Below are 72089 nucleotides of genomic sequence, written 5' to 3'. Positions count from 1 at the left end.
TGGCTGGAACTGCACATGGGTTGATCTTTGGGCGGGTATTAAAGGCTAGTTTGAATTCAGACAGAAGCGATCAGGCCTCAAGCTCATAATGATATCTAGAAACCTGCTAGATTCCTGACAGTTGTTTATTTGGAGGGGAGGGGAGGGAACAAAGCAGAGGTGGGTTTCAGCAGGTTCTGACCAGTTCTGGAGAACCGGTAGCAGAAATTTTGAGTAGTTTGGAGAACCGATAGTAAAAATTCTGACTGGCTCTGCCACCATCTATTCTCTGCCTCCCAATTCCTAGCTGATCGGGAGGAAATGGGGATTTTTGCAGTAATCTTCCCCTGGAGTGGGGTGGGAATGGAGATTTTACAGTATCCTTCCCCTGCTACGCCCACCAAACCACATCCACAGAACTGGTAGTAAAAATTTTTTGAAAACCCACCATTGGAACAAAGGCAAGCTATGCCTTCCATGGAGATTTTAGAATGTAATAACGATTTATATTCTTACATCTTGCCATCTTACACCACACCACATAACGTGATATCTTAGAGCTGTTTTCACCTGCTTGAGATCTCTCTTTCTTTGTGTGTGTTTTGTTCCAGCTGGTTGAAGCCATGAATTAGGGGCAGCCCTTTTTTTAAAAAGTGATTATTTGGAAGTGTAATTCATGAGGAGTGGTGAAAATCAGCAAGATGGTGGGCATGTCATTGCTGTCTAGGCCAAGCCCTACCCATAGTTCATTGCTCCCGTAGCTCCCATGTAACACCTCTCCTGCGCAGGCTGCACTGGTTGCCCCCGTAGCTCCCATGTAACACCTCTCCTGCGCAGGCTGCACTGGTTGCCGGTGGTCTTCCGGGTGCGATTCAAGGTTCTGGTGATCACCTTTAAAGCGCTCCATGGCATGGGACCGGGATATTTAAGGGACCGCCTACTGCCATCGATAACCTCCCATCGACCTGTGCGCTCCCACAGAGAGGGCCTCCTCAGGGTGCCGTCGGCCAGACAATGTCGGCTGGCGACCCCCAGGGGGAGAGCGTTCTCTGTGGGAGCTCCGGCCCTGTGGAATGAACTTCCCGTTGGGCTATGACTTCTCCCTGATCTTCGGACCTTTAAGCGCGAGCTCAAAACCTTTTTTCATCAAGCAGGGCTGGCCTAGATCAAGGCCAACAGCATATTAAGAGGTTGTATAGTGTATTAGTAGAAATAGAGACTAAACTGGTTAAGGATTGTATGATTAAGTGGGCACAAAATTTTCAGCAACCGATAATGTTGGAAACTTGGGAAAGAATTTGGATGAGGAATGTGAAATTTACACAAGCGCAAAATATGAGAGAAAATTTTTATAAGATGTTTTATAGATGGCATTTAGACCCCAAAAAGTTGTCATGTATGTATGCTAATGTACAGGCTAAATGTTGGAGATGCGACTGTGAAGATGCCACTTATTACCATATATGGTGGACTTGTAAAAAAGTTAAAGCATTTTGGATTAAAGTATGGTGGATCATGCAGAATATTTTGAAAAAGAAGATTAAGTTTACTCCGCAGTTCTTTCTATTAGGAATAATTATGGATTGTACAGCTATAGAGACTAAATTGATCTTGAACTTAATAACAGCCGCAAGACTTTTGATTGCTCAATATTGGAAGAAAGAAGAATTACCTACAATTGAAGAATGGACACTTAAAGTATCAAATCTGGCAGAAATGGCAAAAATCTCTGCTTATTTGAAAGACTATACACAAGAAAAATATATTTTAGAATAGAAAATGTGGATTGATTATATTCAAAATAAGTATCAGATAAAAAAATATCAAATAGCATATGAGTAAATTTAGGAAATATTTTGTATTAGATATATTTCTGAAGGAGAGGGGAATTGAGAGTGTGATTAGTGTGGAGTGACTAGAGATTATAATGTAGGAATTATTTTAGATTATGATTGTTAGTTTTGATACCCTGCATTTTGTTCTGGGAAGTCGGGGTGGGGGGTGGGGGGTAAGGGGGAGGGGAATTGGGGGATTGAGGCTAGAGATGGAGTGATGGTGAATGTACAGGGATTATTGAAGAATTAATGTAGGGTCGGGTCTGCCCAGTTACCATTTAGAATGGTGGGGAGGGAGAAAAGAGAGAGTAGGAGGTAGGAAAGAGGAGAAGAGGAAGGAAGAGGGGTAGAAGAGGGAGAAGGAGTATAGGGTGGAGGGAGGAGAGGATGTAGATAAGAGAAGGAGAGGAAGGTTTGGAAAGAAGGCAGAAGAAGGTAGAAGAGGGAAGAGAGTTAAAAAGGGGGGTGGTGACTGGGCAAGCCCGACTAATTGTATATAATTGTACATTGGATGAATTATTTGATATGATTGTAAAAATAAAACTTTTTTTATAAAAAAAAAAAAAAAAAAGCAGGGCTGGCCTGATACAATTTTAAATTGAATGTTTTAATGGGATTTTAAGGGGATTAATTTTATTTATGACTCTTATTCAAAAATTTTAAATTTTCAGCGTAATTGAATTAGATTTTTAATTGGTTATTGTATTTTAAACTGTCGATATTTATGTTTTATTTCTGCTGTACACCGCCCTGAGTCTTCGGAGAAGGGCGGTATAAAAATATAAATAATAAATAAATAAATAAATAAATAAATAATAAATAAATTGATTCTGCCAATGAATATACAGATAGTCCTCAACTTACAACCACAGTTGGGGCCAGAATTTTCACTGTTAAGCAAAGTGATTGTAAAGTGAGTCACTTAATTCATGGGATTCATTTATCTTCCCTACCGGTTCGCAAATATGAGCATGTGCGTATTACTCACAATGCTCATGCATTACATCTGGGCGAATGGGCGGAGCCTCCCATAGTCGCCACTACCGGTTCACCCAAATCGGACAGAACCAGCTGAATCCCACCTCTGGCCACACCTGATTTTATTACTTTTTTTCTATAGTTGTTAAATGAATCGCTGCAATTGTTATGTAAATCGCTTGGTTGTTAAGCGATTCCAGATTTCCCCATTGACCTTGCTTGTTGGAAGCCAGCTGGGAAGGTCACAAACGGTGATCACATGACCTCATGGGCGCTGGATTTCTCATAAAGCGATGCCAGTTACCTGAATTTCGATAATGTGACTATTGGGATGCTGCAGTGAATGGTTGCAAGTCACTCTTTTCAGGGCTGTTACAATTTCAAACAATCACTAAACGAATAATAGTAAATTGAAGACTACCTGTATTTGTCGCTTTTCTGGCTGCCTCCTCAAAAACTCTTAATCTGTGGTAGCTTCGTAGTATTATATAAACTTTCATGTTGATCCATCTGACATTATATTGAAGATATAGCGGAAGAGGGAGAGGAATATCTGGAGTGGAACTCCCCAATGATGGTGGCCCATCCTTTTATCACCTCTAGACTAGATTAGATTTAATTTTAAATTTTTAAATCTTCTGTAATTTTATATGGGGTATTTTAGGTTCGTCAATTTGACGGTTTTAATTCGGCCACCATTGAATAAGTATTTTAAATTGATTTTTAACTTTGTATATTTATTGCTTTTTATCTTGGCTGTACACCGCCCTGAGTCCTTCGGGAGAAGGGCGGTATAAAAGTTTAATTAATAAATAATAAATAAATAAATAAATTATTGCAATGTACTTTAGATGGGGCTGCCTTTGAAGACAATACAGAAATTGGAACTGGTAGACAATGTGATGACCTGCACTAATAGATAAGAGCCATTATTGCCATGTCACACCAGTTTTATGGGTGCTGCATTATCATTTTTTCCTTATCTTTAGAACAGAGTGCTGGTCTCAACCTATAAACCTTCATCTGGTTTGAAGTTAGAAATTTGGGATCTCCTAGCCTACTATTCCTTAGTCTGATGCAATTTGTTTGCATGGATTTTGGTGCCTGATTGTTACTGGCGACCCCTTTATGAATCAAGTCCTGTTTGTTGAAGTCAGATTGTTTTATTTATTAAATTTATTTGCCGCCCATCTCCAGTTTCAGGCAACTGTTACTGCTACCTTACTTGGTCTTATGTCAAATGCAGGAAATCAGGAGCCCAGACAGTTCAAATGATGATAGGTTTATTATATGCTAACGCTCTCTACAAGAATCTGAACTACTAATGTTCAAAGCAAACTGATGGTTGATAAGAGTCAACAGAATTCAAGGTGGGCTGGATTTACCGTAGAGATCTCTTGTGGGCGTGAAGGGCAAAGCCTGCTTCATGCATTATTCGAACATAAATCAAATAAAAACAATCTTAAATCATTTGAACAGTGATAAAATAATTGATTTTCACTTTTAGGAGATCTAGAAACAGGTTTTGATAGGCTGTCTCTCAGCAACTGAATCAACCATTGTGAACATTTTAATCTTTTAACAAGAATCTTTAATATAAAAATAAAATGACAATTTTTGGTCATAGAACATTAAAAATTCAATTATGAGCAGTTAATAGGATTTTTTTGTTCCTGTGTATCCCAAAAACAGTTTATGATTTGCACACTTGTCCCTTTAAAAATGAAACAAGCACAAATATCTAGTCCCACTAGAACCAGTAGATTTACAAAAGCTATCTCTAATAGCTACAACTGAATTAACATTGATGAAAATCCAAACCCCAAGATATCACCATATCATGCAAACCTCCCCCACCCCGCTTTTAATAATATGAGATATTAAGCCAAGAAAAAGAAGATCGTTGTTTTTGTGAATGTGATAGTGGAGAATGAATATAAATTAGTTTTATGATAAAAACACATATAGCAATGTCTTTGTTAAGGTAGCTCTTACCAAATGGTATGAAGACTTTTAATTTCCAAGATCTCCTTAAATAATGACTTTTCTTTTTCTTTTATAAGTGTTAATGGTGATTAAGTTGGGGAAAATTTAATTGATATCTAAATCCCATCTGGACTAGCATCCATGGAGATTCTCAATTATTCTGGACATGGTTGTCCCAAAGGTGCTTTTTCCAAAGGGCAACTCAGGGGTGAAATCTACTTACTTTCCCTACTGGTTTGGAAGTGTGCGCTCTGCGCGCTCGCTTCGCTTGCACACTTGCACATCATATGCAATTTTGGACCTTCTGCGCATGTGCAAAGCCTTCTGCACATGCGCAGAGGGTCAGAAACAGGTTACTTCCTGGTTAAAACCAGGAAGTAACGACATCCAGGTGAGTGGACAGAGCCTCGCGCTGCCGCTGCTACCAGTTCTCCGAACCACGCACCATCGCCGCCACTGGTTTAGCCCAACCAGTCTGAACCGGTAGCATTTCATCCCTGGGGCAACTGGACTTTCTTGGTTTTTTTTCTTTGAAAACGTTTCACTTCTCATGCCAGAATGGAAGAAGCTTCTTGGATGAGAAGTGAAACATTTTCAAAAAAAGCTTCAAGATAGTCCAGTTGCCTTTTGGAAAAGCATCTTTGGGACATCTGGACTAGTGGTTAGTCAAAATACCACACATGAAAATACTGTACATACATACAGAAACTTCTCTGTGTGCTTATATGAATTTTCTGTCTTTTCATTTACAAAGCTGCACTGATCAAATCATTCCTAATTTCTGAAACTTTCAATTGGCAATGCCAAGAATTGAACCTGAGTTGACCTGGAAAAGGAGATCTTGCTTCTCAGAGGGCCAAGTATTATTTCGAGTGAAAAAAATCCACCTTGGCCATTTCCAATATTTGAGGAAGGGGCCAATGCTGAGCAGTGGGATGCATAGGCTACAGCTCAACTGAATTTACCTCAGACTCAGTCATTTTTCTTCAGAGTAGTGAAGTTTTTATTCAGCTGTTCTGAAAGTTTTCATTAAAGAGACGGGTATCTGTTTGGCCTTTAAAAATGCTTCTGTTTTCTATGAAAAGGAAGAAACGTTTGACAGAATCATAAAGAGGAGAAAAATATCCTGTAAATTTAAACCAGTCTTGGATTATAGCCCTCATAATCATGAGCCAACATAATCCATTGCTCTTATTCCCAGAAGGCATGCCCAAACAACGCTGTGTCTGCACAAACCAAGGTTTAACCTCAATTTTTAACCCTTGACAAGGCATCTGATTGTTTCCAGATCAGATCCCATGTCGCACAATCACTGGTTTGTCTAAGAACTACTGGTGTTTTTTTTTCTTTTCTTATTACGATGACTTCATTCCACCGCAGCACAACATTTTGCATCCATGCTCTTCCTATGTCACCCCATGGGAAAATAAAAAAGGGCAGTCAGAGAGAAAGCAGGAACTTTTGCTGCAACATTTGTTCACTCTGCTTTTAAAAAACAAAGACTCGCTAGATCAAAACAAGGATGATTTAATGCATATGTGACCTTAGTTCTCTGAATATAATATGAAACCAAACCAAACCAGTGGCATCAGTAAACAATGGACTTTGAAGAGGTCCAATGCTTATGTTGGACTAAATCAGAGGTGGGTTTCAGCAGGTTCTGACCAGTTGTGGAGAACTGATAGTGGAAATTTTGAGTAGTTCGGAGAATCGGTAAATAACAACTCTGACTGGCCCCGACCCCATCTATTCTCTGCCTCCCTAGTCCCAGCTGATCAAGAGGAAATGGGGATTTTTCAGTACCTTCCTCTGGATTGGAGAGGGAATGGAGATTTTACAGTATCTTTCCCCTGCCATGCCCCACCAAGCCATGCCACCCCCACCAAGCCACCCCTACAGAACCAGTAGTAAAATATTTTGAAACCCACCACTGGACTAAATATGCTGAATGCCTGTATCAATGGTGGGATTCAAATAATTTAACAATCATTTTGCTGCCCTAATGACCAGCTGGATAGGTATGGCTCAGTGGTCATGTGGCCCTGTGGGCGTGGCCAACTCAACATCACTCACGTCAATGGGCGCTTCGCCTTAGCTGTTACAATGTACTAAGGGTTAACCAGAGAGGCAGTTTCTGTAAGCAGGGTAGAAAGTTTTGGATAAAGCTTTTAGGATTATGGGAAGAGACCACAGAGTCAGGTAAAGTGTTCCAAGCACTGATGATTCTGTTACAGAAGTCATATTTTCTGCAATCTAGATTAAAGCGGTTGACATTAAGTTTAAATCTATTAGTTGCTCTAGTATTATTGCAATTAAAGCTGAAGTAGTCTTTAACCGGAAGGACATTACAATAGATGATTCTGTGAGTTAAGCTTAGGTCTTGTCGAAGGCGACGGAGTTCCAAGTTTTCTAAGCCTAGGATTTCAAGTCTGGTGGATAAGGTATTTTGTTGTTTTCAGAGGAATGAAGAACTCTTCTTGTAAAATATTTCTGGACACGTTCAATTGTATTGATGTCAGAAATGTGGTGAGGGTTCCAGACAGGTGAGCTGTATTCTAGAATTGATCTAGCAAATGTTTTATATGCTCTGGTTAATAGTGTGGTGTTTTTGGAAAAGAAACTACGCAAGATTAGGTTTACAACTCTTAGAGCTTTTTTTGCTATGTAATTGCAGTGGGCTTTGGCACTTAGATCATTTGACATGAAAACTCCAAGGTCTTTAACGGGATGAGGGTCATCTGTAAGGTAATGTCCATCTAGTATGTACTTAGTTTTTGGGTTTTTTTTTCTTATATGTAAGACTGAGCATTTGCTTGTTGAAATTTGGAGCTGCCAATTTTTAGACCAAGCGGTTAGATGATCAAGGTCGTTTTGAATTATAGAAGTATTGTCTGTGATGTTAAATAGTTTGACATCATCAGCAAAGAGAACACAATTACTTGAGATATGGTCACAAAGATCATTAATGTATAGTATAAAGAGTGTTGGTCCAAGAACGCTGCCTTGAGGAACGCCACTCTTGACAGAAACAGGATTTGATAGAGCATTGCCAATTTTGACCACTTGTTGTCTGTTAGACAGGAAAGCAGATATCCATTTGTGGAGGGGTCCTGAGATGCCATAGGATATTGCAATAGGGTAATAAAGATTAGGCTAGAAACAACACCAGAATGTTTCCTTCCTGCCTTCCTTACAGGATTAGCCCTGTAAAGTGGAGAAAAAACAAACAAAATAAGATTTCTTCCAACAACTGGTTCTCCGAACTGCTTAGAAAGTTAACAACTGGTTCTCCCGAATAGGTGTGAACTGGCTGAATCCCACTACTGGCCTGTATTAACAAAAGTAGAAGTCAGCATTTGTGTGCAATGAAGTATTCTGGAAGAAAACCAGGAGATGAAAAGTATTTGTCCACGGGAGGTTTGAAAGTACATGTAGTCCTTGACTTACAACTGTTCATTTAGTGACCATTCGAAGTTACAACATCACTGAAAAAGTGACATGACTGTTTTTTCACACTTATGACCATTGCAGCATCTTATCTAATCACATGATCAAAATTCAGACGGTTGGCAACTGACTCATATTTGTGATGGTTGCAGTGTCCTGAGGTCATGTGATCACCTTTTGCAACCTTCTGACAAGCAGAGTCAATGGGGAAACCAGATTCATTTAACAACTGTGTTACTAATTTCACAACTTAAGTCATTCACTTAACAACGGTGGCAGGAAAAGTCGTAAAATGGGTCAAGACTCACTTAACAAATAGCTTCCTTAGCAACAGAAATGTTAGGCTCAATTATGTTCGTAAGTCATGTGTGTGTGTTTGTGTGTGTGTGTGTGTGTGTGTGTGTGTAGGCTCTCTTGTGAAAATCCTGGCTAAAAATACTGCATTTCATATATATCAGAGTTGCAGGTATATGGGGTATGTAATAAAACCAAGAAATCCATGGTCGTTCTCTTTTCTATTGCTTGTGGTCCCCGAATGCTTCAATCCAGTTTCACAATCATCAACATTTATAAAATCAACATTCATAAAAACAATTAAACTATACAAAATGTCATCTATAGATATAAAACATCAGAACTTTTGACACACATTCCCTCCCCTCCCTCTCCTTTTTTCTTTAGTTTTATAATGAAACTACATAAGCCATAGAGTTTTTCCTTTGATAAAGTCAAATATCCTGCACTCTGCAGCTCTATCACTAAGGACTGCAATACCTAAATAATATGACATTACTTTGGTGTAATATCTGGACAGGGAAGCAAAACCCTTTCTCTTATTTCCTGATACTGAGACAGCCCTGTAAATATTTCAGTGGATTTTCTTTTTTCACTTTGAGTTGGATTCATACCTAGCATCAGTGGTGAAATCCAATTTTTTTTACTACTGGTTCTGTGGGTGTGATTTGGTGGGTGTGGTGTGGCTTGGAGGGCATGGCTTGGGTGGACGTGGCAGGGGAAGGATACTGCAAATCCCTATTCCCTCCCCACTCCTGGGGGAAAGATATTGCAAAATCTCCATCCCCACCCAACTCTGGGGCCAGCCAGAGGTGGTATTTGCCAGTTCTCCAAACTACTCAAAATTTCCACTACCGGTTCTCCAGAACCTGTCAGAACCTGCCTAGCATATGACTCCCTTTCTACTAAAGGAGAAGCCAATTTATATAATCGTGGTCTTTTGAAATAATTACTGACCTCAGAGTGAAACAAAATATTTGTTTTTTTTTAAGTCAGAGGCCAGAAGATAACTAAATGACCATTGAGAGAGTCATCACTAAGCACAGCTGGGGACACGTACAAGCATCAGCCATCCTTCAAACTCAGGGAATTGCTGGAATCCTTTGGCAGTCCCGAATGGCATCCAAATTTCAGCATTCCAAACAGTAGGGCACGTATGCACTTAAAGGCTTTACATTCCCTCATAATCATCTGGCACACCCTGTTCAGCTGATGTTAGTCCCTTATCTTCATACCTAGGCTAGGAAAGGTTCCCCGGAAGTAATTTTCACTTAAAGGCTTTTAACTTGGCGTATATGTAGGAATATAGCGTCTCAGGAGTGGTGCAGTGGCCTAGAAGGGGAGCTCTCGCCTCACAATCAGGAGGCTGTGCATTCGATCCTAGGTAGCGGCAGATATTTCTCTCTCTGGGCACAATGAGTAACTATCTGCTGCGAACTCTGCATTGGTGACAGGAAGGGCATCTGGCCAGTAAACCCTCAGCTCCATTCAGTTGCCCCGACTCCACCTCACAAGGGATTATGGAGTTATTAAAAGACAAAAAAATAAATAAATAGCTGATGCCTCAGCTGGACAGAAAACAGCATCGCTGTAATAATAAACTTATTAATGTGTTAACAACAGGTAAAAGAGCAGTCCTCTCTTATCTTGAGCAACCCACCTTTGTCAATTAGGCATTCTGTACTCAAGCCTCAGGATTTTGTTTCTGTCTTTTGATGTGACTGAAATTTGTGCATATTCCATGCAAAGAAGGGACTCAAGCAGTGGTGGGTTGCCCCCGGTTCGGACCGGTTCGCAAGAACCGGTAGTAAAACCGGCAGGAGGCTGCGCCCACTGACTCAGACATCATTAGGAAGCTTCTGTGCATGCGCAGAAGAGCACGGGCGAGCGAAGCAAACCTGTTGCAAACCGGAGGTAAAGGTAAGTAGAACCCACCCCTGGACTCAAGATGGTCCTTAAGTTACAATCATTTGTACAGTGGCCATTCAAAATCACAACGGCACTGAAAAGTGACTGACAACTGGTTTTCAGACAACCATTGCACCATCCCTGCGGTCACATGAACAAAATCCAGAGACTTGGCAACTGACTCATATTTATGACAGTTGCAGTATCCCGGGGTCACGTGATCATGTTTTGCGACCTTCTGACAAGCAAAGTCAATGGGGAAGCCAGATTCACTTAACCACCGTGCTACCAACTTAACAACTGCAGTGATTCACTTAACAGATGTGGCAAGCAAGGTCATAAAATGGGGCAAAACTCACTTAACAACTGTCTTCTTTGGCAATGGAAATTTTGGACTCAGTTGTCATAGATTGAGGGCTACCTGTAGTTGTTGCATTTTTCCCTTCACTGGAACACAAAATAAGCATCAATAAACACAGTATAAGAAACCTATAACGGCAACCAAGGGAAGGCAGAGCCCAAACAACAATGAAATGGCTTCAAGTATCTTCCCGCTCTTCATCCCCAGGAATGTTTGGCTCAGGAATTCTGGGAGTTGAAGTTTATTATTTATTTATTTATTTGATTTCTATACCGCCCTTCTCCCGAAGGACTCAGGGCGGTGTACAGGCAAGAATAAAACAGACGGTACAATATACAAATTTAAAATGCAGTTAAAAAACTTATTTTAAAATTGGCCTGAGAAGTAAAATATATAATAAGCTAAAAAACCCCATTTAAAATTAATTTCTAAGAATTTAAAAATTTGTTAAAATCAATTTAAGTCAGCCCCGCGCGAATAAAAAGATGTGTCTTCAGTTCGCGACGGAATGTCCGAAGGTCAGGTATTTGGCGTAAACCCGGGGGAAGTTCGTTCCATAGTTCAGGAAGTTCATAGATCGTAAAAGGTCCATAGGTCCTCACCCCTGCTTTGAGGCGGAACCTAAAGGCTCCTAGTTTAAGTATGATGTACATTCAATGTAGTTCACCCGTTTATAAATAACAACTCCCGCCTCCCTTTAAACTCAAAAGCTGATCTGATAAGAAAATAACATTTCAAGGTGAGCTTTCTTTCATCAGACTGTCACTTTGACAGGATGACAGAGAGCACCATTGCAATTTCTATATCATTTCATTTTGAAAGAGAATTCCAATTTGCCAGAATATTTTACTGTATTCTTCTTTTCCGTACTTCTCCAACCCTTGAGTGGGGAATGGCAAAATGATTGCCATTAAGACCAGTAAAATAAAACTAGAGTAGTAAATAAAATAGATCAAAAAAACACATAGAGACAAACCAATCCCATCTGAAATTGATCGCTTCAGCTGGCAGAAGCCAAGGTGGGTACATAGGTACACCAGCAGCCTTCCAGCTGCAGTCATTCCTGCAAACATCATATGAGCTATGCTGTCCACAACCCCTGAAGAAACATTCTTCTCAGTGGTGAAATCCAAATTTTTTTACTACTGGTTCTGTGGGCGTGGCTTGGTAGGCATGGTGTGACTTGATGGGCATGGCTTGATAGGCGTGGCAGGGGAAGGATAGTGCAACATATCTATTCCCACCCCACCCCAGGGGAAGGATACTGCAAAATCCCCATTCCCTCCCCACTCTGGGGCCAGCCAAAGGTGGTATTTGCCGGTTCTCTGAACTACTCAAAATTTCCGCTACCATTTCTCCAGAACCTGTCAGAGCCTGCTGGATTTCACCCCTGATTCTTCTGCCACGTTTGAGAGAGAGTTTTGTTTCATTGCCACTGGTAATCAGTTGACTAGGCTCTTCAACTCCTATATGTGGCATGTAAGGGGATGGGTAATATCTTAATTTTAGCTTCCAGCAGCAAAATCTTTGGTACCCCACTTCTGTTTTAGTGATTTCTTTAGAAAATATATATGGTTGGCAAACTAAGCAAATATGTCTGGGCAGTTAAAAATAACAACAACAACAAAGTAATAAACACAGTATAAACAATCTGAGACCACTGATAATAGTTGAGACATCCTTAAAAATGGCACTAAAATTAAAAGATGAAACACCCATACAGGCTCCATTAACAGTCCAGCCCGTTGCCTGGGAGAAGAGCTTATTGAAAGTCCGATAGGACTCAGCATCTGAATCGGGGTGGGGTGGGGCAGATGAACCCAGAGAGCAAACCTGCTTCCTGGGTCTCACCAAGTGACATTGCTTCACTTGAAGGTACCTGGAGCATGTCCATTTTGGTGAGACAAGACCAAAACTAATGGAGTCAGTATAAAATGCTTGTGTCTGTGTTTCTTCATGCACATCAAATGATTTTTCAACTTCACCTGATCATTTATCCATAACTAACTCTTTCTGTGTGGTCCTTTCATGGTCCTTGCAAAATGGCCAATCTCAGCTTCTGTTTCTCTCAAACTGGGTTTCTTTGGGGGTCAGATGGTACAAACAAAAAATCATCTGGTTTAGTTTATAGCTTTAGTCTGAGAACGGATACATGCTTGCACTCAACAGCTTTTTTGGGGGGGTTGGAAACTCCTGCCAACTTTTTTATATTATAATTTTCTATTGCATAAGGAAGACTTATAGACAAAGATCTAAAGCTCTAATAACTTCTGGCAGTATCCCTCGGTGTGAACATAAAAATAATCAGACTTTTTTTTTTCCATAAGGGAAGCTTTGGCATCTGCAAGACAGAAAACAGACTTATTTTTTATCAGGTGTGTGTTACCTGAAAATAGTGGGGGGAAATATGTTCTTGATTTAAAGGTAAGCTTTCTTCAGTTATTCTATTTTTATAGAATGAATGTGTATATTAGAGGAGAGGAAGAGAGAGAGGGAGAGTATTTTTTGTAACATATGTCCATTCCATATGGTTTTACAGCAACGTTCTCATAAAAATGTAGTAGACAGTCCACTGTATGTCTGTCCATGTGTTTGTGTTGATAGATTTGGTTTGGTTGCATAAAATGATCTATAAAGCAATGCTTAGAAACATTTGGCAAAATACTCTGTAATATCAAAACTAGTTGGAGTAAAAACTCTAATATATTTGCTCTCTATTTGTTGCTCCTGTTCCCTATTTCTGTGCCTTTTCCCCCCCCCTGTTCTTATTCCCCCAACCATTCATCATAAAATTTACAAATACCCGGACAATTATAAAATTAAGGATGTCTATGGAGATTCTCAGTCACCCAGGTCATAGTTGTCCCAAAGGTGCTTTTTCAAAAGGCAACTTTTGGATTTTGTTTTTCCTTGAAGATGTTTCACTTCTTATCCAAGAAGCTTCTTCTGTTTTTGAAGAAGCTCCTTGGATGAGAAGCGAAATGTCTTCAAGGAACATTGAAGGCAGAAGGTTTTATCCCCAAGGATAAAATACCCAGACACAAACTGAGCAATGTGGTATATGCAATGTGATGCAGGACATGTGCAGATCTGCACATTGGTGAAACAAAACAACCACTTCAGAAATGCACGGCACAGCTCAGGAAAACCAACCCATCATTCAGCAATCCATCTGCCTCTGAAATACGAAGGTCACTCTTTTGAAGATAACAAAGTTCATATTCTGGACAAAGAGGACCACTGATTTGAAAGAGAGGTCAAAGAGGCCCTCTATATTAAAACTGAACAGCCCTCTCTCAACAGAGGTGGAGGGATATGACACCACTCATCCCCTGTCTACAATGCTGTCCTTTCTGCAGTCCCAAGAAGGTTCCAGACCCATTGCATTCAGGTGACCCTCAGAATATAGATAACCCCCCAAGTGACCAGAATACTCTCAGAGAGCTAATGATTGACTTTCACAGTAACAATCAGATGACTGCTAAGGAATATAAATCCTTCCCATTTCCCACCATTTAGTCAGAACTAAAGAAGGTTCTTCGATAAGTAGAGAAACGTTTTCAAGGGGGGGAAAAACCCCAAGAAAGTCCAGTTCCAGTTGGGTAGAAGCAGTTCCTAAAACAGCAGGTGGGACAGAAAGAGAGCCCAATTAATAATACAATGAAATTGCAAGTATATAATTTCTCCCTTCAAATACTTGAAACCCTGTGGGATGAGAGGACTGGAGAGCCTGTCAGAAAGATCAGTCTGTATATAGCGAAGGTCTACGCAAAAGGCCTAAAGTGTAATTTTCAAGGGGAAATATTCCCAGCTGCAGCCAGGAAAACATCTGCCCCAAAACCTAGCTGTTTATCCCCAAGAGTCTACATTGTGTATTTAATATTTCTTCTTGGAGCTATAAGAAAGGAAGATGCATTTTTAAATATCATTTCAAAGGAAGATGAAAGTGCTTACATTTATTAGGTTGACAGAACACGACAAAAGCTTGTATTAGCAGTGGGGCTGGGAACTTTCCATCCATTTCTCTGATTAGCGTTTGACAGGCCAAGCTGTTTTATGTGGTAAGAATTTATCAGGGATGGAAATAGTACACAGAAGTATATGGTTGTTGATATAACAACCGTTTTTCATCACGTCAGAAAGAGAACAGGTGCTCCATTGAGGTCACAGCAAAGGTTTCTTTGAAGCAAGCAGTGATTGATGGCGCATGTTGTTCAGAAGAGCTACCCGATTGATTCTGTGTGTATTTGATCCAGCTGATTACATACGTTTGTGGCTAGAGTGCAAGCAATCTCCCAGCTCTTGGCATTGAGGCACTGAAACCAGAACGCTAGAAGCTGATAATTTTAAAATAAACATTATAATCATGCCTTAATTCCCAATTAGATGAAACAAGCTCATGCCATGCTAGGGAACAACTTTGGACCAAAGCTCAGCTCTGTGTGGTTGATTGTGCCATCATGCTATCCCAGTGCAGGGGGTCAGGGGAAGTGCTGAATATAGTTCAGCACACTCAGCATAACCTCAGATTGGAAAATAGCATATCAATGGAAAAGAGGCATGAAGAGCTGTCTAAAGTTGCAGCCTGAGACTCAGTTCTGTTGAACTTATGAAGTCTTAGTGACTCACATGATTCCATGGATGCTTTTTTAAAAATAAAACGAATTGGAGAGCTGGAGCTTCAGACTAAGCAGAGTTAGAGGAGCAGACTAAGACCCAGCAGGGGAATCAAAGTTTTAAACTTTTGCCTTTCACTACAATTCTTTTAGAATCACTTTGCTGAACACTTAATTACCACAATACTGTCTTATGTCTAAGGATATTTACCCATGTAGTATGGCTGTATTACTATTATGCTTCTCATATTGTCTATTACCTTCTCCTAATTGTATCTTATGATTATATTATTTATTTATTGTTTGCATGTACACTGAGGGCTTATGCACTGGAGACAAATTCCTTGTGTATCCAATCACTTGGCCAATAAAGTATTCCATTCCGTTCCATTCCTAAATATTTCTCTTTTTACCCACCTGCTACTACTTGTATTTTGGGAAAAAGAAAGGTACACAGAAAGTTTTTGCTAGATTTATTTATTTTATTTATTTATTTATTTATTCGTACTTTTATACCGCCCTATCTCCCTAGGGACTCAGGGCGGTGTACAGCCATATAAAAAACACATAAATATACAAAGTAAAACATTCATCTAAAAAACTTATTATAAAGGCCAAATATTTAAAATAAACCTATAAATAATAAAACCCAATTTAAAACCAAATCTAAAATTTAGACATTTAAAAATTTAAAACCCTAGTCCAGTCCTGCGCAGATGAATAGATGTGTCTTAAGCTCGCGGCGGAAGGTCCGAAGGTCAGGAAGTTGACGAAGTCCTGGGGGAAGCTCGTTCCAGAGGGTGGGAGCCCCCACAGAAAAGGCCCTTCCCCTGGGCATCGCCAGTCGGCACTGCTTGGCCGACGGCACCCTGAGGAGTCCCTCTCTGTGAGAGCGCACGGGTCGGTGGGAGGCATTCGGTGGCAGCAGACGGTCCCGTAAGTAACCCGGCCCTATGCCATGGAGCGCTTTGAAGATCATTACCAAAACCTTGAAGCGCACCCGGAAAACCACAGGCAGCCAGTGCAGTCTGCGCAGGAGAAGTGTTACATGGGAGCACCCGTGCAGCTGCATTCTGAACTACCTGGAGTCTCCGGGTGCTCCTCAAGGGGAGCCCCATGTAGAGAGCATTGCAGTAGTCCAGGCGAGATGTCACGAGAGCATGAGTGACCGTGCATAAGGCATCCTGGTCTAGAAAGGGGTGCAACTGGCGCACCAGGCGAACCTGGTGAAAGGCTCTCCTGGAGACGGCCGTCAAATGGTCTTCAAAAGACAACCGTCCATCCAGGAGAACGCCCAAGTTGCGCACCCTCTCCATTGGGGCCAATGACTCGCCCCCAACAGTCAGCCGAGGCTGCAGTTGACTGTATCGGGATGCCGGCATCCACAGCCACTCCGTCTTGGAGGGATTGAGCTTGAGCCTGTTTCTCCCCATCCAGACCCGTACGGCCTCCAGACACCGGGACAACACCTCGATAGCTTCGTTGGGGTGGTCCGGTGTGGAAAAGTACAGCTGAGTGTCGTCAGCGTATAGCTGGTACCTCACACCGAAACCACTGATGATCTCACCCAGCGGCTTCATATAGATGTTGAACAAGAGGGGCGAGAGAATCGACCCCTGAGGCACCCCACAAGTGAGGCGTCTCGGGGCCGACCTCTGCCCCCCCGTCAACACCGTCTGCGACTGATCGGAGAGATAGGAGGAGAACCACCGATAAACGGTGCCTCCCACTCCCAATCCCTCCAACCGGTGCAGCAGGATACCATGGTCGATGGTATCAAAAGCCGCTGAGAGGTCTAATAGGACCAAGGCAGAGGAATAACCCCTATCCCTGGCCCTCCAGAGATCATCCACCAACGCGACCAAAGCCGTCTCCGTGCTGTAACCGGGCCGGAAACCAGACTGGAACGGGTCTAGATAGACAGTTTCCTCCAGGTACCGAGGTAGCTGACATGCCACCACACTCTCTACAACCTTCGCCGCGGACGATAATTACCTAACACAGCTGGGTCCAGAGAAGGCTTCTTGAGGAGAGGCCTCACCACCGCCTCTTTCAAGGCGGCCGGAAAGACCCCCTCCAACAAAGAAGCATTTGTAAGCCCCTGGAGCCAGCCTCGTGTCACATCCTGTGCAGCCAGCACCAACCAGGAGGGACACGGGTCCAGTAAACATGTGGTGGCATTCAGCCTACCCAGCAACCTGTCCATGTCCTCGGGAGCCACAGGGTCAAACTCATCCCAAACAATCTCAACAAGACGGCTCTCAGACATCCCACCCGGATCTACCCAATTTTGGTCCAGACCGTCCCGAAGCTGAACGATTTTGTCGTATAGATAACCACTAAACTCCTCAGCACGTCCCTGCAGCGGGTCATCCCGCTCTCCCTGTTGAAGGAGAGAGCGAGTTACCCGAAACAGGGCGGCCGGGCGATCTCACTTCCTAAACGTCCAGTCTATATTGTTGTCCTTGGGTAAATGAATATGCAATTTACATAAGATCTCATACTTGTTAGCATAGACTGTAAACAATCATGAATTACTCAGCCACCAACAAAACAAATTTACTCCTTACTTTCTCCTCTGTACCTTTCACTCCTGTTTTTGTTTTCCAGCTCGGTTGCAAATATACTGTATAGTTACAGCAAAGAACATGTAGCATCATTTGCAACAATAACAATGAAAGAATAGGTGTTTGGATGGGGTGGGACTCTGTTGAAGAAGTACGTTAGTCACAATAGGCTACATTGGATGGTGTATGCCTTCTTATACTGTTGTTTTTTTTTATTAAACCAAGGATAGGATTACTGAGGTCCATTTTCCTTTAATGGACTCCATCTACTATTAATCATGACCTGCTGGCCATGCTGTTTTTTGTAATGGGTAATGGAATCCAATGCTATCTGGAGGATGAGAGATGACTGAACAGCAAAAATATGAAAAACCCAAGACTGCCTTGTCTATTGTTAAGTGTGGTTTTGATTATTTTGAAATCACAGGCAGGTTTTCTGATGATGTCACTTGAGAACAGTTGAGCTTCGTCCCTCTTTTGTAATTCGGTAAGCCTCAGTTCAGTCTATAGTATTTTAAAGAAGACTAAGGCAGGTATTCAGAAAAAAAAATTACTGCAACCTGAAACCATTGACTGGAAAGGTTTACTCTTTGATGTCCCTGGAACACAATAGGTCTAGTGACACCTGCCCAGATCTTTAGTAAAATTTACCCAGGCTTTACAAAACTGCAGCTTTGTGATCTGCAGACAGCCTGTCTTTTAGTTGGGCTGTCTATAGGAAATACTATAGGGCACTTCTACCATTGTACAACATTGTTGCATTTTTAACAAGTCCTGATCCAATTACTCAAGAGCTGACAGGAATCAGTCAAATGTCTGCCTCAAAAACCAAACTGCTAACTTTAAAAGATTCTGAACTCCCTAGAGTCGAGATGTCCAAACCTGGCAACTTTAAGACTTGTGGAATTCAACTCCCAGAATTCCTCAGCCAGCTTTGCAAGTTTGGATACTGCTGCCCTAGAGTATGTGAAGCAGAGGTGGGTTTCAGCAGGTTTTGACCAGTTCTGGAGAACCGGTAGTGGAAATTTTGAGTAGTTCGGAGAACCGGTAGTAAAAATTCTGATTGGCCCCGCCCCCATCTATTCTCTGCCTCCCAAGACCCAGGTGATCAGGAAGAAATTGGGATTTTGTAGTAATCTTTCCCTGGAGTGGGGAGGGAATGGAGATTTTACAGTATCCGTCCTCTGCCACGCCCACCAAGCCACATCATGCCCACCAATCCATACCCACAGAACCGGTAGTAAAAAATTTGGAAACCCACCACTGATGTGAAGCCATATAGGACCAAAGGTGATTTGCAATCACTAGAGAAGAAACCAGGGTCTTGTTTCAGTTTTGCAGGAATGTACAGCAAGGAGAGAAGAAAAAAGCAAAATTAAAAGGGAAATACTTTTTAATTTAATTTTATTTTTTTGCAAAAGATTCTAACATTCATCCTTTGCAGTCAATAAAATGTGGTGATTGTTTACAGAACACATTCCCTGCCTCTGCATTTTCAACATAAGGATCTATTTACACAAGGCTGTTTTCATTAATATGAAGCTGTTAACATTTTGCATCACAATCCCATCCACACGCTATAGCTGATCATAGCTGTAAAATTATGTAGAATAAACTGATTGCAGGAAGATGATTTATAAAGAAATGCCCAGAATATCAGTTTTATGCTTCTAATTGGGATGTAAATGTGACTCCAAGCAGGCTTGGAGACAGCTGGGTATTTGTCATGTTCCATTTTTTACGTTCCAAGTTAAAGTTGGTAGAACTCTGATTTTTGGGATGGGTGGGAGATAAAAGAGATTTGGCACATCTCAACTCCTTTATCTATTGCTTATAACCCTATTTTGTACCTCTGCTTGATATTGTTTCAACAAGATGGGTCCAGGAACTATGGGAATGACAGAGTGGTAAAGAGAAGAGTCTTCATTATAATCTGAGATCAAAAGCCTCTTGTTACTTCCTCTAAAATAAAGAGATAATACATAAGCCACTACATTTGTAGTTTACTCATTCCCTGATTAATGGATTAATCCTCCCATGGTTAGTGGATATTACACTTTCCACGGTTAATTGAAAGGAAGAGGATTTTGATTTATTCTTTTTGTTCTTTTTCTATGAACATTACTGTACATCTCTTGTCTTTCTCTCTATAAACTGCCAAAAAGTGAAAAGTCAATGGTTCTCCATATGTGACAATGAAGAGGGAGATAACTTTTGGATACTTGGAAATGTCTTAAGATATGTCATGTTCCCCAACAAATAAATAAGTACCATGTAGAGAAACAAGAACATAGCTGATTACTGTACATCTCTTGTCTTTCTCTCTATAAACTGCCAAAAAGTGAAAAGTCAATGGTTCTCCATATGTGACAATGAAGAGGGAGATAACTTTTGGATACTTGGAAATGTCTTAAGATATGTCATGTTTCCCAACAAATAAATAAGTACCATGTAGAGAAACAAGAACATAGCTGAAGGGGAATTGGCAAGAAGTGTTGTATAAGCAAAGAAGGCTAAAACTTTCCTTAAGTTCTGGGGGGGGGGGAAGATAGTACAGGTAGTCCTCACTTACCAACAGCTAGTTCAGTGACCATCTGCAGTTCCAATGGCACTGAAAAAGGAGACTTACAACCTGTTGTTGAACCTGTAGCCATCGCAGCGTCCTTCAAAACTGGCTTCCAACAGGCAAAGCAAATGGAAGAAACATTTATTTGGAAGAAACATGATGAATACCACATCATGAGGGCTATTTTCATATGGCTTTTAGAAAGCAAGGTTCGCTTTTGTAAAGCATATTAAGCACTTCCATCTCTCTCTCTCTCTCTCTCTCTCTCTGTCTCTCTCTCTCGCAGTCCTAGCAAGATACTCTGAAAACACAATTAAAACTTTCTGACATCTCCAATCCTATATTTACGAATTGGGGTTTTTTAATGATAAAATAAAGTTGATAAAGAAACAATATTTGGGGTTGGTTGAATTCATGTATGCCAATCTTTCTCAAATAAGTACCCTCCAGATGTGTGTGGTTGGTTCAGAGATTTACTCACTCTGCCATCAAGATCAGTAGTTTGGATTAGCAGTTTGAAAGTGATTTATAACTTGACAGCTCTCCAACTGTCAACTGTCAGCAAGACATTCTCTGCTGTTTCGGCTAAGGTGGTAAGTGGTACCACCTTCTCAGCTTTAGCACTTCCTCCGGAGTAATTAATACCAACACGTTTCCAAACTCAATAGTAACTTCTTTTGTGCCAAAGTGTACAGCAGTTTATACTACTGGTGTAGTCAAGCTTTCAGACTCTTTCACCAGGATGAACAGGAAAATAAATGTTAAAAAATCTTGTAACTACTTAAAGGTTAACTGATTTTTATCACAGCCTGAACTTCCATGAATCGGAACCTGAAGTAGTGTTTAATACGCTACAAGGCTCTTTCATGTCTGCCAACGCAGACTTAACATTCCTAGCCCTCTGTAATTTAAAACAGCAAATTCAATATAGCTCTGGTTTTATTCAAGATAATGCTTACCTTCAGAATTTCTACTTAATTCTAAGGCTCTGCTCTGGGACATAACATCTGGACAAGAAGAGGAATAGATCTTGCACAGTATCCACAACTCTGAAAGAAAATAGATCACTTAGCCACCATAGATATAGATTACATACTATATCTATATAGGCCTTCCATCAAGCCTAATTAGCTCTTTGCCAGCGAAGTGGGAAGGTGAACAGAACAGAAATACAGGTAGTCCTCAAGTCACAACCATTAGTTTAGTGACCGTTCAAAGCTACAACAGCACTGAAAAAAGTGACTCCTCACATGACCGTTGCAGCATCCCCATGGTCACGTGATCAAAATTCTAGCGCCTGGCAACTGGCATGTATTCATGACAGGTGAAGTGACCTGGGATCATGTGATCACCTTTTGTGACCTTCTGACAGACAAAGTCAATGGGGAAGCCAGATTCCCTTAACAACCACGTTACTAACATAACAAGGGAAGTGATTCACTTAACAACTGTGGCAAGAAAGTTGTAAAATGGGACAAAATTCACTTAACAATTATCTTGCTTAGCAATGGAAATGTTGGGCTGAATTGTGGTCGTACATCAAGGATTACCTATAATCAAGATTGCCCATTGTTTATTAGACTAAACAGAGGATGACCAACTGGATGACCATACAGTCTATGTTATGAAAACTCAGTTGTTCCCTATAATCTTTTTAATAGTCTTCAAGATCAAGATGTGTGGCATGTACTACTAGAGTCCAGTGATTTTTCCCCTTAGAAATAAGCTTTATTCTGTCAATTTAGTCTTTTGAGAGAAAGCCATAAATATATTCCTTAACAAAGATAACTCTTATTCATTTCATATCTTATTAGCAGGACAAGCTTTGTAAGTAATTTCTGAACACCTGTTTTAAAATATGTCAACAAGTACTTTACATCTAAACTATAAATTGTGACCTGCCTGCCATAATAACTGCATTAAAATATTGGACAAAGTCATACTATGGGTCATATGCAGTTTATAATCTATGCTTTGAGTTTTAGAACAATGTGCAGACAAAGCAAACCGTAGCTTGGTCAATTCATTACAGTAAAATTTATCATGAATTAGAACGGTGCCTTTCAGCTTTACTTATATTACCTCATGTTCCCCAAGTCCCTCAATGCAACCTGAGCTATTAATAAAAAGGTTGCAGTTTGTGTCTGGCATTTTTTCCCCGAGTTATACTTGAGGTATTAATGACCCATATTATATACCCACCTCACAGGAATGCTGTTTTGGGGAAAATAGGAGGAGGGAGGAATATTAGATACTTTCATTGCCCTAAATTCTACATAAAAATAATAAAGGTGGGATATAAATTAGATATGCCATAGTAATTGAAATAGTAAGTTCTCTGCAGAAGCAGAGAATTTCTAATGTAGTACATTTAATTCACAACAAAGACACCACGTGAATATTGAAAGCTTATACATTTATCGGATTAGGCTCTGTTCAATATACCAGTGGCAACTGTCATTAAATGCTACTGAGTGTTCACAGAGTTTTGTTATACTTAACCTCTCCACGGTAATGTAATTCATCTAAAGTCCAAACATGCTTGATCTAGATTATTAAACACGGTGTTAAAAAGTCTGCTGTTTTTTTGTCTTTTTTTTTTTTAAAGGGATGTTCTTGTAATTCAGAGAAATCTAATCTCCCTGAAGCATCCCACCTGAGTTTGTGGCTGACATCACGTTTGAGTATTAACAGATTCCTATGAACTAGGCATGATTAGAACTATGTCAATTTTACCATGTTTTTAGAGCCCAGTTAGAAGAAAGGCCACTGGAGATTAGAAGTGCAATTCTATACATGTTTATTCAGAAGTAAGACACATTAGGCTTTCAGAGGAATGCTTTGCAGAGATGCACAGGATGAAGCTGCCAGATATTGTGAATTATGATTTCCAGAGTCCTTTTCCATTGGCCATACTTGCAGATCCTAAGCACTTTGGGCATGGATTATAGTGCAGAAGCATAACAGTCCTGTTCTTGCAACTTTATCGGTCATTGCACGCACACACAAACACACACACACACACACACATACACAATTTGATTTGTACTCTCTCTCTCTCTCTCTCCCTATAGATATAGATATAGATATAGTACAAATCAGTGGTGAAATCCAAATTTTTTTACTACAAGTTCTGTGGATGTGGCTTAATGGGCGTGGTGTGGCTTGGTGGGCAGGGCATGGGAAGGATACAGCAAAATTTCGATTCCGACCCCCCTCCAGGGGAAGGATACTACAAAATCTCCATTCCCACCCCACTCTGAGGCCAGCCAGAGGTGGTACTTGCCGGTTCTCCGAACTACTCAAAATTTCCACTACCGGTTCTCTAGAACCTGTCAGAACCTGCTGGATTTCCCCCCTAGTACAAATGAAGGGCAACAGTGATGGTATGATTCATTGTTAATATTTTTCTGGTCTTCCTATCCAAAGTTTTTATTTCTGCTTGAGTTCAGTCCACTATTCTAGCTGTCTATCTAATGACTGGAATTGCCTGTGTATTAAAAACTTTGATAGTATTCCTTTACCAAGTTTGAATTTTTATGACCTTCTCTACTCTCGTGATATATTTGCGTCTAAAGTCTTGATTTCAGTGCGTTCATATGGTCAGCCTGAGGATGATTTCTAGTGTTCATCTTCATCCAGACCCTTGATATTATTTCCATACAGCATCTTAATTCCTTTCAGTTTTCATTATTTTTTCCCTGTTGATGATGAAGGGAGCACATTTGTCCAATCCAAACTCTTGGCTGTGTTTCAGATGGCATTTTTCCATACAGTTTCAAATTGTCCACAGAAAGGAGGTGGGATAGCCTGGAAGATGTTTTTGGATGTTTGATAGCCATGGCCTGACTTGTTCAGTATCGTTGACAGAGGAATCAATGCACTAACAAATAGTAGTGGTGAGAATCGGTCTCCTTGAAAGACTCTCCCAGTTTATCCCCATTGACCAGTAACTGTGGTCTTCCATGGTGCCATTCTTCTTTCCACAAAGCTTCTGATGTTTCTACTGATTAAAACTTATATACTCCATCTGCTGCCCACTGTCTACCCAGAATTCCACTGTAGGAAGTTAGCACCCACCCCTCTCCTAGAATAATGAAATATTTTAGGAAATATTAAAAAGGCAGCATATATTTCCCTGGATGAGAAATGGAGAAACATGTTTTAAAGACAAAGCAGCTCCCACCTTCCTACCCGCCCCCCACCTTTGTCAATGGTCCAGAGGCAGAAACCCAATCCTCCCTCACCTTTGTCAATGGACCATCATCTGCAACACAATAGGACCCATCTAGCAACAGAAACTCCCCACATGGCACCTGGGAAGATTACATCAGCTAGCAAGGCTAACTAAGACCCCCACCCCCTGGGAGTCTGACAACCAATCAGGATACTCTTCCTGTGCCCCAGGAAGTTCAAAGCTCAGAGTGGGCATAAAACCAAGGCACACTCAGCATCTCGGCCCTTTTCTGTTCAGGAACTCAAACCATGTGATCCTGTCCATCATTAAACCATCTTTCCAAGCAGTCTCCATGTTTACAATGTCTTTTTCCCCACTTGGAACTGAAGCCAGATGGACATTTCTTCCAACACCACTTTGCTTTGACCCGCATGACATACATTAAAAATGGGTGGGTGGGTGAGGTTTTGATTACACAGCTATGACTGCCCCCCTAACGTTTTTGGTCCCTTTCCTCAGTCATTCTGATTTGGGGGTGAAACAGTGCAAATTTGTCTTGCAGGCTTCTTTGGAGCGAACCTTTCAGACTAAGTGAGTTTTTATAACTCTATAGAGTCTCAGCTAGTGGATCTCAAAACGGAACGACACACTCAAAAAAAAAAAATGTTGGAAAAATCAGCTTGGTTGCCCAACAAATAGTACTGGGCAAAATTCTTATCCTCTGATGGTAATGACGGAGAAGGGGAATCCAAATAGCCAAATAAGGACATTGGTTTCTACTTCATGAATGGGGCCTGGGGAAAATCAGTAATTTCCTTCTCAGCTGCTGGGAGCATTTAGTGCCAAAGCTGCTTGTCAGTGGCTTACATCAACAACATAAACAAACATTTTAACAAGGGCTGCCAAATTAGGCCTCACCCCCACGTCCCCTTCAATCACTTAATGGGAGAAGACAAAGGCCGGGAAGATTAGATCACACCTTCAAGGAAGGACAGAAATTGTAAGGAAGGAGAGGAATTTGAGAGCATGTTAAAGCTGTTTTAAAAATGCCAGGAATGCAAATTAAAACCATACAGAGGTCTGCAATCAATAAAATAAGTTAAGCACAGTTCCAAAAGGTTTTGTCCTGTCAGTAAATTAAACCCCAAGCAAAAGCAGCAAAAAAAAACAAAAAAAAAAACGGTGGGGCATTCAGCAAGAAGGAAACAATGGGGCAGCAACAATGGGAGAATTAAACTTTAATATTTCCCTTATCAAGGAATGGAAATAGCAAGATGCAATGTGATCTCAAAAGCTGAGGAGCTACTGATGATCTATTGATCCTTGAAGTGAAAATAGTCATGAAAGCTGTTTTTAAAAAATCTGCTGTGGCAAATAAATTCAAAACCAGAATAATCGTTCATGTCACATTGTGTGAATTCATTAGAAAGATCTCTGCAGAAATCCAGCCTCAAAATAAGATTGCTCATGTTTTTATTATTGAAATTAATGAGACTTACCTCATTAATAAAACACAACGGCAGTCAGATAAAGGGGCTACTAGAGCTGGACTACGAAACTCCGCTTGGCCACAAGATGGGAGCAAAGATGGATGGAAAAAGGTTTGTTCAGGTCCTACAGATTTTGCACTCCCGATCTAGTAAGCCTGAAAAGCTATCCGAGTTTGTGTTCACCCTCCTATGTAGATGCCACCTGAAAGCACAGCACCTTACACATAGCTCATTCAGCTGGAAGCTGAGTGCCAGTTTCTCAGAACAGAGGTGTCCGTTCTGATAATAACAAACAATCATTTAATAATTCAGTGGCCCCCCCAACCTTTTGGGCACCAGGAACCGGTTCTGTGGAGGGAGGGTTTTCCACAGACCAGAGGGGGTGTGGCTTCGCACACTGCCTGCATCCCGCAAATGAGGTTTATCTTGTTTGCACAGTCCAGTTTCTGGCATACCCTGCCCTGGTGTTGGTCCATGGCCCAGGGGTTGGGGACCCCTGATCTAACTCCAACACTGAGAAGTACAAGACAAAAAGTCTGATGAGGCATGGGAAAAACGAAAAAGGCACTGGTGGAATAAAATTACAAGGGGTGTTAGCAACTGTAAGTTGCTTTTTATAGTGGAAACATCCACTTAGGCAATAAGGCAATAAAAAATTGAGTGGCAAGACTGGGAAGCTAAACCAAGAGAAGTCTGACATTAAAGACTTTGCAAAAAAGTCCCCCCCCCGCCCCCAACATCATTGACCATAATGAATTTTAAAACAAACTTTAGGCCACTAGGAATGGAGAAGGCAGGTCGAGTGACATAGTGATGACCACAGAATGGAGTCAAAAATTTTGAAACTTCTGTTTTACCACCAACTTCTGGTGGTGCAATTACAGGTAGTCCTTGACATATAACCACGACTGAGCCCAAACGTTCTGTTGCTAAGTGAAACATTTATTAAATGAGTTTTGCCTCATTTTTATAACCTTCCTTTCCACAGTTGTTAAATGAATCACTGCAGAAGTTAAGTCAGTAACATGGTTGTTAAGTGAATCCGGCTTCTCCCTTGACTTTGCTTGTCAGAAGTTCGCAAAAATCTGATCACATGACCCCAAGACACTGCAACCGTCTCAAATCTGAATTGGTTGCCAAGCATCCAAATTTTGATCTCCTGTGGGGATGCTGCATCGGTCGTGTGTAAATGGGTCATAAGTCACTTTGAGTGCAGTTGTAACCTTGAGCAGTTACTAAATGAACTGTTGTAAGTGGAGGACCTACCTGTATTGATCCTGAGTAGCATGCAAATCACATCCCGTGTTTTCCACCCGTCTTTGTTCGCAATCTATTAATACATGAAAACTCCACATCCGTTCAAATCTTGCGTCAACCTGATGTCTGCATATTGCCATCACAATCTAGCACCTCCAGATGTGTGGAAGCTGAGAGTGCAGCTCCCAGAATGTATCTGGAGGGATTACACTAGCCCATCTCAAAAATAAAAATAAAAATGGAGATTGGGCTCCTCAGATATTGAGTGGCAAAGACTGGAACATTTCAGCAGAACTTGTAGCTGCTCTGATCCCTCCCTCTTGGAAGGAGAAGGAAAGTTTTCCATTCATCCTCCGGCATATTCAGAACACAGCTATGTAGCAGCAGGGAATGGGAAAAGAATTCCTTGTGCAAATAACTCTGAGCACATTTTGCTTGCCTCCTTTATCTCTGGGTCTTGACCCCACAGCCTGTCAAAGGTTAGACTTGGGTAAAAGATTTTTCCCCCTTGTTCCATTTCTTAAACTTCAATCTCAGGACCCTTCTTTCCGCTAAAGTTAAGGTTTAAAAGAATCCTTATATAGAATTAATCTTACTATATTAAGTTGCTTAGCACAATTATAAAAACAAACAAAAAAAATCCTAATCCTTGGAGCAAAGCCTTGCCTGATTGAAAAATGGAAGGAAAAAGTGTTTTCTCGCTTAGATTTTCCATATAATGGTTACCAGAAGAAGGATTCTGACTGGGAGTCATAAAAGTGATCTGTATAGTATTTACAAGAAAAATGCCCAGCACAAACTGGATGCATTGGTATGTAGCTTTCATAGGATGTAAAATTCTGCCATCTGCTGATATGTTTTGGCATTGCTCATCATAGTAGGAAACCTATTCAGCCTGTTCCAATTCCTTTTTCATCTTACATGGCTTAAACCAGAGGTGGGTTTTAGCAGGTTCTGACCAGTTCTGGAGAACCAGTAGCAGAAATTTTAAGTAGTTCGGAGAACCGGTAGTAGAAATTCTGACTGGCCCAGCCCCCATCTATTCTCTGCCTCCCAATTCCCAGCTGATTGGGAGGAAATAGGGATTTTTGCAGTAACCTTCCCCTGGAGTAGGATGGGAATGGAGATTTTACACTATCCTTCCCCTGGAGTGGGATTGGAATGGAGATTTTACAGTATCCTTCCCCTGCGATGCCCACCAAGCCATGCCACACCCACCAAGCCACACCCACAGAACCAGTAGTAAAAAAAATTGAAACCCACCACTGGTTTAAACAGCCTGTGTGCATGCGTGCGTAATATAATAAATATATAGCTATGTTCCTTATTTTCTTGTTGATAATTATTTTGAACATTGGTGTTCAAAGCCAAAGGAGTACAGTCATCTTAATTCCATATATAGCCATATAATGAAACTGGACCTTAGGAAAGCAAATCAGAGAGTTAAAACAAATCCAAACAATATCTTAGCACTAACCAGGTAAAACCACATAAATTAGAAATAATTTGAATTTGGATCACTACAATGATTTGAAACCAGCCTATAGTTTTCTGCCCAATTTGATACCTACCAATTATTTGCTCTAAAATGCCCATTGTTCTTATTCAGCATGCCCAGTCACCATGGTTTAAAACAAGGATGTCAAAGTCAAGGCCCATGAGCCAGATCCAGCCTGCGGGGTGCTTAATTCTGGCCCATGGGGTAGGCCTGGAAATATCAAAGGACCAGCCTGTGGTGCCTCCGCCGACTAAAACGGGCCACATGGAGACCCTGCGCAACTTCCACACAGCCCATTTTCAGCCTCCCTGGCCTCCAGCAGCAGTCTGCTGACCAAAAATAGTCTGCACACGACTTTTGCGTGGCCCGTTTTTAGCCCTCCAAGGTCAAACACAACTCTGATGCGTCCCTCAATGAAATTGAGTTTGACACCCCTGGTTTAAAATGTCATGGGAACTTAAAATATATACACACACCAGTAGTGGGTTTCTGTTGTGCCTCGCTCGCTCCCCCCGACGCAGCCGGGCCCCTCTTATCTCCTGCCAGACACTGATAGTGCTGAAGAATGTCCTGGCATGCCTCCAGCCCCCAGTCCTGGCACCATGCCCGGAGAGGCCGAACAAACAAACCTCCCTCCAATAGCATGTGCGCCTGAAGCCAGCCACGAGCTGGGATTACCAACAGCTGGAGACGAAATGATGCAATGAATAGATCCACGCTTCCGGAGAATGGAGAGGCGACGTCACCAAAAGGAAGGGAGGGGCAGGCCTGGATAAGTGCTGAGTCATGGAGCCACACCCCATGGCCTATATAAAGGATCTGCTTTCTGGCATTCTCTGAGTCAGGCAAAGTCTAACTTGGATTGCTGAAGTCACATCCTGGTCTCCTGCCTGCCCTGAGAACTCTAACAGAACTTTGGTAAAGCTGCAGAGACTTTGCAGCCACGCTTGATACGGACTTTCCCGACCCGGCCATCAGAGGAGGAGTGGGACACAACAGTTTCAATTTTGTTTGCTACCGGTTCACTCGTGGGTGTGCAGGTGTTTGCGGGTACTCGCAACGCTTCTGCACATGCAGAGATGTCTGGGTGGGTGGGCAGAGCCTCCTGCTGCCGCTACTGGTTCGCCTGATTTGAGGCGAACCAGTAGCAACCCACCACTCACACACACACACAGACACACACACAAAATAACCCAGGCTGTGAATGTAATAGAAGTTGGAGATTGAATTAGGAGAAGCACTGAAAGCACTGGATTAACTGAATAGGACTCTCATTGAGAACTGATATGTTGATATGTGACCAATGGCTGTTTCTTCCTTGGTGTTTCCAATATGATATATTTCTATACAGGTAGTCCTTGGCCTGCAACCAAAATTGAGCCTGGAATTTGGTTGTAAGTCATGCTGGTTCTTAAGCAAGTATCCAGGTGACCATGCCTGACTATGTGACCTTATTTACAGTGGTTGTTAAACAAATCCATTGTCCTCAATGAGCATTTTCTGCCTGAAAACAGAAGTAAATGCCAGTTTCCAGCAAAAAAAGAAAAGTCATAAATTGCCAATCAGATAGCCCAGGACATACAAATGGACATAAATGTGAGCCAATTGCCAAGCGACTAAAATAGGATCACATTACCGTGGTAGGGTGGCCATCAGAACTTCTAATTCGAGCTTTAAGTGGTCCTGGGGAGGTCTGTTGTAAGTTCTAACAGTCATTGAGCAACCAGTTGTAAGATGAGGACTACTGTATTTGAAAATAAGTAGCCATAGTTATGCTGATACCAATACTTGCTAGTTAATTAAAGACCTGGTTGAAAAACTCAAGCAAAAATGGGTTTATTCAGCAATCTAATCAAGCATGTTAGACAAACAATTTATATCAGTTGTGTCCAATCTTGCAGCCTGTAGGCTGCATGCAGTCCTGGACAGCGAGTAATGCAGCCCCACAAGATCATAAAATTTTAACATGATGTGATTTATATAATTAACTGTATTATATATTCAGAACTGTCTCATCTAAAGGAGAACCTTTGTCCCATCTGGGCAGGTCATTTTTTTTTAAATTTTTTTTAAAATTAGATTTATAAACCGCCCTTCTCCCGAAGGACTCAGGGCGGTGTACAGCCAAGATAAAAAGAGACAATATACAATTAAAAAATAAATTAAAAAACTTATTACAGTGTGGCCGAAATTAAAATAATTAACATCTAAAAACCCCAGTTAAAACTAAAAATTTAAAATTATAAACTAAACAATTAAGAAAGCCCCGCACGAACAAACAAATATGTTTTCAGTTCGCGGCGAAAAGTCCGAAGGTCAGGTATTTGTCGTAAACCAGGGGGAAGTTCGTTCCAAAGAGTAGGGGCCCCCACAGAGAAGGATCTTCCCCTGGGAGCCGCCAGCCGACATTGTCTGGCGGACGGCACCCTGAGAAGGCCCTCTCTATGGGAGCGTACGGGTCGGTGGGAGGCATGAGGTAACAGCAGGCGGTCCCGTAAGTACCCAGGTCCCAAGCCATGGAGCGCTTTAAAGGTGGTAACCAAAACCTTGAAATGCACCGAAGGCAACAGGAAGCCAGTGCAGTCTGCGCAGGAGAGGTGCCACATGGGAGCTCGTGAGACTCCCTCTATCACCCACGCAGCTGCATTCTGGACCAACTGAAGCCTCCGAGTGCATCTCAAGGGGAGCCCCATGTAGAGAGCATTGCAATAATCCAGGCGGGAGGTAACAAGAGCATGAGTGACTGTGCATAGGGCATCCCGATCAAGGAAGGGGCGCAACTGGCGAACCAGGCGAACCTGGTGAAAGGCTCTCCTGGAGACGGCCGCCACATGATCTTCGAGCGACAGCCATGCATCCAGGAGAACACCCAAGTTGCGCACTCCCTCCTTTGGGGCCAATAACTCGCCCCCAACAGTCAGCTGCGGTTGCAGCTGACTGTATCGGGGTGCCGGCATCCACAGCCACTCCGTCTTGGAGGGATTGAGCTTGAGCCTGTTCCTCCCCATCCAGACCCGTACGGCTTCCAAACACCGGGACAGCACTTCGACAGCTTCGTTGGGGTGGCCCAGGGGGAAAAGTACAGCTGAGTATCATCAGCGTACAGCTGATATCTCACCCCGAAGCCACTGATTATCTCGCCCAACGGCTTCATATAGATGTTGAACAGGAGGGGCGAGAGAATCGACCCCTGCGGCACCCCACAAGTTAGGTGTCTCGGGGTCAACCTCTGCCCCCCTGTCAACACCATCTGCGACCGATCGGAGAGATAGGAGGAGAACCACCGATAAACGGTGCCTCCCACTCCCAACCCCTCCAACCGGTGCAGCAGGATACCATGGTCGATGGTATCGAAAGCCGCTGAGAGATCTAATAGGACCAGGGCAGAGGAATGACCCGTCTCTGGCCCTCCAGAGATCATCCACCAACGCGACCAAAGCTGTCTCCGTGCTGTATCCAGGTCGGAAGCCGGACTGGAACGGGTCTAGATAGACAGCTTCATCCAGGTACTGGGGTAGCTGCCGTGCCACAGCACTCTCAACAACCTTCGCAATAAAGCGAAGGTTGGAGACCGGACGGTAACTACCTAAAATAGCTGGGTCCAGGGAAGGCTTCTTGAGGAGAGGTCTCACCACCGCCTCCTTCAAGGCGGCAGGGAAAACTCCCTCCAACAAAGAAGCGTTGGTAATCCCCTGGAGCCAGCCTCGTGTCACTTCCCGGGAGGCCAGCACCAACCAGGAAGGGCACGGGTCCAGTAAACATGTCGTAGTATGCAGCCTCCCCAGCAACCTGTCCACGTCCTCGAGAGTCACAGGGTCAAACTCATCCCAAACAACATTCACAAGACGCGACTCCGCCCTCCCACCTGGATCATCCCAATTTCGGTCCAAGCCGTCCCGGAGCTGAACGATTTTGTCGTATAGATAACCACTAAACTCCTCGGCACGGCCCTGCAGTGGGTCATCCCGCACCTCCTGATGCAGGAGGGAGCGGGCAACCCGAAACAGGGCAGCCGGGCGGTCATCTGCCGACGCAATGAGGGTGGAAGCGTAGGTGCGCCTCGCCTCCCTCATTGCCACTAGGTAGGTCCTAGAATAGGATCTAACTAGTGTTCGGTCAGCTTCGGAGCGGCTGGACCTCCAGACACTCTCTAGGCGTCTTCTCTGGCATTTCATCTCCCTCAGCCCCTCAGAGAACCAAGGGGCCGGTCGAGATCTACAATGAGATGAGATGAGAGCTTTGATACTTTGAAAGTAAAAATAACAGTTTAGGGAATTACTTTTGCTATTGTGATTGCAGTGTAGAATAGAATAGAATAGAATAGAATAGAATAGAATAGAATAGAATAGAATAGAATAGAATAGAATAGAATAGAATAGAATAGAATTCTTTATTGGCCAAGTGTGATTGGATACACAAGGAATTTGTCTTGGTGCATATTCTCTCAGTGTACATAAAAGATACATTCGTCAAGAATCACAAGGTACAACACTTAATGATAGTCATAGAGTACAAATAAGCAATCAAATCATATTAGGAAACAGTCAATGTAAATTGTAAGGATACAAGCAACAAGGTTACAGTCATAGTCATAAGTGGGAGGAGATGGGTGATAGGAATGATGAGAAGATTAATAGTAGTGCAGACTTAAATAGTTTGACAGTGTTGAGGGAATTATTTATTTAGCAGAGTGATAGGTTCGGGAAAAAACTGTTCTTGTGTCTAGTTGTTCTGGTGTGCAGTGCTCTATAGCATCGTTTTGAGGGTAGGAGTTGAAACAGTTTATGTCCAGGATGTGAGGGGTCTGTAAATATTTTCACAGCCCTCTTTTTGACTTGTGCAGTATACAAGTCCTCAATGGAAGGCAGGTTGGTAGCAATTGTTTTTTCTGCAGTTCTAATTATTCTCTGAAGTCTGTGTCTGTCTTGTTGAGTTGCAGAACCAAACCAGACAGTTATAGAGGTGCAGATGACAGACTCAATAATTCCTCTGTAGAACTGGATCATCAGCTGGATCATCAGCTCCTTGGGCAGTTTGAGCTTTCTGAACTGGTGCAGAAAGAACATTTTGCTGTGCTTTTTTGATGATGTTTTTGATGTGTCCATTTTAGATCTTGAGATATGGTAAAACCTAGAAATTTAAAGGTCTGTTGATACTGTGTTATCTAGTATTGTAAGAGGTGGTAGGGTACCATGTGGTTGTATGAATTTTATGTGCATTTTTAATGTAACAAGAAGCCATGGAACGCATGGAACTATAATCTTTTTACAATCATCAGAAAACATACTTTGTGTAAACGAATTCTGAACAGTGTTCATGTTATAGTTTCCAAATGCCATTAGCATCATATCTCTAGAGCACTAGAGTACGAAAATGTGTAAGAACAATTCTTCCTCTAACATTAGGTATAATTTGTGAAACTGAGCAGCTCTGTTCATAGGACTCCTCTGTTCATAGAAAACAGTCCATAGGACTGATTTTATGAATATTTTAGTAAGCTTTGTTTCAGAAAATAAATCTTTTTAAAGGAATCTTTTTTTAACTTGAGTATATAATGTACCTTCAAAAAAAATCAAACCAAAGTGTGATGCAACAGTTTTATTACAGTCAAAACATTTTAACAACCTATTCCCAATTCTAATAATTAATGCAATTTACCTTCTCCCTGCTTTTGGTTTGGGAATTCTTTGTTTATTATTTGTGTCTCACTGGGACCATTAGCTACATAGCGCTGCCTTTCACAAACTCCTGATTGAAGACCGCCTTCAACTTACATGGACTGGTATTGCTATCAGAAGTTGGTACAGTTGCAAAGCGAGATGTGATGTGACTGCCTGAACTTATCATGGGAATTCTGGCCCTCTGTCGTGTCCCACCCCCACTCCGACGAACGAGTCAAGGAAGTCCGTAACAAACTTGGCAACGAAGCCTCTGCAGCTTGCCAAGTGCCTTCGAGGTTTATCAGGGCAGGCAGGAGTCCAAGTTGTGACTTCAGCGATAGGGTCCGATATCAGCAAACTAGATAAGACTTTGCTTGATTCAAGGTTGGAATGTCAAAAGCAGGTCCTTTATATAGGCTGTGGGGTGTGGCTCCATGACTCAGCATTTATCCAGGCCTGCCCCACCCTTCCTTCTGCTGGCGTTGCCTCTCAGATCTCTGGAAGCGAGGGTCCACCCAACCTGAATTGTCTTCAGCTGGATCTGCTGTCAGCGTCTGGGAAAGGGAGGGGACAGAGGGAGTAGGCCCGGGTAATTCCACCACCTGGCTGGCTTCCTGCTCTGAAGGCCGAGCCAAAGGAACACATGCTGTATGAGTGAGGTTTATCTCCTTTCACTCCTTGAATCCTCTCCGGGCATGGGGCCAGGGCCGGGGGCTGGAGTCATGACAGGCCATTCATCTTCATTATCAGACTCAGAGTCTGATAAAAGGCCCTGTTGGAGACGGGAGGGGCCCAGCTGAGGAGAGGAGGGAGGACGAGTCACAACACCCTCACAGTTTTAGTCTTTAACCAAGAATCGTCATTAAGTAGCTATCCACTCCAATCTAAGCCATTCTGGGCTTGGACTTTTCCAGTCAGGTAAGGTACAGTCTACAGCTCCCCCCCCCCCCATGCCTATTGCCTCCCAATCTTTGCCCTCTGGCTACTCTACATCCTGCCTTGTGAGGCAACAAGCAACCCCAGAACACACCCCGGAATACTTCACCCACCCCTTTAAGTATCAATCCACCCCAGCATGCATCAATAAGCATTCGTTTACCCAGATGCCTTCTCTCTCAGTTCCCCATATCAACCTTTCATGTTTTACACTGCCACAACCAGAGAAGTGCTCTGATGCCTTTGCTCTCTCCTTTTCGAACCCTTTGTCACTATGGTACCCCAGGCACTTGAACTTCTCCAAGCCACAGTACCCATGAAGCCCCAGAAAGTACCAGAAAACATTCCTTTGCTCATCTACCTTCTCTCCCAAGTCGGTTGTCCACACCAATCTTTCACTTTTTGCATCCAGCCACCATGGGCAAAGCAGAAGCACTGCACAGCTTTGCTTTCTTTCAACTGAGCCTCTTTACTGAACATTTACTATAGTTGCCTCCCTGACCTCTGTGCTCTTTGGGAAAGCTGTGCTGTGTTCGAAATGCTGAGCTATCTCATAATCCACAAGAGATTGACCTAATTTCCCTAGCAACACAACCATTTCACAGGCTTCAACTCCATGTTGCCAGATCTCCAGGCCAGACAGCAGAGCCACATTTTCAGGCCCTTCCAGAAGGCCAGCACGATTGGATCCAATCTGATCTTAGTGCAAATGATGTTCCAAAAGGTGGGTGCCACAGCAGAAAAGCTCTCCTCCTGCATCCTGACAAATAGCATTGCTTTGTGGATGGGACCTACAACTCAGGCTTCCTGCCGTATCTGGAAGCTACATGCTGATTGTGAAATCATAGCTACCCATCCCATTGGTGGTCTCTCAAATAACCATGTAAAATTTTATAGTTCATTTACAAGCACCATCAGTCAGACTTAGAAGCAAACTGGTAGCTTGGGAAGTAGAAGCATAATGTGTGTTGATCTAGATGCACACAATCACACTCTGTGCTACTGAATTTTGTACCAGTTAAAGCTTCCAGACATTCTTCAGGAACAACTTCCTGCAGAGCACGTTCCAGTAATCTATACAGGTCATAATCAGGCCATAATCAGTCTATGACTCAACACAAATTGATAAACAAATTTATATAGCCATCCAGCTCACACCTAAGTGACTCCAGGCATCTTAAATTGCACAAAGATCCTCCTACCCACACCTGCCACCTGCTCATTGCTCTCTAGGCTTCGCAGAATGACTATAAAAATGAATTTTGTTGTCAACCTGCTCTATATTCTCTAGAATGTTAAAAGAATTTTGGACACTTCTGATATGTAAGGGTTTCAGTGCTATGCATTGTACGATACAAACCCAGCCTGGTACATGTTTTGTAACCATGGTTTATTTTGTTCAACTTTCATACTAAGCCATAATACAGTTTGGTTCAGCATGTTAGTATTCAGTCACTTCTTCAAATCAAAGGGGAAAACCTTTTCTTGTCTAACTAATCTATACATCACTGGGGAGAGCAACTTACTTATAAATTTTCTAAATATTACCAATATTGACTACACACATACAATGTACTGAAGAAAGTTAGTACCTAACCCCCTCCTAGAAGAATGAAATATTTCAGGAAATGTTGGAAAGGCAGAATATTATATTTCCCTGGATGAGAAAGGGAAAAGCATGTTTTAAAGACAAAGCAGCTCCCTGCCCCACCCCATTTCAGCTCCAGGGTGATGGTATTAAGACACGGCCCTCAGGACATGACAGGATTAGCCCTCTACCCATTTAGCAACAGAACTCACCACATGGCACCTGGGAAGTTTACATCACCCAGCAAGATTCAACCAAGTTTGGAACTCAAGACACTACAAAGTTACCTCTGCCTGGCCCCATGCGAGTCTGACAACTAATCACAATAAATTTCTTCCACAGGAACAGGAAGCTCTAAGGCCCAAGAGAGGGTATAAATCTCTCCCTCTCCCATGTGCTCATTTTGCCCAGGACTTCAAACCATGTGGTCCTGTCCACCATTAAACCATCTTTCCAAGCAGTCTCCATGTTTCCAGCGTCTTTCTTCCCACTTGGAACTGAACCCAGATGGACATTTCTTATCTGTGTTCAGGTTCCCCATACACAAGGTATTGGATATGAAGTGTGGCATAGTTCTAGTTCTCAAATTTGGGCACAATCATAACTCCATAAAATGATAAACTTCCCCCCATCTCTATTAATAAAACAAAAGAGTTAACTGGAGTTAGGACTGAACAAGGAATAAACATGCCACTTAATCTGCACAATGTAGGATCTCTTAACCTCTACAGTGCCACAATTTCCTATTTAAAATTTGATCTGGAAGCCTGAGGAATAAAGCCCAGAGTGAATTCAACATCACTCTTGCTTTGCCTGGACAATAGTGTGACTTCTGTCAAAACTTACTTTTACTTTGCCTGGCATTTCTGCAACTGGCCTGAATAGGCTTAGCGGCAAACAAAAATCTAGTCCTTTGCCTACATAGGCCTGTTATTTTTTTTAAAAACACGAATATTGTGTTTGTTTAAAATACTTTCAATCTACCAGTACCTGGGGAGGGCAAAACTAAGAGTTTGAAATCCTTTGCATAAGACATGTTGTCACATTATTTATTTATTTATTTATTTAGTCACAACAATATATGTAGGTATCATACAAAGATTATATAGTAAATAAACACATATATGGGTAAATATAAGGAGGTATAAGCATATATATAGGAAGAAGAAAAGAAAAACAATAGGACAGGAATGGTAGGCACGTTTGTGCGCTTATGCACGCCCCTTATGGTCCTCTTAGGAATGGGGTGAAGTCAATAGTAGAAAGTTTTTGGATAAAACTTTTAGGATTATGGGAAGAGACCACAGATAAAGTATTCCAAGCACTGATGATTCTGTTACAGAAGTCATATTTTCTGCAATCTAGATTAAAGCGGTTGACATTAAGTTTAAATCTATTAGTTGCTCTAATATTATTGCAATTAGAGCTGAAGTAGTCTTTAACAGGAAGGACATTACAATAGATGATTCTGTGAGTTAAGCTTAGGTCTTGTCGAATGTTATCTTGTTATCCATGATTTCCCCAAGTATCAACTGTCTGGCCGGCCGATATCTGCTAATGTCTCCATTTCCCTCAGTTTGTTAAATTCTCTACAGGTGGACTAGAGTATTTTTGCTATTTGTTTTCAAGCGCACCCCCCCCCCCAACCAAAGAGCCATATCAGAGAAAATGGAAAAAAATCCGTACTGAGGGGGCCCCTTGATGGTCTTTCAGCTCGTTTCCTTGCAGACGTTTCCTTACCCAAACAAAGGGATGTGCACAGTGGTGGGATTCAAGTAATTTAACAACTTGTTCTCTGCCCTAATGATTTCTTTCAACAACCAGTTCACCAAACTGCTGAGAAAGTTAACCACCGGTTCTCCCGAAGTGGTGCGAACTGGCTGAATCCCACCACTGGATGTGCATAAGAGCACCAACGTGCCTACCGTTCCTGTCCTTGATCGTATCCAACTCGTATAATTATTTCATGCTTATACTTATGTGTCGTATAGTTATTTCATGCTTATGCTTATATATACCGTTGTGACAAAATAAAAAAATAAAAAAAAAACCATCATCAATGCTAGCGACATTACCTAGATTGGGTAAGGAAACGTCTGCAAGAAAACAACCAAGCTCAGGTAGCACTAAGTTGCCCCAATTTCAGCTCTGAGTCAGAAATAATTCTTCTTTATTAAAGCAGTATTGGCCACTGTAAGAGACGAACATGGCCTTTTTCCCTGAAGTGGGGAAAAACAGTCCCTTGCCTCTGAGCTCCGTCGCCTAATAACTGAAGTCTGAGGAAAGCTTGGGTAAACGGACCTGTGTCCTACCCAACACCCCCCACCCACCCACCGCGCTGTCTCCTCCCTCTCCAGCTTTGCCTCGCGAACGAGCATCGCCTTCCTTCCCCCACCCACCGCCACCTTACATGCAAGGAGCCGCTGCAGAAGCGCCGCCTGTTTTATGGGTAGCGCGCGCGCGCGTGAGAGGTTCCCCCGCCCGCCTCGTGTTGGGAGGTGACTGATTGGAGGTTGCGCCACGCGCGCAATCTTGCCAGGAGTAGCGGTTGGTCCGGCGGCTGGCCGGCCATCGCGGAGGGAAGGCGGTTACTCGCCGGCCGCGTCTCGCGGGCGCCTCCTCCTCCTGCTTCTCCCCCCCCCCCCCTCCACTTTCTTCGTTGTCGGTGGGAGCTACTGAGTTGGGGGGGGGGCAATGAGGAGGCGGCGGCTTCGAAAGGGGGCGGTGATGGCCATAGCTGCCGCCACGGCTGCCCGGCGCCTACCTCCGCCTCCTTTCCCCTCCTCAGCCCCAGACCGCGGGGCTCTGTGCGCCGGCCAACCTTAGGAGGCCCGCGGCGTCCATCCACCACCAGCAGCGGTGGGAGGCGGAGAGCGAGCTAGCGCCCCCGCCGCCGCCACCTTGTTTGTCCAGCTGCCGTCCTCGATGTCTCCCCCGCCGGGGGGAGCTCACCCCACCCGCGCCCCTTCGGCCCTTAGAGGCCTCGTGGGAGCCCGGCCTCAGCCTCCCGTTTCCCGAGGCTGCTGCCCAAACCAGACACGACTCTCGAGGCGGCGGCCCAGCAACGACAGAACCGGCCTGGTCGTCTCCCCCGCGGTGACCATGAAGGCGGAGGCGGGAGACCACATGATAAACCTGTCGGTCCAGCAGGTGCTGAGCTTATGGGCTCACGGCACATCGCTTCGGCATCTCACGGGTAAAGGCCGGGGACAGCGGGCGCTCGGTGGCTTTAGCGGGACGGGAGGGGGTAGAAGGTGATCGGTGGGCAGCCTTTGGAAAGGGAGACGGGCTTCTTGTCAATTGTAGACAACGTGGCGCTGCCCAGATGTTTAGGATAAGTACCTAGGGTGCCAGTGCCACGGGCTGATGGGATATGCGACCTAAAAATGGGAGGGGGAGAGAAGCAGTCATCCACCCGTGCCTCCCCGTATTCTCAATCTGGCATTTGGCAGGTCTCAGGTTCCCTGGTGAAAAGGTGAGTAGAAGTGGCAGGTTGTGTTTTAATAGCTGGTGCTAATTTCATAATCTTTGGTATAGAAGCATTTATGTGGGAGAGGTGGGGTGATTTTTCTCCCTGCCTTTGGCTTCAGTCAGTCAGTCTTCTAGAAACTAGAAGAACTAAGTGAAAATTTTCAGGACTGATGTACCGTTTCATTCTTCCTTGAATAAGAGAGCAACTGGTCCAAGGTCACCCAACTGTTCTCCAAGCCTAGAGTAGAACTAGAAGTTAGATTCCTGTTCCTAGTCCACCACCTTAGCCACTAGACCAAACCGGGTCTTAATTGGGGTGAGATGATACGATTCTTTATAGCTCATCAGATAAATATTCTGTAGGAATATAGACAGAAAATAAGATGCTTTTTTAAGCCAATGTGTTTTCAAGAAAAGGAATCTTACAGCTTAGATCTGTAGAATGTTTCTGATGCCTTTTTTTTAATGTAGACATAACATTCTGACAATGAATTTTGATTGAGTTTTGGTCTTACAGTGTGTACTGTTTACTAAAATATCCAAGAGGAAATTATGAGCTATGTCTTTTGTACATTGGGATGTGAGATCTAATTTTCTGTTTCTTTTAAGGCTAGTTAATTAATAGGGCCTGTGGTATTCATAGCTGATCAGCAAGTAGTTAGGAAAAAGTAATGAGAAAAAGAGCTTAAGATATGTGAGAGTTCCTAAAAAGGAAGACTAGAAAGTATCAATACAAATAATTTCACTAAAGAAAAAAAATGAAAAACATCAAAAACCAGTGTGGTTGTACAAGAAGCAAATAGAAAAAAGTGAAACAACGTGAAAAGGAAGATGATGAAACAAAAGCATGTGCAGATAGTCTAGAATGATAAGTTTAATATCAGGAAGCTAAAGCTCGGAATTATATGAGATCATTAAAGGATACTAAGAGCAATGTCTAAGAGAGATACGTTCAAATACATTCAAATTACTAGTTGCTGAGTGAAAGTGGTGAAATTCTAACAAGTAACAAAGAAAAGAAAAAGTTTCCCAGTTCTTTAGTCCTCTCCACAAAGAGTATATGTATTCTTTGAATGGTATTGTATCCCATTAGGAAGTGGCAAAAAGCAAAATAATGGGCAGAGTTAAAGCTTAGAGACTGATAGAATAATGGTTAGGAGCTATGTATTTTGAATGAGTTTAAATCTCCAGAGTTACTTAAATCACATGCATGCTGGAAAATCATTGAATTGACATGACTGGTGATTGGCAAGTATTGTCTCTATCTCCCAAATTGGGAAAGAGGCTAATCCAGGGAATTATTTATCATTCACTCTGATGTATATACCTGAAAACATTTCTAGAGCTCTTTATTCTTTACGTACAGTTAAAACAAAAATACATACCCTAGAAGCAGAAAATATGTGGAAAGCTTGAATGATATATTGCATCAATTGATACAGTTTCATAATACAATATCAGGTTGCAGAGCTATACTAAGAGCCTCTTGTTTCATAATAATTGTATTAAATATTATAATTAAAAAGCTAAGAACTAGTACAAATTACAATAAAAATAACAAAAAGTATATGAAAAAAGAAGAAGTTACTTATCCTTTATAACAACTATAAGTAACAGTGACAAATCACTTTCTCTTAAAATTCATCAAATAATCTGTTCTCTCATCTCTTTTCTAATGTCCTAGAATGTGATGACTTCTCATTTTTTCCTTGTCCCTTCTCACAATATTTGAAATTGTAACAACTTTCTCTTATAAATCCAGTATAAGAAAGTTATGCAGATCAATCTTTTGGTTTAGCAAGTCATCAACCATTTGAATATCCTGTGTAGTATCTCCTTCCACAGCATTCCCATAGCCCATCATTTTTAAACCCACTTTCAAATTTATTTATTTATTTATTAATTAATTAAATTTCTATACTGCCCTTCTCCCGAAGGACTCGGGATGGTTTACAGCCAACATAAAACAGTATTTATAAATAAAATTAAAAGACAATATAAAAATCTAATTCAAATTGGCTAGCACCTATTAAAATTATTCAAAGAACAATAATAAAACCCCACTTAAAACAGTAGTACATTAGGCCAACCCTGTGCGATGAAATAAAAAAGTCTTGAGCTCGCGTCAGAAGGTCCGGAGGTCGGGGAGTAATCGTAACCCCAGAGGAAGCTCATTCCAGAGGGTAGGTGCCCCCACAGAGAAGGCTCTCCCGTGGGGGTCGCCAGCCGGCATTGTTTGGCTGATGGCACCCTGAGGAGACCCTCCCTGTGGGAGCGCACAGATCGATGGGAGGCTATCGGTGGCAGCAGGCGGTCCCGTAAATAGCCCGGTCCTGTGCCATGGAGCACTTTAAAGGTGGTTACCAACACCTTGAATTGCACCCGGAAGACCACCGGCAACCAGTGCAGCCTACACAGGAGGGGTGTTATATGGGAGCCACGAGTAGCTCCCTCTATCACCTGCGCAGCCGCATTCTGGACCAGTTGGAGCCTCCAGGTGCCCTTCAAGGGGAGCCCCATGTAGAGAGCATTACAGTAGTCCAGGCGGGAAGTGACGAAGGCATGAGTGACCGTGCATAAGGAATCCTGATCTATGAAGGGGCGCAACTGGCGTATCAGGCGTACCTGATAAAAAGCTCCCCTGGCGACGGCTGTCATGTGTTCTTCTAACGACAGCCGAGCATCCAGGAGAATGCCCAAGTTGCGGACCCTCTCCATAGGGGCCAGTGACTCGGTTCCAACAGTCAGCGATGGAACCAGCTGACTGTACCGGGACGCCAGCATCCACAGCCACTCAGTCTTGGAGGGATTGAGTCAGAGCCCATTTCTCCCCATCCAAACCCGCACGGCCTCCAGACACCAGGACATCACGTCAACAGCCTCGTTGGGGTGGTCAGGGGTGGAAATGTACAGCTGAGTATCATCAGCGTATTGATGATATTGCACCCCAAAACCACGGATGATCTCACCCAGCGGCTTCATATAGATGTTGAACAGGAGAGGTGAGAGAACCGACCCCTGTGGCACCCCACACGTGAGGCGCCTCGCAGCTGACCTCTGCCCCCCTGCCAACACCGTCTGCGACCGGTCAGAGAGATAGGAGGAGAACCACTGAAAAACAGTGTCCCCCACTCCCAATCTCTCCAGCCGTCGCAGCAGGATACCATGGTCAATGGTATCAAAAGCCGCTGAGAGGTCTAACAGGACCAGGACAGAGGAACAACCCCTATCCCGAGCCCTCCAGAGATCATCTACCAATGCGACCAAAGCCGTCTTGCGGTACCCAGGTCAGAAGCCGGACTGGAACGGGTTTAGATAGACAGTTTGTGTATCAGCTGTATTAAAAAAATAGTTTTCAAATCATGGGAAGTAATATACCTTGCACTGACTAACTGGTCAGGCCCCTGTTAGAGTATCGTATCCAGTTCTGTGAACTTAAGAAATATTAAGAGAAATTGGAACATGTTCAGAGAAGAGCAAAAGTATGATTAGAAGACCTGAAATGAAGTCTTGTGAAGAGACATTGAAAATGCTAGACATATTTAGCCTTTTTGATAGCAGTACCTGAAGGATATCACACCAGAAAAGATCATTTTGTTGCTCCAAAGTGCAAAAAAGATAATGGATTTTAATTATAGGAAGTCAAATTCTAATTGATGTCAGAAAATATCTTAGACAAAAAGAGAAGTTCGAAATAAAACCAGTTATCTGATTGATAGTCGACTTTCCTTCTCTGAATGTGAAAAGTTTTTGGGAGTAAATAAAATAAATGTGTGGGAAACATCTATTTCCTTCATGTTTTGGATTTGGATTTGCTTTGGATTTTTGCACTAGGTAATGTTTTAATGGAAGGGGCCATTTACCTAAATGGTTCCTTCCAACTCTGTACTTTTATGAGGTTTGGTATCAAACATTTACCACACCTGACAATGAGTTAGCAATCACTAATATTTTAATATAAAAACATTTTAAATTATAAAAATACATCTTAAAAAGCACCATTTTAGAAAATGCATATCATTTCTATTCTTGTACAGTATATCTGTCTGATGGATTGAAGTTTCATCAATAAAGCTGTTTTTTTCTTTAGAATGATTATTTTATTCAAATAAAATGTAGATATTTAATTTTTCAATAAGTAATTTGATGTATTAAAATTTATTTAATTAAATAAGTGATTTAATAATTAAATAATAGAAATGCTATCGAAGTTTGATCTATCTAAACAAAATTTAGATGAGTATTTTGTAATGGATTCTGAAAGGGGGGAAATATGGAAGTAGAAATAATTTTACCTGTATTGCTTTGTCTTTCTAGCTGTTTTTGAATGAACTGTGCAGTACTAATATATTTCTTAGGATAAGTATTTCACTTGCTGCTCTGGCTCTCAGCAATAATACATTCTCAGCACTTTTCTCAGCAGTGTTAGTTCAGAATTTAATTGTTGCCATTAAAATCATACATGGCAAGACATAGAACTGTGCTTTTTCCCCCCTTCCGTTCAATCATGGCCAATCCGCAAAGACTATACAACCTACCTCTTCCTATGCTGCTTTAATCTGGTTCCAAAAACTGCTAGCCATAAGTTAACAAGCTCAGCTCCTTGACCTAAATTAGTTGATTAGACTTCTTGCTAGTTCACCTGTTACAGAACAGGGACAAGACCCCAATAAATTTCACACTGAAGAATTTTTGATTTCTAAACAATTATGCTAGTCCATTCCTCTGGATATGCTGTCCCCAATAAGCAATAATAATAATAATAATAAATCGGTTTAAACAAAACACTGTTTATAACAAATTCTGATAAAGAAATTGTTGAATATTGGAAAATTATTAAGAGCGCAATGAAAAGCACAACATTTTGGAAAGAATTTGATGAAAAACAAAAGGAAGATGTAGTGAGAGCAATAAAAATGATTCAGATGCAACTCAAAAATATAAAGAACTAGAATACCCTCCCAAAAGATTAACTGCATGATTTTTGGCTCTAATTTTGGCAAGCCTACACTCCAAGCTAGCAACATAACTGAATAACCTTTTGCAAACAACAATAAAATGAAGAATGAAAGAACATTTCTAGTACCAAAAGGCAAGGGTAAAGCAAAAGATGACTAGGCCACAGGTGTCAAACTTGATTGCGTCACATGACATATTGTGATGGTTTTTTGCCTTTGTGGAGTCAGGGTGGGTGTTGTCTGCGTGTGACCCATCCGGCCTGTGGGCTGCCAGTTTGACAGGCCTGCTCTAGGCCTATAACTTGCTGGCTCACAACACTGAAATTGTTAAGTGGGATTATGAAAAATCTACACGTTTATTTGAAATAAAAAAATAGAACAAAAGAGGTTTCAAAAATTCATGTAACACAAAATACCAGCTACTAATTGATAAAACAATCCTTCAATTGCCCACCCCCCAAAAATGTATACATTTTTTAAAAAGCATTAAAATCACTGCTCTGTTGTGGTCCACTGGCAGCCTGCGGTGCTGGCAGTAGATTTGAAAGCTGTGTTAATGTATGATAGCCAAAAGTTAGGAGGAGTCTGGTAGAAACTTTTCTGACTAATACATTTTTATTAAAAGACAAGCTTTTATAAGCTGCAACTCACTTTATAAGATGCATAGAGTGAAATACAGGAGTAAAATTTGGCCTGAAGAGATGTTCTAGTTTGGCATTTAATGAAGATAAGAATAGAAGATGGGTTAAAGCTAACAAATGGAAAGGCCATTTGACGCATGGAACCTGAAGGATATCAATACTGACTGTTAATGAAAACTTCTGATTTACTGCATGACTGAGATTTAAAAAGTCCGCTAGTTCTCATTATACCAAAATTAATCCATTTGCTAAACTTAATATTTAGTTCTAAGACTTTTAAAAATAAATAATGCCCACTAATATAGCATTTTATTTTATTTAGGTATTAGTATGCTGTCTCATAAATTCTCTGACTTATGATCAACAAAAACAATTTGATTAAAAATAGAACAATAAAAATGATTCAGATGCAACTCAAAAATATAAAGAACTAGAATACCCTCCCAAAAGATTAACTGCATGATTTTTGGCTCTAATTTTGGCAAGCCTACACTCCAAGCTAGCAACATAACTGAATAACCTTTTGCAAACAACAATAAAATGAAGAATGAAAGAACATTTCTAGTACCAAAAGGCAAGGGTAAAGCAAAAGATGACTAGGCCACAGGTGTCAAACTTGATTGCGTCACATGACATATTGTGATGGTTTTTTGCCTTTGTGGAGTCAGGGTGGGTGTTGTCTGTGTGTGACCCATCCGGCCTGTGGGCTGCCAGTTTGACAGGCCTGCTCTAGGCCTATAACTTGCTGGCTCACAACACTGAAATTGTTAAGTGGGATTATGAAAAATCTACACGTTTATTTGAAATAAACAATAGAACAAAAGAGGTTTCAAAAATTCATGTAACACAAAATACCAGCTACTAATCGATAAAACAATCCTTCAATTGCCCACCCCCAAAAAATGTATACATTTTTAAAAAAGCATTAAAATCACTGCTCTGTTGTGGTCCACTGGCAGTCTGCGGTGCTGGCAGTAGATTTGAAAGCTGTGTTAATGTATGATAGCCAAAAGTTAGGAGGAGTCTGGTAGAAACTTTTCTGACTAATAAATTTTTATTAAAAGACAAGCTTTTATAAGCTGCAACTCACTTTATCAGATGCATAGAGTGAAATACAGGAGTAAAATTTGGCCTGAAGAGATGTTCTAGTTTGGCATTTAATGAAGATAAGAATAGAAGATGGGTTAAAGCTAACAAATGGAAAGGCCATTTGACGCATGGAACCTGAAGGATATCAATACTGACTGTTAATGAAAACTTCTGATTTACTGCATGACTGAGATTTAAAAAGTCCGCTAGTTCTCATTATACCAAAATTAATCCATTTGCTAAACTTAATATTTAGTTCTAAGACTTTTAAAAATAAATAATGCCCACTAATATAGCATTTTATTTTATTTAGGTATTAGTATGCTGTCTCATAAATTCTCTGACTTATGATCAATAAAAACAATTTGATTAAAAATAGAACAATATAAAATAACATGAAATAGAGTGGAACAAAACTTGCAGGGTCTCCAAACCACAGGCTGCATTAATTAGTTTTAATTAAGTTGAACAGAAAGTTCAAAATTGAACTTTCCTGATGAGCCAGTATCCAGCTTCTCCTTTTTAGGGAAAAAATGTTGTGTAGCAACTTCGGAGGAATTTGAATGAAGCAGATTATCTGAATCCTTTTCAGTCAGATTCATATTTGAATATGGTATGAAAATGGTGTTGGTCAGTCACATTTTTGGATGGTCTCTGATGTGGGCAGGATAGTAACAGTGTGTCATCCTTGCATTACTTGACCTCTTGGTGGCTTTCAATGCCATCAACCATGATAAGCTTCTGGACTGATGTGGAGGATTGGGGTGGGTAGTATTGGCATGATCTTGTACTGGTTCACCTCCCTTCTACTGGTCAGTTTCAGTCAGCGATGATTGGGGAAAAGAGACTTTGCCTTCAGCTGCTATTATGTGGACTGCCGCAGGAGTCGTTACTCTTCCCTGTTTCATCTGCTTATCCTACTGGATCCAGCAGTGGGAGGCATGTTACAGATTCGGTTGCCTAGAAATCTATACGTAATGGGTCTTAAGCAGTGGCCTTTTATGCTGTAGAATCTTCTCTCTGCTGAGATGAGGTTGGTTTTATTATTGTTGAGCTTCTGGAACAGAGGTGTCAAACTCAAGGCCCGGGAGCCGAATCTGGCCTGCAGGGTGCTTTGATTTAGCTTGCGGGACTGCCCTAGAAACAGCAAAGGACCAGCCTGGACCAGTGGTGCCTCTGCCAGGAAAAATGGAGCTTGGGAGGGCTGCCTGCTCCGTTTTCGCTGGCAGAGGGTTGCAGGAGGCCATCACAGCTGAAAACGAAGCTCGGGGCACCTCTGACACAAGTGATGTTGACCTGGCCATCCCCACCCTGGCCCCCGAGGTCAAACACAATCCTGATGCGGCCCTCAATAAAATTGAGTTTGACACCACTGTTCTAGAAGTCCCTCAAGAACTCATTATGGTAACAGGTGAACTGTGAAGTGGCTCTGCTACTTTTAACATTCCTTAGTTTATTATTCTTTATTTTATTTTGTTTTTTATACTTTTTAATGTATTTATTAACTGTTTTAGCTCTGTTGTAAGCTACCCAGTTACTGTTGTGAGATCAGCGGTTGTATAAATGAGTTTAATAACATAACCAGATTTTGAGGGCCTTATGAAAAATCAAGAGGGATGGGGCCAATCTAATTTCAGTGGAAGGATGTCCCATAGGGTAGGCACTACACAGTGAAGGCATGTTTTCTGGGATTCACCAGATGTAGATCCCTAGCCAATGATAACGGCATTACATTCTCTGCAAGATTTTATTTTATTTTATTTATTTATTTTTATTTTATCACAACAGTATATATAAGCATAAGCATGAAAATAACTATATAATATATAAGCATACATATAAGCATAAGTATGTAATAACTATATTAATTGGATTTAATGAAAGAAAACAAAAGATGTAATTGGGTAGACTAATGTAACTGGGGAGAGACAGACCCTCAGATAGCATTAAAAAAAGATTAAAACCAGCACCTTGAATTAGACTTTGAAACAAATTGGCAACAGCTCTTGGAGCAGACTCTTAAGAGGATCCCCAGATTGTTCACTGGGTCTGTCTCAGGTAGTGCAATCCCATACAGTACCAAAGATAGCATGGTGTCCAGGCTCATTTGTACAGTGGCACCAAGTGACCAAAGTTTTTTGTATTGATGGTCATAAAATGAGTCAACACAGACATTAAACAAATCACTTATTAAGTGAATCACATAGTCATTAAACAACGCTAGCATATCCACTAGATATCTTTGTTCCATTTCTCACCAGAAAACAGGGAAAAATGTCAAAAATAACATCACAAATTGGGCCAAGTGACCTTAGAATGCTGCAACCGCTGAGAAATGCAAGTCAGTTACCAAGAGCCCAAAATATGATCACATGATTGGAGGGGGGTGGGAATTTCAATTTTGATGATGGATCATAAATAGCCTTTGTAATGTCCACCAAATCTTTGAATGGTCAAACTATTGTAACTTGAGAACTTACGTTCCTATTGGATTCTGGTTTAGTTGCATAGATTTTATATGATTCAATATAGCTCTTTAAATGAAGGAATATTTTCAAATTAGTGATGAAAATTAAAAACAGTAAAACATACTGTGGTATTGCACTGTAAAACATGACAGTTTTGGGAAATGAATGTTTGTATGATAGAAGTATATTTTATTAAAGCACTATAATTAGTATGTGTGGTGAAATTCTATGGTTTTAAATGTTATATTTTTGAATAGTCCTACATCTGCATACCGAGTTAATTCCATAAATTTAAAGATTTGTTTTATTTACTTGAGTATTTAACATCTCCAAATAAACAGAATTTTAATATAACATAAAACATTGAGCCATTCAAAAAATTAATATTCTATTATTTTACATATCTCAGCTGACATTCAGTCCTCAATAAGAAACCTCAGTCTATAAGCATTCAGAAGCAATGTATTGATAACTGTAATATTATTAGCTTCATCAGGGGAAAACCCATCATTTTACATATTCCCCATTTAAGCAAAGCAAATACCTTCAATACTTTACTTTTGATATTATTTCTGAACAGTTAGCATTCTGTATTTTGGTTCCCTTAAATTACGTTCTTATTTTAGCTCTCAGAATATTTTATAAATAGAGTGTGTTACTTTGTATGAGAGATATTTATAGGCCCTCACACACATATGTACAGTATGTATCCACATACATACATACAGCCAAACATAGATAACATAGACACATTAGCATAATTGTGAAGTGATCCGTTTTAAATTTCTTTAATATTTAATTATTCATATAATTGTTTTGCAACCTGTTAAAAAAAGTCTTCTTGGTAGCTTCTAGAAAAGCAAAAAATAAAATAAAAATACAAAAGTATGCACAGGCCTTTTGAAAATGGGTAGTGGCATAATAATAAAATGAACTGGTACTATATATGAGAATTATTTCCATGCATTTGACATATAGCATATTTAGATTTATTTAATATTTACTTTTTTATATAATTTGCACATTCCCACTGACAAAAATTGTCCACTAGGTAGTTTATAGGAAAAGGAAAAAAGAATAAGAACATTGAGATATACATAATATTTTTAAAAATGGGTAGTGGACAAGATAATAAAATTAACTTATAAGTGAGAGTTACTTCTGTGCATGCATTTATATCTCTATCAATTTTCAAATACAAAAATACATATTTTTGTTGTAATCAGAAAGAAATAAGAAATATTAACCTGCTGTTTGATTACTTTTTTTCCAGAAATGTGGTACTGGGTTTTCCTATGGGCTCTCTTCTCTTCTCTCTTTGTCCACGGTGCTGCAGGAGTGTTAATGTTTGTCATGCTGCAAAGGCATAGGCAAGGGAGAGTAATCTCTGTCATTGTGGTCAGCATTGGATTTCTGGGTTCTGTAACTGGAGCTATGATAACCAGTAAGTCTTACATGTTCAAATATAGTTGTGGTTCTTTTTGAAGATTATTACTAGCAATTGTAATAAATGTTCATGTGTTGCTTCTGTTCATACATTTGGAATTTTATATTGAATTGCTATTCATTCTCTGAAAGAAAAAAAATCACATATAAGATTGTAGTTATTATATTACTATTATAATATCCTAAGCATAATTCTCTTCCAGTGCCATTATCTGATAAATGACTGCAGAGGTAACCACAGTTCTTATTCTCAAGTTACAGAATGGCTTTATATACATATTTTGTGAATTTCTGATAATGTACTTGGATCATTTGTGTGCCAGGTCTGTTCCTTAACTTGTCCTTTATCCTAGTACAATTTTAAAAACCCTGCATTTTGAAGTCTGAAGTAGGTGTGCCAATTTCCATGAGTCAAACTGATAATAAAAATCTGGATCTTTAAAAAAGGGGTTCTATATTACCTTCTTATTGCCATTCTAGCTTTAGTGAAAATAGCAATAGCTTTTTTTTTAACCTTCCCTTGTAAAAGATGTCTAGTGCAACTATGGCAATAAGGGATGGGAAATTATAACAACACTTTGTAAAGCACTGAAAGATCTGCTGTGATATACTGGAATTCTGGATAAATAATAATAGCATAACCTTCACATTGTATAGTAAGTTTTCAGTTGCCAGCGGAACAAATTTGCATGAATTGCTGGTCCACATTATTTATTTATTTATTTATTTATTTATTTATTTATTTATTTATTTATTTATTTATTTATTTATTAAACTTATATACCGCACCATCTCCCATAGGACTCAGGGCGGTTCACAGGCATATTAAAACAATATAAAACAATATAATAAATAGACTTTTAAAACCCAGATTAAAACTAAATATTATCAAGGCCTGATCACTAAAACAATAAGAACCAATAAAACCCCCATTAAAATTTGTTTAAAACATTTTGTTCTTAGGCTAGTCCCGCTGAAATAATAGAGTCTTCAGTTCACGCCTGAAGGTCCGGAGGTCAGGAGTTGTCGTAATCCAGGAGGAAGCTCATTCCACAGGGTTGGTGCATACAGAAGGCCCTCCCTGGGGGTCGCCAACCTGCATTGTTTGGTCGACGGCACCCTGAGGAGGGCCACTCTGTGGGAGCGCACAGGTCGTTGGGAGGCAATCGGTGGCAGAAGGCGGTCTCGAAGGTATCCCGGTCCTAAGCCATGGAGTGCTTTAAAGGTGGTAACCAAAACCTTGAATTGCACCCGGAAGACTACCGGTAGCCAGTGCAGGCCGCGCAGGATAGGTGTTATATGGGAGCAACGCGGTGCTCCCTCTATCACCCGCGCGGCCGCGTTCTGGACTAACTGGAGCCTCCGGGTGCTCTTCAAGGGGAGCCCCATGTAGAGAGCATTGCAATAGTCCAGGCGGGAAGTGACGAGGGCGTGAGTGACCGTGCGTAAGGCGTCCCGGTCAAGGAAATTAATGCAATATTGCAGTGGAGCTTAGTAAATAGCAACTAAACCTGGTATTTTTATATGTTAATGTATGTTTCTTATTGTATTAAAGATAATGAAGATTCTAAAGAACCATTTAATAACTTGACAATGAGACTTTGTCTAGTAAAGATATTATCTATACATTCTTAAGACAATTTTGCACTTTTGCAAATAAGACAATCTATTGCACTTACGGTACATTTTCTTCAAGATTTTGTAACAATCTAAAGTACTTTAGGAGCTAGCTACTGAAATAGTTATACCTAATAACAATAGTTTCTCAAAAGAAAAAATGTTATCTGACCCTTTATAGAATAGGTGCACTATTTTACTTATCATAGCAAATTAAGATTATCTTATCTCAATTCACACAAATTGTTTTATATATATAAATGTCAGAAATATATATCTGTCACTCTGACTCAAAAAACCAAAAAAGCACAATTGCTTAAAGATTATGAATGTGGAAGGTACTGTACAGTGGTTCTCTCCTGGGTCAAGTTAGACACTTGCTGCATCATTAGCTTCTTTCCATGACTTCCAGATTCCTAAATGGTTTACTAATGGTGTATGAAAAGGAACATTGCTTGGAGTTGTCAAGCTAGTACTTAGTGATTCAGGAGATGCATAATCATCCCTCATAAAACAATTGGGATCTCATGAGTTTTTTACAGTCATTTTTTGGGGAAAGCAATGCTTAAACCCATATATGAGAATGTACGATTTTGTGTGTGTATATAAATCTACCTGTGTGGTAGATTTATATTCCCTATAGAAATTTTCATAAATTTGTTAGGAGCAACAATCTATGGAATGCCTTTGTAACCATTTTGTACAGTATAACTTGCTGTATAGATATTGGTTTTATTAACTGTAGACGATAGAATTCTTTCATTATGATATAATTATGATTTATTTAGTATTGGGTTTTCTCCTATGCACAGATTTTGATATATTCTTTGTGATACCCACAGAAATGTAAAAAGTACTTTATAATATAACTTTAAGCAAGCTATTAATTGCAGTCTTTTTGCTTTCGGGATTTTTGTCTTCTACTGATTTGGAGTTGTGATATTTTGGTTTAATAAATTAAACCATCAATTAGATTTGCACTTGATATGAAATCAGTTCTGACTTTGCAGTACAAAGAACAATGCATTTAGTTTGTTATAGGAGTCATTTCATAAACCAAGATTTGTTCTTATTATTTTTATATTTTACTTGTATGGTTCTCTTACAAAAATTAGAATGATAAAAATGAAGTGTCTTTATCTGCCACATTTGATTTAATTGAATAATTATGTACAGTAGCTTTAATATAAAGACTATCAGATCTACAGTAGTACCCTATGAGGACCCATATATTGTGATTAATACCACTGCCAGCTTTTGTTTTAAATAGGAAGCAATTTCTGCTTTAAAAAATACTCAGTACATACAGGATTTTATTTACATATAATAAACTTTCTATATTTTTAAAATTTTCATATCAAAAAATAAGCTTAAATCAGAACATAAACATCTTACAGAAACAGTTACAGTAAGGTAGAGTGAGAAAGATGGTAGATTAATCTTATGCTAATGATAGAATAGTTTATGTAATTTTTCTGCAAGGAAAATTATATTAAACATCAAACTGTTTTTCAGATAATTAAACAATAGCTATTAGAATGAACCCTATTTCTTTAAGAAAAAAACACCAATAAAATATTCACTTTTTTGTGGGGGAAACATCAGTTTACTTCAAGTAGAATACAGCACCTTACAACAAGAGTTGGGACCAGAATTTCGATTGCTTGGAAATGCAGTTGTTAAATTAAACAAGTCATTATGTGGCTGAACCTGATTTTATGACCGTTTTTATAACAATCATTAAGCGAATCACAAGGTTGTTAAGCAAGTCGTGCAATTGTTAAGCAAATTCTGCTTCCCCAGTTGATGCTGCTTGTCAGAAACTGACTGGGAAGTTGCAGATTGCAATCATGTGACTGCAGGAGGCTGCAACTAGTTGTAAATGTGAGCTGGTTGCCAAGTACCCAAATTGGATCACACAACTGTGGAGTGTGTGAGTGCATGAATTGTAACTTTGAGGACAGGTTAAAGATCATTTTTTCTGAGGCTGTTGTGAGTTTGAACCATTATTAAATGAAATGTCATAAATCAAGAACTATCTATAGTATGGTTACCAGCTTTGAACCAATCCAGTATATTAAACTATGGTCTAAAGTTGCTTTTATGATTCTTCCTTGATTTAAAGTTTATTTTCTGCTCAGTTGAAATAAGAAACTGACTAAATTGAAATACTTCTCAAAGTTCCAATTCGTTGGAAAAGGTGAGAGTAGAGGTCAGTGCATGCGCTGTTGAATTAAGCATATGCATTAGCTGTAAGTGGAATAAGATTCAATTGGAGCAGGTGGGTTACTTTGCCTCTGTTTTCTAGGCAGAACACTTGATAAGGTTTAAACATTTGAAACAATTAGACAGTGGATCAAGGTTCAAAGGAAACTGGTCTAGATTGTATATAATAATAATAACAGAGTTGGAAGGGACCTTGGAGATCTTCTAGTCCAACCCCCTGCCCAGGCAGGAAACCCTACACCATTTCAGACAAATGGTTATCCAACATTTTCTTTAAAATTTCCAGTGTTGGAGCATTCACAACTTCTGCAGGCAAGTCGTTCCACTGATTAATTGTTCTAACTGTCAGGAAATTTCTCCTTAGTTCTAAGTTGCTTCTCTCCTTGATTAGTTTCCACCCATTGCTTCTTGTTCTACCCTCAGTGCTTTGGAGAATAGTTTGACTCCCTCTTCTTTGTGGCAACCCCTGAGATATTGGAACACTGCTATCATGTCTCCCCTAGTCCTTCTTTTCATTAAACTAAACATACCGAGTTCCTGCAACCGTTCTTCATATATTTTAGCCTCCAGTCCCCTAATCATCTTTGTTGCTATTCTCTGCACTCTTTCTAGAGTCTCAACATCTTTTTTCCATCGTGGCGACCAAAACTGAATGCAATATTCCAAGTGTGGCCTTACCAAGGCATTATAAATGGTATTGACACTTCACATGATCTTGATTCTATCCCTCTGTTTATGCAGCCCAGAACTGTGTTGGCTTTTTTGGCAGCTGCTGCACACTGCTGGCTCATATCTAAAGGGTTGTCCACTAGGACTCCAAGATCCCTCTCACAGTTACTACTATTGAGCAAGGTACCACATATACGGTATCTGTGCATTTTGTTTTTTTGGCCTAAATGTAGAACCTTGTTTTTTTCACTGTTGAATTTCATTTTATTAGATAGCGCCCAATGTTCTAGTCTGTCAAGATCTTTCTGTATCTTGAGCCTATTTTCTGGAGTATTGACTATTCCTGCCAGCTTGGTGTAAATATAAATAAATTTATATAAATAAAGAATCCTTAGAACAGTATCATTGCAGAATTGAATTCTATTTTAGGTTTTTCATCAGCAGTCAACAATCTGAAATTAAATTTTTAGATTATTTGATTATCGGTCTTGTGTAGGCTTTTAATTATTAGCTTCTTACATGGGTTGGGAACTTTAAGTCTCACTGAATGGGGGAGCTGAACACATATTTAGATTTCTCCCCAATTGAATGGGAAAGAAGTGTTTGACTTTTGCTGGATCATTCCTTAAATATCCTCAAATACAATGTAGAAAAGTGTCCATTTAATAGAATCATACTGTACTTGCTGTCCAGTATGATAAGAGTTGTAAAATCAATTGTGTATGGAAGAAGGGAACATTACATACACATGGTGATTTTTGAATAAAAATCTATGGTTCTAATTATAATTGTCTTCTTTGTCCCTTTCAGGTGCAGCAGTAGCTGGAATTTACAGAGTGGCTGGGAAAAGCATGGCTCCCATGGAAGCACTGGTGTTTGGAGTTGGGCAGACTGTACTGACAATAATTATTTCATTTTCAAGGATTCTTGCAACACTTTGAATCTTCTTGCTACACTTTGAATTTTTTTACAAAAGTGCTGTGTATAAAAGGAAGCAGTCTGCAGTGAAGCTTTCCAGAAATGGCTTCAGTAGCTGATGGATTGGAATTACCAGGGAAATGCATGGTATGTGGACTGCAAACTAGAGGTTCTATCCATTTGGAAAATGCTTTCCTCTAGAGTCCAAAAATGACACCCTACTGCACTGTACCTAATGTGCCTCTGTCATAGGCAAGGTGTGACCCATTAAGGAGAAGCTTGAGATAAACCACCTTGTGAAGCTGCTAATCAGTCAAACAGTTGGTGTTGTGATCATTGTTTGTGATGGTACTGAAGAAAATACAGGGGCATTTCTGAAGAATGAATAAATGTGCCAAATGTGAAATTGATTAAAAAAAGATTTATAATGTGACCATTTAGATGTGTAGTAATTGAATGCTGCAGACATAGTTTTAAAAATTCAGGTACAGCAGCTAGATATTTGCTTATTATTAATTGAATCCCATTCAGTACAGAATATTAGCATGGCCATGGGAACAAAACAGTTGTGAACTAATGTTATATGTGACCAGATTCAGTAGCTGAAGCAAAGCTCTAATAAGGATATGAATGCTATTGATTCAAAATGAGAGCATTTTATGAAGGGGTTTATTAAGATGCATTGTATTCACTAAAGCCAGTTTCAGTTATTTACTTTTATACATTTCAGACCTTATAATTTATGGTATATGCTGTAGTCATACTACAGATTTTGAAAAGTTGTATGGGTCAAATAATACAAATGAAATGTCTTTAATGAAATGATCCATTACAAAGCCAATTTTAATGTTCTCTAAAATTAAGGATTCACTAATACCACTAAGACCAGTGGAAACCATAGGTTTTGAAAAACCCATGTTTACCAGATTATACTGTGACAGATACAAAGAAAAGAAAGAAGGAAAAACTTTTTTGTATGTGATTCAGAACAAAATTATTCTGGTAAACAGTTATAATTTTAAAAACAGGATAGTTTAATTACCTTTTCAATTTCCTAATTTCAAAAGGTATCTGGACTTTTTTGGTGTTTTCAAGGAAAAAAAACCCCAAGAAAGTCCAGTTGCCTTTTGAAAAGCACCTTCAGGACAACCATGATCTGGATAATTGAGAATCTCCATAGAATTTTTCCAATTTTTAGATAGCTTGGGAGCAATTATATGTGACTTTTATCAGCTTAGCTTTGAATAGATACATTCTGTTTGTGTGCTTCAACAAAAGCAATAGTGGTGTGACTGCAGCTGTCTTTATTATAAAACGTTATGAAATGAATACCAAGAACAGAAAGTACCTTAATGGGCCAATGTGAGTATTGGGAAGAAATGACTAAATTATATTTTATCCTGACTCATAGGTCTCCTATGCAGTCAAGCCTGCACTGCATGTGCTGGTGTTTGAAAAAACTTTTGGAAGAAAGTACAAGTAACAATGACTGAAAAATACACTGTTTTACCATAGAAGCTTAGGTACTTTCATTGCCCAACTGGTTCATCATTCATTCACATTGCTTCCTTAAAAAGTGGGATTTCTAGCATATTAACAGTGGAAGTCTGTGTATGTGTGTGTTTTCCTCCATTAGGAAGTACTGTGTGAATTTAATCTTAAAACTAAGATTAAAATAGGTGTTGTGCCTATATATAAATCTTTTAAAAAAAGATAAAAAGACAGCCACATTGTCATGATAATAGAATCATACCCATAGCAATAATAATTAGACAGTACAATTCTTTGCTCCAGAGCTTTTCTAAATGTTGTGGAAAAAAACTCAATTTATATTCATATGTATTAATATATTAATTATCAAGGTTTATCTTGGTGTAAAAGAGTTTAAAAGAGATTTATTGTTTATCTTTTTGTCATTCTTATAATCCCAATGGGAGGCAGTTCCAGCAAGAATGAATCAATCTATATGGAACTACTTCGTCATTTGACAGCAGAGCTCTCTACAGTAGCCACAAATATAAATTTTGTGCTCATCCTGCGCTCTGAATCAAGGTCATAAGGCAGTGGAAATAGCATTAATAGTGGGAATTTAATATATTTTGTTGCAGCTAATTTAAAGTTAAATACCAAGGTACACTTATTTATATATTTATTTATTTATGTATGTATATATGTATTTATTTACTAAATAGACAGTAGTATAAAATGATTTCAGGGGCGGTAGTGCCTTGAGTATATATTAGAACTAATTTTTTAGTTTCTCCATTTTTCTGCTGTTCTGTGTCTATTGATGGATTACTGCTTGGCAATGTTGTAATGGATGTGGCAGGGAAGTTCCTATTAAAAAGACAATAACAAACACAATTGAAGAATATTACCCCAATTCAAGCCATGAGGATTTTTTAAAGAAAATTAGTTTAGTTTGAGGAATATTTCAATATTTTATCATAACAATCCTGCATTTTAATTTCCATATTTTATTGAGCACCAAAACATGGTATATGTAATGCTGTTGTGTTTATATATAAACTGGTTTAATATTTAGTGTTACTGTACAAAACTAATGGTTTTACAAAACAAACATTCTCAGGCCCCAGAACTAAAGACAGTTATATAGATTGTATTTGTAAATGGCTAGTTATAAAGATTTTAGGGCTATATGAAAAAACATTGTTATGCTGGAAACTCAGATACTTCTTATGTTTGTGATTGCCTCATCAGATGAAACTACCAACAGTTTTCACAACAAATTCTATTGGCATTAAAACTAGGCTGGGAATAATTTATATGATGGTAGAAATGCACTTTTTGTTAAAATACTGCAATATATTTATTGTCCTCAGAATATGTTACATATTATTGTAACATTGCCATCTAAAAATGGATCTACTGAGAAAAACAAGCAAAATTACTTAACAACAGGAGGCAATCATAGATAACCCCTAGTAAGATTAAACTGATGAAGTGTTTTGTAGATAAATCACTGTATATGATTATTATGATTATTATTATTTTGTATAAAAGGATGGTGGATAGAAATTCTTACTGTTCTTGTTTAGTAATGGATATTTAAATACACATTTGAACAGACAATAGATACCATTTAGTGAAGACATCTCTGGCCTCCCATGCCTTTGAACAGAATACATCAAACTTGTATTTTAAAGTGACTGCAGTGATAGTTATTTATTGCTTTTAAAAATGGATTTATATATTAAAAACAGGAATGAAGTAACCAAGGAAGTGTGTTTTATAGCAATATTCTTTTATATTCAGTCTTGAAAATAATATATAAGGAAAATGCTTATATACTAGGACAAATTTTCATCTTCTAAAAAGGTTGAGTGTGTATGAATTCTGTGTAAGTTTATGTGCTGTAGTTCAGGGTGAAATGTCTTGTATGAATGGTGTTACCATAATATTTCCAGCTGCTAAAATAAGTCAAAGAACTATCTACGATATGTCTTTGGACAATTGTTTCAACTTGGACCAAGCATTCTTAAGAAAAAATGCAGTGTAACTTTTCAGCAGTACCAGTATTTGAACATGAACAGAGTTATTAACAACAATTGGAGAACAATTGAAAAATTCATACTATTCAAATAAAACTCTTCCAGGCCTTCCTTTTTTAAAGTAAATAACATAGCTTAAGTTTAAAGAAATAGTATCTAATGGCATTCTAGATATTCTCTTTAATATTACTTAAATTAACAGGTTAAGTTGGTTTGTTTTATAAACATATGGACCAAAGAGGTGATTCAGTCTTTGTTGTATTTATTTGTAATATAGCATTTTAAATATATTTTTCTTGAGTAATTTGAGGAAAGCAGCAGTGTTTCCTCTTTAGTTTGCACTTTGCTATATTTTGTTTCAGTATGATTAACTTATTTCTACTTGAAGCTTGCATATTTTTGTTGTACTATAGTAAAACCAAGCAATCAGCTTTTGGTATAATTAAACGGATTTTTAAAATTAGTTACGGTTGAATTTTGTTATCTATTTAGGTGACTCCATGTCTCTTTTCCCTCCCCACAAAAGGTTTAAGATTAACATTTTAAGACACTAATTTTGTACGTTATCAGAATCTTGCATCATTGCATAAAATATTCAGTGGGACCAAGCTTGTTTACTTCAGTAAAGGTTTTTTTTATCTCCATTTTCTGGTAAAATAATGTGCCTCTAAGCCTCTAAGCTTTTACTTTCAACTTGTATTGCAAGGGTGAAGATTATGTGTTTTCATGAATCCATAACTGGATTTAATTTATGATTTTGTTAGAGACATGTCCAGTGGGAGAGGAGTTTTTGAAGAGCAAAACAATTGTATTAAAGTTCACAAAAGCTTAATACAAATTTCATTTCTACTTTTGGGAAAAGAAGGAAAGTTAGCAATTGCTCCTGAGTTTTAACAATATAATCTGTGGCTGCTTTGGAGTAAGAAAACAGTATTGGAGATGACAATTCAGCTATAGAACTATGAACTTCAGATGCAAATACAGTCACAAATAAAAGTTGCTCAGTATTTTTTTAAAAATGTGTTTTTGTAGGGTCTCTGGTGAAAATGTTTTTCTTTTTCATTAAGAATTAACTGAAAAGAATGGGATTAAAGTATGGGAAGGAGCTGTTTCTCCTTTTATTATAAAACTTGGAGATTAAAATATAGGCAAATTGTAGAAACCACTGAAGATCCACCAAATTGCGGGATTTCCCCCTCTGATACAATTCAGATTAGTACCTCATAGAATTACAGTAAATGAGAGCAGGGCCTCAGTGTTTACACAAATGCCTGGCTACATGTGTGATACTTTGCTTTTGATTAATGTCATTTAAAGTTTAAGATCTTCAGTTAAAAAATTGAAAGTCAAAATCAGAAAATTATCCATGAGAAGGCTACAACATTAGATTTTGCCTATATGTTTCTGGACTTTTTTTAACAAATCTGTTTTGAAGATGTTTTAGATTACATGGTTAGTCATTACAGAACTATTAATTTATTTCTCAGAAACATTCCTTTCTTTGTATAAGTGTAGGTACATTTTCCATTTTGTTTATGAGCATTTGCACATTCATACAATGTGCTCCTGGAAAAGATAGGAAAACCTAGTAACTTGTTTTTGAGAGACACAGATTATTTTAATGGCTTCAGAAGTTGTTTCATAATAACCTTAGATAGCTGTTTGCGCACTATAATTTCTGCCACCTCTATGTTTACATAATTGCTTGTACGGTTTCTTAAAGCACAAATAATGGAAGATTCTCTAGCCAATTGCAAGTTCTTTATAGTGTATGGTAGCGTGAAGACAATCCGTGATCTGAATTGTAACCTGGAAGATTCCCATTAGTATTGCATGGGAATGATAGCCCTCAAGCTCTATTATGTAGGGTACTCTCTCCACTCCTGTTTAACTACATAAAGTGGTTGGGTGAGATAATCTGTTGCCATAATGCATACCTAGTTGTATATCTCCACCCCGATGAACTAAGCATTGCTGTTGATGTCCTGTCTCAATGCTTGGAGATTGTGGGTCTGGATGGGGAACAATAGACATTAACTGAACCCTGGCAATACTGACTGGCTTTGGGTCTTGGAGTTTTCCAAATTTGGAGATTTACCATCTTTGGAGCACTACCTCAAACAGACCCCCATACACAATGTCAGGGTCCTCCTGGATTCACAATTCCTGCTCAAAGAGCATGTGGCAGTCATGGCTAAGAGACCCTTTGTGCAACTTCGTATTGTGTGCTAGTTGCAGGATCGGGAGGCTCCACTCTCTGTTACTCATGGCATGGTTACCTCCAGGAAGAGTATCCGAAAGCTTCAGCTTGTACAAAATGCAGTTGTGTGGACAGTTATGTCTGCTCCTAGAATGGTACACATTACATTTCTTCTCTCCATTAGCTGCCAGTCTGTTTCCGGGTTCAACTCAAGATTAAAGCCCTATATGGCATGTGGCTGGGTTCTGTTTACCTGTCCCATCAAGGGCAGCAGGACCTAGGGATCAAACTTCTCTGCTGTGGGACCAAGCCTTTGGAACATCATTTCCTCTGAAGCTTCGGTTCTATTGACCTTCCAGAAATCCCTTGAAACCTGTTTTTGTCGGCAGACTTGGGGGATCCCAGGGAAATAAGAGTCATGCAAAATGGCTACATTGTAAGTTCTTGAATATGGTCTCCCATAGTTTATATTTAATGGTTTTTATTGTGTATGTTGCCCAGAGTTGTGTGTGAAATGGAAAGCTATATAAATTTTATTAAGAAACAAATCATTCATTCATTCATTCAACTTGGGTGCTGTCCAAAGCCAATTGACTCCAGGTTATTCATAACATAAAAACAAAGCAACAACATACAGAATACAGTACAATACACATTACAGATAGTTTTTGAGTTACAACAGTGATGGAGTCCTACAGCACAACACAGTGTCATTTCATCATTTAACAACAGCAATCCTGGGAGTCCTCATTGCCTTCATTAACCAAATTCCACTGGTCGTTTTCACTACACGTATAGATGCTGCCGTTAAATTCCAATAAATTTGACATTCATTTTTTAGACATGTGGACGCAAAGTATCAAACAGTCTCCAAATGCAATGAGGAAGACTGATACCAACCAGGTGAAAGTAGTCTGGCTTATTTCTAGGATGCCTTGGCAAGATTGTGTTCTTCCTTATGGTATTTCTTGGAGATCATGGAAACAGTGGGGAGCTTTAGAACAGGGAAAGGAGAGAGATGATAAACAAGAGGTAGGATAGCTTTGAGGCCACCTAACAATCATAAAAAAAATTGCCACAAAATCTCATTAGCCTTGACTTTTCCTCAGTCTATGAACTTAGGTGATGAGAAAATCACAATTTAAAAAAATATCTCCACCCAACTGATTAGGTATTGAGTGAAATGGGAAAGTCTGTAGATGTTCCAAATTCTCATGGATTTGAATTTATGAAGCTTTTAATGGCATGAAACTTCCTCCAGGAGTTTGAAGTGTATCTTTGATCATCAATAGCTCCTTGTTAAAAATATAATTGCGTCTACAAGAGTTGTGGAAGAAAAGCACAAAGAAATAAATTATGGCATTCATCTTTATTTGTAATGAAACAGTTCACGGCACAAAATCAGGAGATAATGCTATGAAACGGAAGTGTTTAAGGGAAAAGTTTCTTGGGTACTGAAAAGCCTCATGAAAACGTGGTGAGCATCATGAGAGCCTCTGGGGAGATGTAAAAACTGGAATGAAATTAAAAATGATTCATATAATTGAATAGAGTGTGTCATGGTAAAACAGGACAGTATCAGGACAGTATGAGCATAGTTCAGGGCATTGACGGATCTAGCCTCAGAGTGATCTATTTAATAGTGATTATAACTTACGATGGAGAACCAGTTTGGTGTAGTGGTGAAGGTGTCAGGCTAAAAACTGGGAGACTGTGAGTTCTGGTCCTGCCTTGAGCACAAAGCCATCCAGATGGCCTTGGGCTAGACACTGAGCGCTAGAAAAGAGGCAATGGCAAACCACCTCTGGAAAGCTGCAAGGACATGTCCAGGCAATCTCCAAGAATCAGACACAATTGAACAGAAGGGGGAAAAATAGTTTTAAGTTACATTTCCTTTCTTTACAAAAGTTTAGAACCCATTCATTATTACACAGATTAGATCAGATCCATACGTGTTTAAGGGAATTTCCCTCCCTCAAGTATCAGCACAAAGAGAGTGGTTCCATGCAGAGACCTGGACAATCCTCTCAAACATGGAAAGGTAGGGTTAGGGATAGTAGAGAGTGGGGGAATAGTTGCAGTGGCAGCAAGTATTGAATTCTAGCTCTCCAAAAGTCCTAAAAGTCCTATTAAGGGAGGCTGGCTAGAACCATGCCCACTATCTCCTAATCAATGTCTCTGAAATTATTTGTAAATTGTCATGTGACCTAAATTTGTGTATTATGTAAAAATGTTCTTTTCTTTAACTGTCAGTGGTCCAATGAGATTGTAGCACAATCATATTGTGTTCAAAGAACAAATCTCTGCAAAGGACCTGATAATCCAATTCCAAACCCCACTGTCTGTTAGATGTATTCTTGTTTTAAATGTTTTTCATCAGTGAGGAATATCTTTGATACCAAGATAGATTGCGAGTTCAATTTTAATACATCAGATAATAAACATTATGACTGCAGGATATCTATTTAGGAACAGTTCACCATTTTTTATACACAAAGACCAAGTATAAAGTGAAGTCCTTTCCATTTTGTGTGTGTTTATGTGTTAAGTTACACTGTATCTTATGCACTGATGCAACATGCATTTTCCTTCAGGAAAGTGATTTTTTGTTTTTTAAAGTGAAGAAGTGTACAAAAAGCTTTAAATGGAGATTGGCTGTTACTAATACTTTAATGTAAGGTGTTTCTATTATCTGTTCCAGCTAAAAGAATTAATGAAGTTAAGTTAATCTCTTTTGCTTCTTCTGTTAGTGCTATAAAGTGGATAGTAAAAGGAAATGTGTACTATTTAGGAAACATTTTAGTTTGTTTTTTAAACCCAGTTTTGTTGGGGTTTTTTCACCTTTGCTCAAAAGGTATTGGATCCATTTCAGTGGAAAGAGTAGTATTAAAAGTTTAAATATTGTAGTTGCCGATGCAAACATGCAACTATGAACAAGATAATTTTTCTAAATAAACTGACTTGATCATTCAAGAGTTCTGTAGTCAGTGGGAACCGGACTGGTGGGGTGTGCATCTGAGTCTGATCTCTCTGGGTGTTCTGTTCTCTCTGGGCGGTCAGTTGGTGGAGCCCATTTGGTCAATTGAAGGTGCTTCTTGATGGCTTCCAGCGAACAATCCGGAAAGTAGGGTGTGAGGAGGGTGAATAGCACCTTCTTCATCATTCCCTTCTCCCAGTGTCTACCCACCAGCCACCTCAGTGCCTCATCGTCCTTCTGGGTCCATGCCAGGCGCTTTGTGGGAAGGGCTGTTACGCACTCGGCATTCATCTCTGCCGGGTGGCGATGTGGTTGGTGTTTGTCGAGGAGTTCCCATCTTTGTCACTGGAGTCTATATGTCCAGGGGGATCAGGACTGAATACTATAGTCATTTTAGTAGTCATATTGAGCAAAGTTAATGTGCTTTTTAAGCTCTATGTTACTTAATGCATTATACTGCATGTTTTATTAATTAATTTAGATTGGAAGAAAAAGATAAGACATTTGTATATAATATGTAAATAATGTGTACCATTTTCATTTTATATAAACTGCTTTTCAATTTCTCAAATTATGTACAAAACCCACTGTAAATTGCTTGTACAATAAATGTTTTCATTGAAATAATTGATTTTTCAAATCAGGGGAGCAGCTTTTATATATTTTCCTTAGTGCTGCACTTCAACTGCAGTCCTATATATAATTCACTGGACACCTAATTCATTTCATTGGAATATTAATTTGCATTGTTAGTGCATTTGTCCTGAAAGTGTCTGCGTAAAAGTTGATTCAGAAGCTCAGCATCCTTGCAAAGTTAACTTTATTGGCAATATAAATCTGACTCCTCCTCCTCTTCATCCTTACCCTGAGGAGTATGTAACAGCCTATTATTTATTGCAAGGACCATTTTAGTAGCCTCCAAGGCTTTCGAGAACAACTAAGTCTTAGTAACTGTCCTAAATGCCAGCAAGTAGTGCAGATCTGGTCTTGAGTAGGGCACTTAAGAGGGCCTTAGGACATCATCTCTCCCCACCAACACCAGTAACTGGAAGAAGGAGAACCACTGCAACCCAGAAACCTCTCAACCCAATGGCTAGAAAGAAATATACCATCAATCAAAGACCAGAAAGGCTGTGTTCCGCCTATCATAGTCACAGGATTAATCTAAATATTAAAGTAGGATTCACATTCTAATACAGAAGATTCTTAAAAGTGAATTGTAAAGATAAAACCAGAAATGTTTCTTTTGGGCTTCATGGGAAAAAAAACTTGGGGGGGGGAATTGGAACTTTGATGTTATATATGTTGACGGCAGTAAGATTATTTTATGCCCAAAAACAGAAGGATGCTTCAATCCCTACAATGGATGAATGATTGCAAAAGCTGATGAAGTTAGCAGAGATGGCTAAACTGACTGCTTTGATAAAAGAAAAAACACAGCTACTTTTGTTTGTACTAGGAAATCTCATCTGGACATTGTGCTTGATGTGGAAAAAAATGAAACTTATGATTTTAGGTTTTACTGATTAGATACGGTAGATTTGTCATTATAGAAATGGCTAGTTTATACTATTAATGTAAAAGTAAAAAGTTGAGGTTTGACTATTTTATTCTACTGCACCGAAGAGAGTCGGAAGTCAATGCCTTTTCTTTTTTCCCTTCTTTTCTACACTTTTCCCTTTTCCCTTACCTACTCTTCCTATTTGTTTTTGTATTTTATATTATAAACTAATAAAAAAGTTCTTAAGTATTCTCAGTGCCATTATCATACCTGAATGCAGACTCAAATAGATGTAGATAATCTAGCTCAGGGGTGTCAAACTCGCATCGTCTCGACGGCGTCACAAGTTATCGTGACTTTTGCCCCCCTACGCTTAACCGGGCTTGGGGATGGCCAGCGCATGACGCATCTGGCCCATGGGCTGGGAGTTTGACAGCCCTGGTCTAGCTTCTCCAGGATCCTCTTAACTGCAACCTTCCCTTTAAAGGAGACATTGGAAAAGGCCTTTATCTAATATACCTGGGTCAAGTAATAATGTTTTGAGCAGGAGGTGTACCAACACCACTTTCAGGTGTTCACCTTTACTACTCTTCTTTCCCATCTACCTGTCCCTTCCCTGGAGCCAGGAGAAGCAGAAATTTAATCCATAAGTGGCAGAAAGGTTCTTCTCTACTTCATTAGGATTAACATTCAAATTCATCCCAGATAATACTGAGAGATGATAAGGCCTGCCCAGCTTGTGTCAACCTTTCAGTGAATCTGAATTATTTTATTTTAGGATGCATTGCAAATTCTTCACATCAACCTCCTATATGTAATTCATATGTTCTTCCTCCCTCAGGGGTTCTGGGTCACTTTGAAAACTGCTGCTAGGTGACAATTCTGCTGTTCTAATGACCTTGATGTAGACCTGAACTTAAGGTCATAACAAAAGTCTGTTTTTATACAGACTCTCCTTTCTCTTCCACCTACATCACCTAATTTGTATTCCACCTTTATTATTTTTACAAAAAACTCAAGGTAGCACCAGATTCCTCCTCCTATTTTCTCCACAGCAACAATTTTATCCAAAGTCACAGGTGCCTCTTGATTCCAGCAAGTTAACAATGTTTGGACACAACTCCTACTTCAGATGGGAAAAAAATATACATCCTCTTCAAACCAAGCAGATGGTTCAGCACTGAGGTAAACCAATTGACTAAAATCCTCCCCACTCTGGAGAGAGGAGGCATTAATCAGCTCTATAACAGTCAGAGATAATGATTTGACCAGGCAGAGGACAGACATTAATATCGTCCATCCTCACATCACATCACATCACATCAAATTTTTTTACTACCGGTTCTGTGGGCGTGGCATGACTTGTTGGGTGAGGCTTGGTGGGCATGGCAGGGGAAGGATATTGTAAAATCTCCATTCCCACCCCATTCCAGGGGAAGGATACTGTAAAATCTCCATTTCATCCCGATCAGCTGGGACTTGGGAGGCAGAGAATAGATAGGGGCGGGGCCAGTCAGAGGTGGTATTTGCCGGTTCTCCGAACAACTCAAAATTTCCACTACCAGTTCTCCAGAACTGGTCAGAACCTACTGAATCACGTCTGCATCACATGGTATGTTTGAAACATACCTTAGCTTTAATGCATTAGTCCTTTAATAATCTAAGATGAACCTATGCATTGATTGTGAACACCTAAATTGCCTCTGAACCCACCTCTAGGGAAGGTAAATTGAAATCAACAATTGTAAGACTTATTTAATCCATAAGTGGAACAGTACAAAAGCTGCAGTCCTGGCTAGACCCCAACTTCAGAAACAAGAATCCTGTACCCACTTACCCATAGATGAATGCTTTGGTTGCCACCCAACTGCCATTCTTTCCTCTGCCTTCTGTTCGTGGATGGTGCCAAATCTGGAACCCAGATGGGTGCATTTCTGAGAGGGAAACATCTTTCTCAAAGGTGTTTTTTCAAGAAGCAACTGGACTTTCATGTTTTTCTTTGAAGGCATTTTGCTTCTCATTCAAGAAGCTTCTTCAGCTCTGACCACCATCCAATCAGAGCTGAAGAAGCTTCTTGGATGAGAAGCGAAACGTCTTCGAAGAAAAACACGGAAGTCCAGTTGTCTCTTGAAAAAGCATCTTTGGGACAACCATGACCTGGATGACTGAGAATCTCCATAGAAACATCTTTCCCTTCACCCACCCACCCACTTTTATTAGTTAGCCTTATCTATTGTTAGATTAAGGATGAGGAGAGGTATGAATATCAAGCAGACCTGGCATTCATAAACCCAGGTTTCCAAATACCTGGTGAGCTGCTTCTTGGGATGAGTGCAGAGGACCAAAAGTGAAAATTGGTCTCAATCTCCATTCCCCAAGAGCATCCCATCTTCTTCTGCCTCTTGCCATATTTCCCTGTTTCTTCTTCAGACGTCATCCAGCATCCCTGTCTCCTAATCATAAATGAGACATCATCTCTTTTATCCACATCTCTGCTCATAAGCTATGGATTTAATAAATGTATCACCTCTTGTTGCTTTGGTAACAGAGCTTGCATAAATCCATCAAGGTTACCATCCTTGTTCTCTATAATCTTTCCATTCTTGAGATCTATCAGCCTAATAATCTTCAGCATCTGGCCAACTGCCTCTTTGTCGTAGCAATCATTTCACCCAGTTCTTTCCTACAATTCCATTCTTTTCAACTTCTAGTGGGTACAAAATGCATGCGCTACTGCAGTTTCTTCCAGGAGAGGGAAGGGAAGGCAAAGGCAGCAACTATCTAAAAGTCCTATCACCAAAGAGGTAAGTCGGTTCAGGACTGAAGAACCGAGGCTCAGAAGACACGCAGGAACCACAAATAAAGTACATGGAGTCAAGGGTGACACTTGTTCTCAGTGAAGATGCTTGTTATTGGCAGGAGTTCCAATAGACGCTGATTACGGGTGGAATTCCCCAATGTGTCCTAGTGTTGGGTGATCTTTTAGCTGATTCTTCTCACTGTGCTCCAGATCAGGGGTCTCCAACGTTGGCAACCTTAAGCCTGGAGGACTTCAACTCCCAGAATCCCCCAGCCAGCAAAATTCTGGGAGTTGAAGTCCTCCAGGCTTAAAGTTGCCAAGGTTGGAGACCCCTGCTCCAGATGATTGGTGGCTGAGTCAACCTCAGGTGATTGATTGCTAACCTAATCCAGCTGCTTACCAGCTGCTGTAGTAGGCCCTTCAACTTCCGACTCTTCCAAACCATCTGGTAATTTTGAACAACATTTTCCCCTTAAGGTTAGCTTGGTAAAATAAGTGGAATAAACTGCTCATTGAATTCATGAGGTATTTTTATAATCTGATCTTGATGTAAATTTCATTTTGATATACAGAGTGACACCAAATGTTATTAGTGGGGTTTAGGAGGTGGGGAAAGCTGCTGCTTTACTAATTAACCATAGAAGAAATTATGTGCTATCAGAACTATTGCAGTTCACATTCTGAAAACCAACCAAAAGAGGAGGCTTCCAAAATTTTCCAAAAAAATTCTGCTAAGGATGCAGAATACTGACGTGAAAGATATTAATTGGTGGATAATGAGCAACCTGCAGAATAGAGGATAGGCCCCTAGATGGCGGCCTTTACCCATTCATTACATATTGTGAGAGATTCCAAAGCAAACAAGATGCTCAATTTTATAGCTTGCCTGATATTAAGTGGAGTAGCAGTAACAGTCACACTAAATTCAGAGACAACTTCAGTTCTCCTTTTTCCATAAGATTTGTGTCTTTGATATTTTTAATGTCGCCACAGCAATGTATTAAAAAATCGATATAGTGTTGATACAGAGAAGTGATCATGTTTTCTGTAGATGTGGGTTCAATGCAATGATGAAATTCAGCTAGTTCTATTCAGATCGTGCGATCCGGTAGCATCGGTGGCGGGAGGCTCTGCCCACCCGCATGGACATCATCATCGTCCCATTTTGGCCGTCTGCGCTTGCGCAGAAGGTTCTGTGCATGTGTGGAGGAGGCACGAGCGTATCGAGCGTGCATGCACACACACTCGCATTTGCGAACCGATAGCGAAGGTAAGTGAATTCCACCCCTGGTTCAATGTAATATATTGTCCAAACCGTTTCTTTGTGTGCAGTGTGATACATCAGCTAGTCTCTGCCATTGAAATCATATACTCCAATGGCAATTTACAACATTATGTTTATTTTTCAGCTTGGCAAAGGAATATGGTGTGCAATCCATTCTGTTTCTTGAGTTTACATTACATCCTCCAATCAAATTTAGGTATTGAGGACCTGTTGTTGCTCTTGATATTTGTAAAGTTTTTAACGAATAACCCTGTCAGTGTGTAACTACTAATTGAGGTGGTTTGCACATTTTCCATTTTAGCTACGTCCTGGGAATGCTACGTAACATTTGTCCTACTTGGAACCTATCTGAATTGACTCCAGATCATCATTTTCCGTTTGAAAAGGCACTTACCTCATGGAGTAAGACTCCACACAGGTCAGGATATTCTCACAAATCCCTCAAAAGAAAGAAGAATAGCTTAATCTATTTCTTCAGAAATGACTGAAAAATACCAAAATTTTGGTCCTACAGGACAGGACAGACTGCAAAATCCACTCAGTAAATAGCAATAAAATTATCAATAGAAACCACCAAAAGGAATCCAGAATGATAGGAGTAATTCTTGCTGGTGTAAAGTGACAACAAATAGTAAAGTATTCAGAAGGATTCCTGGAGTATTCAGAACAAATTTTTCAGGAACTTGGGAAATGGACATGCTTAGAATGTTCAATGAGATTTTGATCGTGGAAAGATGGAAGGAAAGAGAAGAACAAGATAACCAGCAATAAAATGAATGGATTCACAGTGGCTATGAGTGCACCATTGAAAGACCAGGTTAGGGATAGATTGTTGAGGAGAAAATCCCATGGGCCGGATGCATCATGCACTGGCCACGCCCACACCCAGCTTAGCGAAGGGGGGAAAAGTCCTGATACATCACGTGATGCTGCCTTGACAACATGAGTTTGACACAGTGGTGGAATTCAATTTTTTTTACTACTGGTTCTGTGGGCATGGCTTGGTGGGCGTGGCTTGGTCGGCATGGCAGGGGAAGGATACTGCAAAATCTCCATTCCCGCCCCACTCCAGGGGAAGGATACTGCAAAATCCCCATTCCCACTCCACTCCTGGGGAAAGGATATTGCAAAATCTTCATTCCCACCCCACTCTGGGGCCAGCCAGAGG

The 72089-nt window shown here is 40.1% G+C and overlaps 1 protein-coding gene across 2 annotated transcripts; it reads left to right on the top strand.

Annotated features, from left to right (window-relative positions):
* Positions 1 to 39636: 39636 nt before the first annotated feature.
* TMEM170B (transmembrane protein 170B) lies at positions 39637 to 66549 on the top strand. 2 transcript variants are annotated; one of them, XR_009154191.1, is made up of 4 exons: positions 39637 to 40339; positions 51044 to 51214; positions 56539 to 56793; positions 58588 to 66549. XR_009154191.1 is itself a non-coding variant. In XM_058175517.1 (3 exons), exons 1-3 carry the CDS (start codon positions 40069 to 40071, stop codon positions 56667 to 56669), a joined length of 573 nt encoding a protein of 190 aa, XP_058031500.1. In that variant the 5' UTR covers positions 39638 to 40068; the 3' UTR covers positions 56670 to 66547. The 2 variants fall into 2 exon arrangements, 1 of the variants encoding a protein (XP_058031500.1); XM_058175517.1 differs by having other exon boundaries at positions 39638 to 40339; positions 56539 to 66547.
* Positions 66550 to 72089: the final 5540 nt, after the last annotated feature.

This window comes from Ahaetulla prasina, chromosome 3 (genome assembly GCF_028640845.1).
Source record: "Ahaetulla prasina isolate Xishuangbanna chromosome 3, ASM2864084v1, whole genome shotgun sequence".
NCBI classification, from domain to species: Eukaryota; Metazoa; Chordata; class Lepidosauria; order Squamata; family Colubridae; genus Ahaetulla; species Ahaetulla prasina.
The sequence above is the reverse complement of the archived record's forward strand: the minus strand, read 5'-3'. Positions and strand labels throughout refer to the sequence as shown.

Bases quoted from the DNA above. Each gene is read 5' to 3' on its own strand.
- TMEM170B (XM_058175517.1), top strand. From the start codon at position 40,069: ATGTCTCCCCCGCCGGGGGGAGCTCACCCCACCCGCGCCCCTTCGGCC. The intron at 40,340-51,043 runs GTAAAGGCCGGG...CTTTTTTTCCAG, and splicing joins ATCGCTTCGGCATCTCACGG to AAATGTGGTACTGGGTTTTC. The intron at 51,215-56,538 runs GTAAGTCTTACA...TGTCCCTTTCAG, and splicing joins AACTGGAGCTATGATAACCA to GTGCAGCAGTAGCTGGAATT.